The sequence below is a fragment of the Manduca sexta genome, chromosome 17, assembly GCF_014839805.1.
Source record: "Manduca sexta isolate Smith_Timp_Sample1 chromosome 17, JHU_Msex_v1.0, whole genome shotgun sequence".
Classification (NCBI taxonomy): domain Eukaryota; kingdom Metazoa; phylum Arthropoda; class Insecta; order Lepidoptera; family Sphingidae; genus Manduca; species Manduca sexta.
The window spans coordinates 11,484,182-11,538,253 of NC_051131.1; the positions used below are offsets into that span (position 1 = coordinate 11,484,182).

The 54,072-nt window shown below is 33.8% G+C and overlaps 2 protein-coding genes and 1 non-coding gene across 3 annotated transcripts; 2 read left to right on the forward strand and 1 right to left on the reverse strand.

Moving 5' to 3' along the window:
• Nucleotides 1-1,682: 1,682 nt before the first annotated feature.
• Nucleotides 1,683-1,754, forward strand: Trnad-guc. The gene has a single exon. It is a non-coding gene; the product is annotated as a tRNA-Asp (tRNA).
• Nucleotides 1,755-7,797: 6,043 nt separating this feature from the next.
• Nucleotides 7,798-11,522, forward strand: LOC115445278 (cilia- and flagella-associated protein 299). The gene is made up of 4 exons (XM_030171497.1): nucleotides 7,798-8,071; nucleotides 8,456-8,633; nucleotides 9,013-9,210; nucleotides 11,327-11,522. The coding sequence occupies exons 1-4, from the start codon at nucleotides 7,908-7,910 to the stop codon at nucleotides 11,495-11,497; spliced, it is 711 nt and encodes a 236-aa protein (XP_030027357.1). The 5' UTR covers nucleotides 7,798-7,907; the 3' UTR covers nucleotides 11,498-11,522.
• On the reverse strand, nucleotides 11,519-53,752 carry LOC115445277 (nitric oxide synthase). The gene is made up of 22 exons (XM_030171496.1): nucleotides 53,393-53,752; nucleotides 30,079-30,215; nucleotides 29,283-29,445; nucleotides 26,640-26,731; nucleotides 26,255-26,396; nucleotides 25,194-25,333; nucleotides 24,202-24,376; nucleotides 21,660-21,841; nucleotides 20,492-20,606; nucleotides 19,396-19,626; nucleotides 18,765-18,869; nucleotides 18,296-18,375; nucleotides 18,110-18,213; nucleotides 17,802-18,031; nucleotides 17,382-17,627; nucleotides 16,760-16,913; nucleotides 16,298-16,467; nucleotides 15,801-16,011; nucleotides 15,316-15,403; nucleotides 14,816-15,092; nucleotides 14,296-14,487; nucleotides 11,519-13,740 (listed from the first exon to the last, which is right to left on the reverse strand). The coding sequence occupies exons 1-22, from the start codon at nucleotides 53,657-53,659 to the stop codon at nucleotides 13,621-13,623; spliced, it is 3,621 nt and encodes a 1,206-aa protein (XP_030027356.1). The 5' UTR covers nucleotides 53,660-53,752; the 3' UTR covers nucleotides 11,519-13,620.
• Nucleotides 53,753-54,072: the final 320 nt, after the last annotated feature.

The window sequence follows — 54,072 nt, forward strand, 5'->3', positions numbered from 1 at the left end:
AAAAAATGCGATTTTATTCCTTAATACTTTTGAACGTCAATTGTCAGCTACAGTTTTATTCCAAGGTTTGATTTTTTAAACATCATAAACAGTTATCAGGATAAAATACAACATCAACAAATCAAAACGACCGTTGTAGTGCAAATGAATTAGTTACATTGCCTCACTTTTATGTTGAAAGGTTGCGTTACATTGTTTTATGTTCAGTCGGAATATAATTAATTTTCTGGATAACATTTATTTTATAATTGAAGAACCTTTGCCGCCAAGTTAAATGTGCTACAATTTTATCCAGGTCTGATTAACCTTCAGTTAAACATCTTTGAAGAAGTATGCCGTTAAACTTTTAATTACCGTCAAACGCCGCCGCCACCTGCGCCCTGACACTCGCGAAACTTAATAATTAAACGTAATCCAACTAGTGCAGTTTGATATTTAACGTTAATAACTCTTAGAAGCGTTTTTACTAGCTTTTGCTCGCGACTTCGGTCGAGTAAATGTTCTCGTCTCAAAACGACTTACTGTGTAGTTTTTCGGAATACAAATAGCCTACACGCTACGTGATAAATCAGAACTAGGTTAATATGACAAAGATATAAACAGAAATATCCAAAAGTATTCACATTATTTTTGTTTTTTAATAGACAATTTATAAAAGGTAGGACGAGTCGTTATGCAAAAGTTAAAAGCAGTCTTACTTTTGAAATATTTTCCGGAAAACACCCAAAAACATAATCAATTAACATCCAAACTGAAGCGGTCTACGGTAAATAATGACTCGATTAATTAAATACAAGCCGGGATGTTGTGCAAACTATCTCGATGGCCATTTGTACCTCTTTATGTTATTGAATTTGTTGAATACTGACTTCCATCAACCATTTATTTACTTGATCATTTGATGTATCTTTTCAGAAAGAAGAACGAAAGATTAATTTGCACAATATACTGGCACGCACACAAACATGAAAAAGAGTATATTCTCATCTAAAAAGTCGCCAACGTACTTGATAACTTATCATCAGGAGAAACGTATTACCGTTAAGCCCCTACTAAAAAAAAATAAAGGTACAAAAAAAATATAGAGGGTTCGGGCACCGTGTATCCTTGATACTGCCGAAAAGTTTCCAGTTCAGCACAAATATAACGCATATCAGGCAAGGTATGCCTGGCGATGGTTTTCAACAGGAACCTTAACCTAGTGGTTTTAATGTTTTGGCCGATCCAAAAATTGCCAAAATGGCGGAGACGGCAAGTGACAAAAACATTGGACAAACCGAAATATATTTTTTTCAATAAGATATTGTATCTTAGTTTTAAAATGTGAGGTTAAGTGTCTTAATATTATTTAAAATAAAATAAAATAGTTTATTCATCACGTCGGCCAACAAAATTGCACTTATGATACGTCATACGTATATTTATAAAAATTATTATTATTTCTAAATAACACTTAAGATCACTTGTAAAACTAATTGATAAGGAATACAAAGCATAAGGTAAAACAAAAAGCGACCTCAAGTTGGCAGGTGGGAGAGAATTTAGTATAAAATTATATCATTGAAGATAATGCTACTCAATTGCCTTGTTTTAGATAGCGAATATCTTATCATAATCGATATTGCAAATTGCTATCGATAACTTGCAACAATACACTCAATAATTTTCCTCTTACTGCCAAGTCCTCGGTAGTATAGTGGTCAGTATCCCCGCCTGTCACGCGGGAGACCGGGGTTCGATTCCCCGCCGGGGAGGCTCCTTTTTACGTGTCCTAAGCTGATAAATGTTGCAGCCTATGTTTATCACAACGGAATGTAATCTCTTGAAGTGTTGAAACAAATTGTTTACAAAACCTCCACTTATAGTTTTTATGAAGATTTTATACTTTCAAAATACTTTAAGAATACTTTATAATACATTATGTGAAATATAAAGTAGATGATTTTTGGTTATGGTTTATAGTTACAGTGATTTTTTACCGAGTAGAGCGATATAAAAAAAATGCTACGTAGCTACGTACGTGTTGGGTGGATGCGGTAATAATACAATTTACCAATCTTCACTACTATACAAATCTTAAGAATTTGTTTGAACACACTGTTCCAGGAACAACTAATTTCTTATTCGTATTTTTTTTTCTTTAATACAAAGCTAAATCATTCTTGAGTGATATAGGGTACTTTTTATAGCGGTAAAATATAAAGTGAAACTTTGTGGATTTTTTTTTCACGTGGGCGGACCCGTGAGCAAAAGCTAGTAACTATGTATTTGCGCCATTGTCGTAGTTATATTAGGGTACGACTGCACTGCTGAGGTCTAGGGTTCGATCCCCAGATCAGGCAGTGATATTGGGTTTTTCTACTCAGTATCAGCCCGTAGTCTGGAATTTATCTCCGATATGGCGATAGGCTAGCTCCCTTTCACATCATGGGACGTAACAAACACAACGGAAAGTGGGTGCACGTGTTGCGTCTCTGCCAACCCTTTCGGACATAAAAGGCGTAAGTAGGTGTGTTAATATATAACATTCGATGGTTGAATTCCGACCGTTAGACGATCACTAGTTAATCATTATTTTGGGCGATTCTCCTCCGTTGAAGAAGAGTTCACTAAACAGATTAAATTAATTACTATTTAATTATAAATTGTCACTGCCCGGGACTCCAATCCGGAACCTTAACACGTAGTCATTACACCTACGAGACAACCACACCACTAATGGAATCTTTTCAAAAGAATTTCAAATAACAAACACACTATTGATTTCTCCTCTATTGATTCGCTCACACATTTTTGATTCGCTCCGTCTTTCAACCATCGAGGTAAAATAGGCCTTACTGACCCAGAACAGCAGAATAGTCATATATTCCGCGGGCAGTGAAGCAAAACTTGTGATAAAACATGCAGATTCGAATGCATCTGCCTGAAGAATTTCAATGCTTACAACATTGTGTAACGATGCGTCTAGAATACACGACAGGGAACGCTTTGTGCATACATTATATTTGTAATGGATATCTTATGGAAAATAAATAGGAATGAAAATACGATAACATGAGCTGAAGGTAATTATCCTTGACCAGCCCAACATAAAAAGTAAAGAGCCTTAGACGAATGAGTGAGAGAATGACGTCTGAATAACGAATAATCTAGAACATTCTATCCTTTAATTCAAATCTTTTTAATTCCTGTGATTACTACATGGCCATCAAAGGTGTCCTTCGGTTACAATTCCCATGATTGCAATAAGAAGGATATAACCCCTAATAATAGGGCCCCCTGACCTTAACTATTTTTAGCATATTAAATTTAAATAAAATATTGAACATTTGTATTTTATATTTATCTGTATATATTATGCAATTCAAAAGTTATATAAATTGGCATCCAGTGTCTCGTTACAAGTACAAAAGGCAACAAAACTTTGCTTATTTTCTCGTATAATGCAAGCCGGACTGCTGACTCGTGAGGAATGCAAATGTACCACGGAAATGTTATTAGTATTATTCAGATGTACTCTAGGTGTTTCTGTTTGAAAATTCGAATGAAGTAATTAAGGAATTCCCAAAGGAACACTGCAATAACAATCATAATGAGTTTAGGCGCGGCGCATATGCTGTTACGCTGCATTGAAATTGACGGCTGATTTTAGGAACTGACAATTATTTTTTATCACATCTAATCTGCATCTGCGCCTCCAATATTTTAACAAGATTAATGTAGGTAATATGTCATGTTTGATATCTCGTGATCATAACTACGGTGTACGAGACCGGACAAAATATGTTTTTCTAAAAAGACTTGCCCGAATTTGTATCCTTCTGAAGGATTTACGTCAGCTATGCAGTACTGTTAAATAACATAATATTGTGTCTGTAGCATGCATGCATTAACCCTAATTGCAAAGTTATACGATGTAAGTGTAATCATCATCAAAATTTAATAAACTTATAGGTAAGTTAACACCTTAGTTATCACCATAATAATTATTATCACCTTAATAATAATTATTTACTTTCCTGACCCAAGTTTTCGCAAGCATTAGTCACAGAAGAATACCACATACACTCACACACACAGAGAGAGAGAGAGAGTGACGCACGCACGCACAAACACGCACACTCACGTCTTTAATCTCCGAAGTGGTGGGAATAGGCGCAACTGGCAGACCCAGTATCCGCCGTGCCTATTCCGCCCCATGATGTGATAGGGGGCGAGCCTATCGCCATATCGGGCACAGATTCCAGACTCTGTGCTGATACTGAGTAGAAAAACCCATTATCGCTTTGCCTGACCCAGAGACAGATCCGGAGACCTCAGCACTGCAGTCGGACCATAATACAACTACGTTCCAAAATAACATAGACACCTTTAAGCAAATTTAACCAACCAATTCGGTAAGAATAATAAACATTGATTTTCCTGATCAAATTCGACTAAACAATCCTTTTGTCTATTTACATCGGAAAGTAAATTGGTTTCTCATACAGTCTTGGGTCTGCTTTTTTTGCTTTGAATCGCTTGAATACATATTGTATTGATTCGGAATTTCATAAAAAGTTTAGCATTTTGTGTTTGTTATCCAACTAAATATGTAGAGCTACTGTTAAGTATCAACAGTAAGTAAAATTTGTTCATTAATAGTTCATAATATTATGTCGTAGACTGACTGATATCTATATATTGTTATACAAGTACTTAACTTTTATATATAATTTTATTCCCGACGTTTCGACGGCTTTGCAGCGTTTATGGTCAGGAGGAAGGGAGGTTTGGTTTCAACAGGCCGGCATAATTGTGTCGACTGTCAAAGGGTTATCATCTCTCATCATTCCAAATTCTATTGAACCCCACTCTACTTACTATAAGGCACAGTGGGGCACTTTGTCGCCATAGTATAATAAAAGCAGGGGGAAGGCTGAACGGAACTAAAATTTTACATTAATCTACGAAAAAATCCGGTAAATAGTTAATATAAATTTAATATCTAACATTCGCGGGAACATAAGAAATCATTATAATATATAATAATAATATTATTATTACTGAATTATAAAAAGTATTATTGTTACAGCGGGGGAGTAGCTTGCTTTAAAAGGACAGTCCACTGACCTGATCTCACTGCGACACAGTCATATTAAAAGTTTTTATAGTTCTTGGATGCAGAAAAAAAATGTTTTATAAAAGTAGGTATTGTAAAGGTGTGACTACGAAGCTATTATTTTCTCTAAATAAGCTGAAGCTGGTAATAATAATATAGTTATTCATTGGCATGAAGAATTCTTTATGATTTTTTGCACTTTACAACATATTTCTACCATAGATTCATACATTCTCTATCACTTCCTAAGGTCTTATACACCTAATAAGTCCAAAATCACCAATTAAACTTGTCACCGAGAAAGTAATTGAAAATGGAGTAGCGAATTCGGCGCACCACACGAATACACGTCTAATTTATTTTAAAGACATGCCTGGCCCATATTTCTGGGGCCACTCGAACGCCACTCGAAAAAATTACCCGCGTACCATTAAGTTGGTACTTTTAAAGTGATTTGTGTAATTTGCCCTTAACAAATCTGTCGTGATGTAGACGTGATTTCTCATTTTGTTGAGTATACTCAAGTATACATTGCTAAGTAAACGTCGGTAAATTAGCGGTTCGACATGAGTACTATTAAAAGTTAAAGACAGTTATTTTGTTATTATTTTAAAATGTAGAAGTAATATTTAAAGGGTAAACACCAGTAGAAGGGAGGTGAAATTTCATATAGGACTCCGACAAAACATATAGGTACTAATATGTATAAATGCGGTTTGCAAATCGTGCTAAAAAAATCATGTGTGTATTCTTTGTGAATTTATCGTTCGCTTTAACTGTGAAGGAAAACATCGTGAGGAAACCTGCACATCTGAGAAGTTCTCTATAGGAATTTCGAAGGTGTGTGAAGTCTACCAATCCGCACTAGGCCAGCGTGGTGGACTAAGGCCTAATCCCTCTCAGTAGTAGAGGAGGCCCGTGCTCAGCAGTGGGCGAGTATATAATACAGGGCTGATATTATTATTATTATTATAAATCGTGCTAATGACCTTTGGGACGATACACTAACAAATTTGCAATTATTTTTTCTTTTATTTAGTTTTTCATTGTTATTTTTTCTATGTGTACTCGTGCTAGTGTCATATTTGTTTTGTTTTCATAATTTCCTTACTTTGTTTGTAATTTGTTTCATGTATTGTGCGAATAAGTTTTTGTATTTTAATGTTAATTAGTTTCTACATAAAAGGACACCAGCAGGAAACGGATTTATCCCGCTAACGGACTTTAATGCAAGCAAAACTGCGAGTAAAAGGTAGTATATTAAAAAGACCAGCCTCAAGCTTATACAAAAGAAAGATGTTACTGAATGCAAAGAATAAATACATCATAAGACGATTTTATTGATACGTAGACTCAAAGTATTTTCTCAGAAGCATGCTTTTGAAAGTGGGCTTACGTAATATCACTATTTTACTTTATATCAGTGGTATTAAATAGGATTCCTTGGTATAAAGGTTGGAGATCTTAATAATTTCTATTTGAATTTGTTTGAATATTGGCACAGATATAAAAAGGTAAAGCGTACAAATAATTTATCTTTGTTGCCCCAGATCATACAAGTGTGATTTATAAATGTCTCTTTTATTTAATAGTTATTTAACCAAGTAAGTTTGATGTATAAAAAATGGTGTTTGCTAATTCTGTTATAGGAAATCAATTAACAACCCTCAAAAGAAAACACTGTAACTATTTAAAAATTCGTTGATGGTCATGGAAATATATTATTTTCATCGTACTCTTTTCATACGCTTGCTCGTATGCCCACTATAAAAAGAGCAAGAGGCGAAAAGTGATTCTTTCAGCTTTTGTACTGATGTCTTTGTATTTTTAAAGTTAAGTATTGTAATTATTCTGGTTGTTTTACTATTTCTCCTGTTTCTCTAAAACCCATTTTGTCCACTCCTGATTATGCATTATGCTTGGAATTGTTGGAAGTTCACTCAACTAATACTATAAATCAAAAACTTCAGAAGGAAAGACAAAAGGTATACATTACCATATCAAAGTGGACGGAATCACAAAGGTAAAGCAACTTATTTATATTGCAGGTCTGAAACAAACACGTAATGGGCTCATCCTAAATCCCTCTTGATTTAGCAAAATATGTCTTGTCTTATACTTTATTAAGAGTTTTCCATTCTGCTTTTAGAAGCGTGTTATGCAATCCAAATTTAGTTTAACCATCTGCAATAATACCAAAACGTGTAAAGTTTACTTAACATTTTTGGATTTTGGATTCTCAAACTTTACTATGAACATTTATTTATAACGAGATATTGTTTGCGGCTTTACCTGCGTAAAAGGCCTTTCTCGATTAAAATTAATGCATTAACATCGTTTTCTTGTTATTTAGGTATTTGTGTTTTCTGCAACCATTTATAAATCTCGAGACACGTTGTTTCTGTTGTTAATTTTACTCATAGATTTAGAATTTTATCTATTAGATCTAGGTCTACAGTCTGGTTAAAAATGCCCCGTCTATAGAACCTAACGAATCAAATGAGATGCAGATCACTGTCCCGTTGGCCCACTCGAGCAGCACTTTACTTTGTCCTGTAACTTAATTTTAAGTTGCGACGTATTTGAGCCATAGGTCATTGCTCTTGTTCCTACTGGTATATATAAAACTTTATTAATAATGTTTTTTGAAAAGTAGGTTATTATGTCTGTAATAAAGAAAAAATATCTGCCACAAACGTCGCAGTTTGCGTCAAAACTACGTCAAAATGCACCCCACCAGATTTCCCACATATTTTCACGCTTCGATAGTTTACAAATGTTTTGTTTAGATTTATTTTAAGCTTCAATGGCTGAGAAGAAGAATGAATATCCTCCGAGTGTGGAGGCAGACAGACGCCTGCTCCCTTTCGAAACATGGGAAGACTACTTGGATTCCCTAATTGAGATTTCTGATCTAAGGAACTTGAGAAGTATCGCATCAGCTAGGACTGTTGCTGCGCTTGGTTACAGGTATTTTAGAATTAGGACCTTTACGCTCTTTATTGGTAAACGATTATATTCTTAATTGCCTGTTATGTTTCTGCAGAATTAAATTCATTATTTTATTGGTGTAAAGCCTTATTACGGGTAATGGAAACTACGATACAGAAGATTGTATGCTGTAGCCAAATATGATGTTTTCGATCAAAGTGATACTAACTAATTAGTTCCTCAATCATTTCAATAAATTTTTGTCAGTGATTTAATTTTGTTTTCAATGAACATAAATAAGTAATCTCCAGTGGGAAGTATAATAGACTAGCTAGAACGATTTCAATAATAGCAGAAGTCCAGCAGTGTGTTAGTACATAATATAACACAGAGAAGACATTAAAGAACTTTATACGATTTCAGAGCAAACGGTGACACACTATCAGAGAAAGATTTCTATGCTCGCCGTAGCGTGATATATGGGATTGTATATCCCACTTTAAAGCCTTACGTGCTGGTGAGCGAGGGTGCTGACGTCGAAGATCCTTTTAACAGAGAACTTGCTGTGAGGGAGCGAGCGAACCGAGTCGGCATATTGCAGGTAAAATGGTGAGGTGTGACAGTAAATAGCTTGTACTAAATTTCAGATGCTTTGTAATTGTCTTTTTTACTATTTGGTGACTGAGGGATATTTTTTTAAATAACGCTTGTCATTGCAAGGTTAAGGCTTCATTGCTACTATTATCCTTGGAATATAGTGATATTTTTGGATCATACCTCCCAAGTACATGGCATCTAACATAGTTATCAAAATGCGAGTGCATACACCTTCGCATGAAGAAGAAAGTGCTGATGCTATTTTATGCGAAACATGTATGATGTTTTTCGATTACTAAAAAAATATATTGGATACAGCAATATTAAGCATCCTCATACCTAAATATTGCTAGAAATATGTCTCATCCACCATTTTTCCCCAGTCTATCCTATTCATACGACACTTCACAAAGGGCGGTTTTGAAATATCCGGCTACATAGACTACGCACATCGGCTGATCACCGAGAACTGGACACCATTTTTCCGTTCAAACAAAATGCTTTGGCCTAGGGACTCGGACCTGGGATATTATCACTGGAGGCATGGCACTGTCAGGAGTAATATCAGCAGAAACTATAAGGTGAAGCAGTTTTCAATATCAGTATATTTTGTCTTTTAAACTTGGACTTTAAGTAGTGTACAGACAATTCAAATTATAAAACATCTTTATTAGTTGTAATGTCCATTGCTTTTTCTATAATCAAATGCTACCACTTCTAAGTATTATATACATTTTATAAACGAACAAATCATATCCACCAAAATTAATGTACAAGATCCTCTTGTATTCGATTTGTATCTAGAAATTTCGCTTCGACATAAACTAGTTAACACGACACAGGAAACCGTGTCAGCGCTATTGTTTTCCTAATAAAATATTCTCTATCCGAGTGAGAAAACATTTGTTCCCGACGTACAAATATTTTAATAAAAAAAAAAACGGGCAACGCAAGCCCGTCTCGGGCCGGCGATGTTATTCGGGAAACAATGTCGATATCCACTCAACTGCCGAGTTTCAAAATGCTTGCATAGTTTGTTGACAATCTTGAGGAAGTGTATGGTTCGTTATGCGTGGTATTTCTGCTATTTGTCGGAGGTCACACAATACTTTTGACCCTAATTCAATATCGGTCTAAATTAGGTAGGTTAAATTAAATATTTTATGAAAACTGGTAGGCGTTTCGCGTTGTAAATATATATGCATTAGGTACATAATAGATATTTTAATAGTATTCGGTTGTGTATGTAGGTTAATTTTAATAATAAATGGTAGGCCTTTCGCATTTTAAATTATTATAGGTGCATAATGTATTTAATAGATAAGTTAATAATATTCGGTTGCGTATATTGTTTTTAGTAAGTCGAATTTCGGCAGTTCGGTTCCTTTTACCGACACTCTGACACTTTCGATTTGTTGTAATTTCGTCCAAAAGACATACACAAAGCCAATTTCTGTGTATTTGCTCTACACATATTTTGGCTTTAACCTATCTGGTCCAGTAGTGTACAATTCACTGTATTATACATTTCTAATATTTTAGTGTATTTTAAGACAATTAAATCATGTAGTAGCTTATCCAGTAATCTGCCTTTATTTTAAATAGAGCAACACCAGAGATTCTTGCCCGAATATTTCTTCTGGTGAGAACTGCTTTCCGAACTGGTGGTTAGAGTTAATATTGACGGAATCTAAATAATATAAAACATTTTACGGATTCAAATAATTATTTTAATTTAATTTCACTATTATAACTAGAGAGACTTTCCCGCCCTCACACCCACCACTACAACTCCTGTAAGCCAGGATCAGCAGTGGCACGCATTTTATAACACCGAGCAGTGAAGCTCGGCGAGTCTCAGGGAAAACTAATATGTCATTATCCCGCAACGAAATTAATCAAATAGAAAGATAGGGAGGAGTTGGAAATATTAATTGTCCACTTCCCTCCAGAGCAATGCGGGTGACAAAATCATGATGTAGGGAGGCGATTTAACCTCAAGGATAGGAATAGGACGTTTACAACTAGATAAGCTAGTTATAAAGCACCACGGATAAAATTAAATGAAAGGGTCCTATCACATGAGCTGTTAGATTTGATTACAATAGGCATGACAAAAACGCCGGAAAGCACGGAAATAGGGTACCGGACTCATTTTTGTTCTTTACTATTATCAAATATTTACATAATATAAATTATAACACAGAAGGAATTATTAAAATCCGGTTAAAAATCAACAGGTTATAAGTCTTTGAATTTCGGTGGAAGGGGTAATTAACAAGAAACAGAAAAGAGACGAAATACCCACATGTGACGTCATCGGGAATTAAGACGCGTGCGGAAGAAAGAGATGAAGCGATATCCCCACATCGCGCCCACTTCTGCACATTACAATATTTTAAATATGAATTACTCGCTCATTTTTTAACCAATTTTTATGCAGTTTTCGCAGCAGTGCTCTATTTTTCGTATTATTAACCATAACATATAGAATAATGTACAAAATCAAGCATAGGCCGGTCCCCTATTCCGTCTAGTCTCAACAAGGTCCATGTAGTATACAACCCCAGATGTTATTTGCATACTGTATAACATGATGTTGCGCTCTTCATGCCAGAGACCACACTCCCAAAGTACGTGATGAGCAGATTGTTCAACCTCAACTATTATAACTAATAAAGGAACTGTATATTGCAGCCAGTAATGGATCCAGACAAAGGGCTGCTATTTCAAAACCGTCACGATCATAAAATAGTTTGCCCGGACCCGCAACAGGACCCTGGACAGAACACAACCAAGCAGAGAATCTACTCGCCAAAGTACACGCAGATTGAAATATACGATCATGTTGTCAGAAGGAAAAGCTGAAAGTAAAATAAAAGAGACAAATAATTATTGTGTTTTATTAAATTTCTTAGATAATTCAAATGTCGTGGAGGACTTAAACAATATAGTAATACTGGTTGGAAGTTATATCGAGGGCTTCATAACAAATAAAAGTGTTTGTGGGAGCGACAAAGATATGAAAAAAAATATGCTTTTTACTAATATCGTAAATGTGAAAGATTGTGAGGTTTGGACGTGGGGCGGCACTATTAACATACAGCGCCATCTAATCACATCACTAGGACTACAAAATATAATAGATAATTAGAACACCTAACTGCTCATCTGTCAATGATATTGACAATTAGGAAATAACTCCCAATGTTAACAACAGATGGCACTAGTCAATACTAAGTTGATAGCAACATTAACGCGACGCGCAATATATATACCACCTCCGAATAGAAACCGTAGGCCGCGGCCGGGCCGATCAATCGAAATATCTCTGACTGGAAATCTTCCTCTTCCAAGGAGCAACGCAATCAACTGTTCCTCTACAGTGGCGCCCATATACTTCGCTATATCTACATATTTGGATGCTTGTTAGAACTAAACACAGAAACCTAAACTGATTTAGATGGAATTTAGCGTAAGGGCAAACCATGTGCTAGATTAACACGTAGGCTTTTTTCCCGGTAATTTGCTTAAATGGAAAATAATGGATTTTAAATAGTGGTATAGATGGCGTAAATGGTGGTAAAAATGGCTATTTTGTAGCAGAAAAGACTGTTCACGCGGGCGAAGTCGAAAGTAATACGATGTTAATTGTATAAGGCTATAATTTGGTACACCCATCTTTCTAAACATAACATATTTGATATACAATCAATTAGTTTTGCTATTGTCACATTTCTGTCGCTCCTCCAAAACCGATGTTTTGTCCATACACTTCTTTGTTATGAAATCCTCGATACATGATTTATTAATAAATAATTGTGGTATACTTGACGCAAGCTGCTTGAATTTATGCAAACAAATTTAAATAATGTATCAATAAAAAATATAAACTAATAGCCTTAACAATTAAACTTAGGTAGAATTAAAATACTTAGATTAGTTTAGATAATATTCTCATGTATCTATATTAATAAAAATGACGTTTATAATATTGTTCTCAAGGTTCAAAATGGTTTTGAACCTTATAATTAACATACATTATACTTAAATATTAAGCCATTGGTCGCATATAATATTATTTAACTTCTAAATAATAACTGCTCTGAGTTTTCGTAGATTAATCTCTGGATGAACTACGAATCAAAGACAATCTTCATCATAAATGTATTTAGGCAATTATTTTGTGATGCTTTTAGTTATAAATAATCAAGTATTACATACTAATCGAATCGATGAAAATATTTCAAAATTAACGCACAATATAAATTTTTTATGTAATTACTTTGTTACTTTACTTTACTTTGTCTTTGTTTTAGTTAGGCATGTAAATTCCTAACCAAAAGTTCTGTTCTTTTAACTTAAGGGTGTAGACTAAGCTATTAAATGCGTATAATTAAGATTATAGTACTATAATTTAAATACAATTATAATAAAATTAGTGAAATAATGCAATAATTTTATTATTTTAACGGTATCATATTATATCTCTATAACACGGCAGTCGGCCAAATAATTTAGTCTTATAGCCTTGCGTCGATGCTTGGTATGCCAAAACTTTTTAAATGTATATATGTTCATACTATCATGTAGAAAATAGCACAAAAACTTGTTATTACTGATTCATAAATAAAATTACACGACTTACAGACGATAAGTGATTAGAACTGTTATAATTAGGTGTATTTTATTGTGTTGGGCTGATTTTCACAGATCAAATAAGTATTAGGACAGTAAAATTTACATTTTGACAGGCGTTATATAATTAATTATTTCCAAATTAATGTACCTTATAATGTGGTCATTACGGTTTATATTTAATGAACGATTGAAGTATTACCAATTATCTAGATGCTTATATTACAACACAACGCTTCTATCATTTGAAGACTTATTCAGTAAGCAAATATCTAGATTAATTAAATGGCTTGTGATAAAATTTTCTTCAGTTAATATTATCAGTCCTTGTTATATTATTTAAACGAAATGCTTCAAGCTTGCGATTGCAAAGACTCTTGTCGTGTCCGTTTCGCGAATTCCCTAGATGCACTGTGGACCTCTGCAGTACGCAGGGTGATGCCAAAGATGTCTTCGTGATATCTATTTTCATCCTGAAAATTGATTTTGTGTTTTATTTTTTACGTAATTAAGTTCATAATGGACAATGGATAAAGGCTTATTCATTTTGTCATAAACACAACTAATATAACATTCAATCAGTACTTTTTTAAGAAATATAAGGAAAAGATAGCGAGTGTATTTAACAGACTTAAGATAACAGTTAAAATGAATAGCTTCATTACAGTTCCCAGATTTGGCATCTTTTCAAGTAGTATTTGAATTTAGAACGTTTGAATATATTATGCATTAATATGCATAATATATTTTTAATGATTCTAGTAAATAGATATGTATTTAAGAATGGTTTTAAATGCGATGATTATTTCTACAAATTAAAATGCATAATTTTTTTCCCTACTTTCACGGCAGGCGACCTGACGGCCCACTTAATGGTAAGTGGTCCGCAGTAGACCAATAAATACCCTTTAATCCTACTTGGAAATATAACGCCATAGTATTCTTCAGTGCCATCTAGTAATGATCCAATAAGGATATAGTGAAATTTTTAATTCATGTTACTCTAATTGAAATTTTTAAACTCTCACCATTAAACTGAAAATAAATTCTTCAACTTCCTGCTCAGTCATTTTTGCGTGTTTTTTAATGATGAATTTTAGTTTTTGTTGGACTTCCTCCGCCATTTTGCAATCTCCGCAAACGTAGAAATGTCCTTCTTCGTCTAACAACATCCTTGTTACTTCGGCTCCTTCTTCTTCTAGAAGAGCTTGCACGTGTTTCTGTTTGAAAACATCAAGTTTAATTTAGAATTATATAATCAAATGACCCTCCGATTCTTTAAATATCTGAATATTCAAATCAGCCATTCTGATATAATTAGATGCAAAAATATCTAAGGCAAAAGATAAAGATCTTACGAATACATTTACATTGTTATTGTATTTTGCATAATATTGTATCCATTTATTCTCGATAAGATCAAAAATCATAACTAATCATGTTCAATCTAAACAAAATGGATTCCAATGATTTTGATTCAGTCATTACTATATCTACTATTTAATCCATTACTGACGACTTTATTACAATAGCCATAAAGATTATTACCTTCTCAATTCCCTTTTCCCTTGAAAGCGCCAATCTAGTCTTAGTAAGAACGCCTTCATTCACAGCTGCCTCTTTCTCGTCTTTATATAAATCCATGCCACTGTGTCGGCATCCGAAGAACAACCACATATGACCAGCTTTCTTATTGTTTGGCACCAGGTTTTTCATCTGGTGCCGTCTATGATGCCAGAACCCTCGGAACGGAGCGACTCCTGAACCAGGTCCGACTAGGATAAGCGGTGCTGACACGTCTTTAGGCATGTGGAAGCTTGGTGCACTGTAATAGCACATCGAGTTAGGGCTGATTCCAATAAACTATCTCAACTAACGCATTAACGGTAAAAATCAACCAATTAAAATAAATCATCGAAAACAATGCAAACTCTGTTATGATTGGTCCATTATACCTATAGAACTAAAAGTAACGGTTAAGATTGTTAATTGGGATCGGCTATTAGTGTTCAGTGGCAGACATTAAGAAAGAAAAAATAACTACATACCGTCTAATAAACACGAAAACTTCGTCATCTGGTTTGAGGCTTTGTAGGTACGTAGAGCATACTCCGTAATGTGTGGGGCCTTTTCCATCTGAAAGTGTATTTCATTAATATACCTCGTCTTAGAAACGTTATGGTTACTTATAATAATTTTATATTATAAGTAACCATAACGTTTCTAATATATATGGTTACTTATAATATTTATATAAAAATGTAATAGATGCTGCTTGCTGTAGGATAAGTTAAAATCCTTGTATAATATCTATATCCTAATTATATATCTATGTGTCCCAAAAATAGTTATACGGAACAGATATATAAATTATACATATTAATTGTATCATGCATTTACAATACCTCTTAAAATAATAAATCGAATTTAGAACAAGCAAATTCGAAATCCAAATTATCACGCGCAATAAGTTCAAAGCACGAAAATTATTGAAATTACCAAAATCAATCAAATATAGCATCTACAAACTCACTCTGTGTGTTGTACACGACTATAGCGACGGTGACATGGATTCTCTCCGGATGTGCGACTGGTGAGGACGATATTGAATAGAACCTCGGCTGTAAGGGCGGTAGTAGCGCGGCCAACAGAGACGCCTGCGGTTTGCACGAAGGAAATTGCGCGAGCACTTCAGCTAAATTTGGATAATGAAAATGCCTCCAGTCATCGTACTTGTTGGAATCCTGCAAATGCGTTAGGTTATAGTTTTGTTTCAAATGCTATGTTCCGAATTTGTTTTTAGAATTGTTTCGAATCTTTCCATGGCTTTTGAAATTATTTGATGTTCAAGTTCGTCTTTAATATTTAAACATTCCAATATTTTTGACTTTTAAAATAATGTGAACGTTTAGCGTAAACTAATTTATTTTACTAGTTAGTAGTTATCCTTAGACCTTTGTTATTATCAGAATATTTAGGTTCTGTAATAGCAGTATTCAAGTAGAAAATGTGGACTGTCAAAATCTTTACCGTGGCCAATTCTAGAAGTTTCTCAGCGTCTTGTTGATCGGTGCACGAATTGGCGAGATATTTGAGAACAGTCGTCGACGGCGGTGTTGTTATATCCAGGAAACGAGTGAATATTTCTCGTACTGTCACAGCTGGGATTCTTTCGTGTCGTTCCCATGTCTTAACTGCGCCTGGGGGAACGAAAACATATTTAAAATTGTTTCTCTGCAGTATTTTTTGTCCCATTACACGTATGTGATTTTAATCAAATCAAAATCTATGAGAATTCTGTTATATGAAGCTAATAATCATAATTAAATCAATCTTGTACTCAATTGACGTAATTTACGAAGAATATTTTTTGATTTCACTCGATCTTGTTTAAAATGTATTTGCCCGAATACTCCATAGAAAAGTGTTTCAGGTTACTAAACATTTTAAAAGATTTCATTTAAATAATTTAATTAAAACTTATTAACTCACCAGTAGGCGTGAGAGTTTCCTTCATGACCTGCAATTGCACTTGTTTATCGTAATTGTCATCATCCTTCGTCCGGCTCAGTACAGCGTCAACAATCTCCTTGCGATTGCACGCCATCACGCCCACGTGGTCACCTGGGTCGTACTTGAATTCACTCTGAGAAACATACGTTTATAAATTATAAAACAAAGTCCCCAAAAACTCTGTATATGATTAATTGTCTCAAAATGTACTGGTCAGATTTTTGTAACGGTTTTGGCTATACTAAAATATAGTGCAATTCTCCAGGAAGGTTTAGATTAAACATTTCGGTTTCATGTAATTTGACTAAAATAAAACGATTACTGTTGAAGAGGTCGCGTGGCAAAAATCGTGGGTCGGGAGATACTCGAAATAATCTTTATGACACACTGATTTCCACGCGGGTGAACTAGTATATTTATAAAATGGACTTACAGCCTGATGACTATTTTCATTCCGTTAAGGCTGGTATTGCACCAAATGTATTTCCAGAATTGTGAATTATAATCGGTAAAGGTTATTACTGACTAACACGAGGTGACCTACTTTCTATTTTTTTGATCTAGATTCTAGGTCAACAAAATTAATATAAATTTTACTTACTTGTGGTTCCATATCAACGAATATGGTTGCTCGATCGACGGAATAATCACCCAAATGCTTGTTCTCTTTAACTTTACAAACGATAAGTTGTTTTCTAAACCCTGCTTCCAAGGCTGTTTTGAGGGTCGGGTTTGTAGTCGGTTTACCAAATCGTACGGTTTCTTCTGTTAATGGAACAGTGCCTAATGCTTTCTTTGCATCTTTAACCATGTCGTTTTCATCCAAGCAGAACGTCTCACAGGCCACCTTGAAAAAAATTCCTTATGAATATTGTGTAATAAACCTACGAGACCAACAATTAAATGTCCTGGTAGCAAAAGAAGTCTATGGCATTTGATTTTATGATATAAATTAGAAGACGATAGAAATCTTCCATTAAATTTAAAGGATAATAAATGTAATTTGACAATATTCATTTACATGGAAGATATTCGACGACCAAGTCCTAAATTGTTGCTCCTGTCCATACAATTCATCGCCGCATGCTAATTCCAAAATCCTTTCGCCTCCCAAATCACCCAGTACTTTGTCGACTGTCTTTCCAAAATTGCAGAATTTTGGATAAGCACTAGACCCTAAAGCGAAGACCGCAAAACAGACGTTGCTTAGAGGTCCTATTTGTTCTGCTGTTGATGTTCCAGCTATACTGCCTGGAAATGAAAAAATATTATTAATGATTGTCTTAAATAAAAAAATAAATAATTTAATTAAATTAAAAATTTCATTACTTTTGTTTGACTCCAGTCTCGTTAACTGTCTCTTATATTCAAAACTTGGTGTCATCATACTATTAGTTCTCATCAGGGACTTCGGAGTTTGTGTCTTGAAATTTCTGAAATATAGTATTTTGTTACTAAATACGTTATCATTAGGTTTAATTTTCATTATGCGAAATATTAATATATTATATTTACCCTGAACCTAAATCACCCGTCTGGTCTCCTTGATTTTTAGACTCGTTGTATAACATTTGGAACAGATGTTCAGTAAAGTCCTGCGGATAAAATATTTGTGAATAAATTTCGATATTCAAGGTGAAAGCTTTATCAGATTTGAACTAAGATGGAGTAAAAATATAAAATTAAAAATACATTTATGATGATGATAAAAAATACCAGTCATGCACATAGAAGCCCTAGAAGTCATAAGATAAACATAATATATGACATTATAGTATTGTTAGTCATCAAAATCGAAATACTAATCTACGGCTCTATTGCACGTTAACACAAAACAAATATAAGTAATATATTTTCTAGAATAAAATATTTGTCCCCGTTCCATTGAATTTCCGTGAGATAGAATTCGTCCACTAGTATCAGAACCAACGCTCGCCACTTGAATCAATTTGAATATTGTATAAAAATTTAACTTTTCACTTACAACTCCGTTTGCAGGGGGTTCTCCGTTCCCGAAGGTAGATGTAACAATCAAAAGCAATGTCTCGTGCTCTATAGAGAACATGTCGTATTCAGACATGCAATGGACCTGTAAATAATTGTATTTTTATGATGGTTTTGCAAGTGGAATAAACGTTAGCATTATATTATTGAATGTCACAGAGTAGGTACATGGCGAAGATATTATAGAGGCTTTCTATCATAAATAAGTTACGAAGCGTTTATTGCTACCCTTTTTTTTCAAAAAAGCTTATATTACATGGTTGTCTTACAGAAAGACTTGACTTAAATAATCGTTTAATTTAATTATTTACCGCCATTGCATAACCACTACACCTTATTTCACTCTCGTATTGATAAGTTACGTCTCCAACAATAGGCTTAAAAGGTTATATTAGGTTATTGTTGAAAAATCCTGCTGCATTATATACAAAAACCTTTTTAAATATTTAAGCACGGAAACTTAAGTTCAGTAGTCTACGATATCCAAAGATTTAAAGTTTTACAGTGTCACGGAAGAGATTACAACTCCATTTAATCTAATTTCCTTTAAGCATTTTTCCAAAGACTAATCTACCTAACTCAACTTGACTTCTGAGAATTTTCGACCGTACCTGAGCATTAAATGCGTGGCCGAAAATGGTTCCTAGCTCTTTGGCATACTGTTCAGATTTGCCTGTCTCCGTGGCGTAGAGAATAGTCGCCTTGATGCGCTTAGAGAGGGCTCGTCCGAAGAGTTTGGAAGTGAACTTAACAGCGCGGGCTATCTGTTTGAAATGGTATTTTCTGGTCACCGCTTTAGTGCCGTCGGACTTCGTCCACTGATGTGTCTTCCACGCGGGCTCCTGAAATAAATTTACTTACAAAATTACGGTTCGTAAAAGAGGTTTCCTCTGAAAATTCTACAATAATATTAATAAAATAAAGTCCTATTTACAACGCAATTAGCATGTAACATAATAAACACGATCATTAGTCATTTATCCTCAGGTTTGCCAATTATTCGGGCTTGATTACGGACCACGGCGGGGTTATTCCAAACGCAACCTGACACTGGCCCTACCCTCGGATTCCTTAATAAACTGAGAGCCCTTTATTAAACCCTTCGGCCTATTCATAAAACCATATTGTTACGATAAAGGACAGCTGTGAAGTTATCCATATTTTATAATCAATACCGGGTTTTGTATTTGCAAATGTGAATTTGGCGAATTAAAATTTAGAATTGTAATAGGTATTTGTAAACTTCAAGATACATTTATATAAAAAAAAAATCGGATTTTATCGTTTTTTATATTATGTACCGACGATGTATCAATGTTTCGAAACTTTGCAGGCTTCATGCTTACGGGGCAGACTTCTAGATACACTTAAAATACGATGTACGTTTTTTTTTAATATGTGTGCGACAAAATTACCGTATTGCACCGATGGTATGTTAAGTTGGCTCAAGATAGGTTAGGAGAAGTGTTGAGATTACCTCTCGCCAGTCGACACAATAATGTCGGCCTAATTGTGTCGAATGGCCGAGCCCTGCTGGAGTTCTCCAAATAAATTTACAACTAGAGGTTAAATTGTAAGATATAAGAAAAATTTTCTTCGAATTGCAAACCTTTCATTATCTTATAAATTCTCTAGCATTCAACCAGAGTTGGTCCGACGAGTTGGTGCAAACAGTTTCACTTGCATACAATTACTTTATTCACGTACCTGATAATCATAGGATGGTCTTATGTAATACAACGCCATTTCTTGGTGGAACACTGATGTTAAGGAAGACGACATCGGTGGAACAATCCATATCCAATCGGCCGGACAGCCACCCCTCAAGAAGAAAAAACACGAAATAAATATGTAAAGTTAAACACAATAGTAGCTGAACGTATTAAAACTCTTTTTTCTGTTTTTTTTTTGTCTAAAGTAAGATAAACTCTTTCAAGTTTATATTAGTGAAGAATTTATATACATACATATATACATAACATCACGCATTTTATCCCCGAAGGGGTATGCAGAGGCGCAACTAGGGCACCCACTTTTCGCCAAGTATGTTCCGTCCCATGATGTGATAGGGGGCGAGCCTATCGCCATATCGGGCACAAATTCCAGACTCCGGGCTGATACTGAGCAAAAAAACCCAAATATCACTTTGCCCGACCCGGGATTCGAACCCAGGACCTCAGAGCGCTATTGTACCGGACGTGCAATACAACTACGCCACCGAGGCAGTCAAATATAAGTATTTTATATAAGTATTTTACATTGGTGTTTTACTATTACGGTAGATTAGGCAACCATCGCTTAAGCGCAAATTTTTTCTATGACAATTTTCCCAATGTCTCCTCTACATAATCTAAGAACTCTTTGGTGGCAAGCCAATAATGATTTTACATATTTTTTTTATTTATTATAAATATTGTACGCAGTACGAATACCTGGATCGTAGATAACTGATTAGCTGCAGTATGATCTGCGCTACCACTATTCGTGACTATCACTAATTATCTTAAACATGGCGATAAAAACGAATCGTGAGAATATTTAAGGTCATTGAATTATAATCTGCCATTGCTTAGACATTTAAAAGGTCTTATTATAGGTATTTTTGATCCTGTTAATGTAAATTGAGACTTTAATTTGCGTATTACAAGGTCCATTGTTATTGAAATAATTTTGATAATAATATCGTAAATATTTCCATGGCTTAGAGCCGCGCATATATGGCGGAGTGCACCGCTGAGAATTTTATATTGTCAAAATATTTATTATCATCATTGGAATAATAAATTGCATTACATTGTTGTGTTAATTGATTTTGACTATTGTAATATAATTGTAATAGTGAAGTTAACTTATGAAATAGATGTAAAAGACTCACCTGCTTTTATTCTCATTGTCAAGATGCTTGAGGAACTGTTCCGAGGCGGAATGATGGTCTACGATGGAGACATTATCTCTAAGATAACTGTGGAGTACCGCTATATTCACCTCCACTAGCGCTTTGTCTTTCCACAGTGAAACGAAGGAGTTCGTGTCCAAACCCATCTGCCTTGCTACGTTCTAGAAAAAAAAGAATTCTATCAATATTGGTTTAAGAATTATTCTTGTAATATTTTATACAGATTGATATGATGAGCCAGTAGCCTGAAGATAAACGCTAAGTCTTAAATCAAAATGACGCTTAGACTTTTGAACGCACGGTCATTTTGAATCAAATAAAATGTGTAACATAAAATAAGTAAAATTGAGTTAGTACATAGCACACGCTTTTTATGGAATATCGCTTCAATTGGGAAAAAGCCTGAAAAGCATTACCCACTTCAAAAGTCCCAAAAACAATGTACTATGCCAGTGGTATGTATATAAAAAATTGATTATTCCCGTGGGAGCAAATTACAGGACTAAAAATAGCTTATATATTAATCCAGAACATGTTCTACCCATGTGGCAGATCTGTTCAGTTGTTACTGTGTTTACTTCTAATAAACATACAAACAACCAAATATTTTCACACAATTATTTATTATTTATCCAAATAGTTCAACCGTTAAATTCCCCCATAGATATTAACGTCCTCCATAAACAGCCAGCAAATCGTCTATAATATTGAGCAAGTTGTTAGCCGACACATTTTTCGTACACAGAGACGTACGAGGAGACTAAACCACCATTTCCCTGAAGGTTCTACTGCATTGATTCCCAAAGTGGTCTAGGTGGACCCTCTGGGGTCCATGGCAGACTAGACGGGGGTCTACGTTAGTGTGACCAAAAATGTAGGTTCACAATTCGTAAGCGGGGCTCCACGAAAATTTATCTGGTTTTGATAGTACTAAAATGTTGCCTTAACTTCGCCTATCACTATAGGCAGATCATATTTAAGAAGCTTAGAGACTGTTACATGTAAAAACTTGCATATTCTGAGGAATATGGTAGAAATTTTGCTGCATGAGGTCCACCGGAATCAACAAAATTTTAAAAATGGTTTATGAGAAAAAAGTTTGATAACCTCTATTCTACAGCGAATGGTCAATAATCCCGAGCAAAACTCTTGAGTTAGAAAAACCTCTGAAAGTGTGTACAGATAAGATATTCTTGATCATTTCAACGCCAAATGATGCAATTTTTATAGTGCTCATAAAAAAACGTTATTTATAATGCAAGCATTTAATGAACCCATTTCCTTCTCGCGTCCGCCCACTTTGTCCCCGGAGGCGCATAATCCGATGAACCGGATATTTTTTCTTATAATAACTACCTGCTGAACTAATGCTCGCTTAAAATTATTAACAAGAATATTTGATTGATGATGTGTAAATTGGGTTTTCGAGGCGGATATAGATCTAAGTAGATTAACATTATATTAAATGTATGTAGCATTCCTTTTGCTGGTGGTAGGATATATTTTATATCCGCCCGGATAGCGACTACCGTACACAAGGTGTTAAAACCATAGTGGCCCATGTAAGTGTGTCGCGTTCCGGGATCGGCCTGTGTATATCCGGTTCCAACAGGCCGGCATAATTTTGTCGACTGCCAGGGGGTAATCATCTGTCGTCAGTCAACATTCTATTGGACCCCACTCCACTTACCATCAGTTTCAGCAAGGTCATTTTCTAAGCATTTATAAAAAAAATCGCACGTTTATTTAAATTTGTATCATACCAAAATATGTAGAGCCAAACATTTCCAAAGCCTGCTTACAAAATTCCTTTATACTGTCGGAATCAACCATTTCATAATGAATATTGTATCACAACTGCGACGCTAAGAAACCCATGCTTTTTGATTAAAACAATATTTGTATCCAAGATTGGAACAAGTGTTTGTCAACATAAAACAGGCCCGCGGTGATTGACAAATATTTGCGACACTAGATGACTTGGATCAAGATGTGCGCGTCAATTGCTGTGAGCAATTACTACAGGGTCATGCGGTTATTACTTCTTTGTACATCAATATTGTTATACTATGCTAGATTAGGATTTGTGTTGTTTTCATTTTGGAATGCGTGTTTAAATTAATGTAAATAAGATGTTAGATTTTATGTAATCTTATTTTTAGTTGGCTCCATGATCTTTGAGACTGTTTTGTATTTTAAGGACTTTGTATTTAATGGAGCTAAAGTCTCGTCTGTGAACGGCATTTCTGACATATATTAAGAAGACGAATATTCAGATTAGTAGATTTCATTATCTGAAAACCATCTAAGGCACTTGCATTAGAATTCAAACTACTTAAAATTAAAACAAAATAAATCATTAAACCTTTTAATGTTCGAATCCTTTAATAAACGTTGATCGTAGAATAAAACAACACAAACAAAAATAATTGTAAGCAAACAATAGGTAAGCTTGGATTTGAGTAACTTTTATTATATAGTCCATAAGGCTAAGAATAAAAAATAATATAAAACAACTTACCTCAACAACATTGAGACGATTGCTATCGCAGAAATTCCTGCAGCCGATCTCGGTGCCCATGTACCAGCCGTTGAAGGCAGTTGCTGTGAACTCCAACCCTCCACAATCCAACCTCATATTGGAAACCGCTGGCAAAGCGTACCATTGCAGTCCTAGCTCTTTGAACCAGTCGTATCTGTCAACAAGATATAGTTTAGTTTGATACTCTCGAGTAGCAGAGGTGCCATTTGCAGTAGAGGCATTGGGCAATTCCGCAGGTTCTCGCTCTTCGAGAGACCTCGTGCTTTCAAGGGGTACAAGGAAAAATAACCCTTCGGCAATCGGCTTAAAGGTCTTCGCAAAGATATGCGGCCCAGAGTTTTGATTAAAGCGACTGGTTGCTGGCATTTATGCCAATGAAAGGTGATGGTCCCGAACTATTCCCCAAGGAAAGTGTTGATCTTGCAGCGTGGTGAATTAGATGGAAGCACTAACTCAAAAGCTAATCGTTTACAAATATAGTTAGTAGTAAAAGAAAAATAACGTTAATTTAAGTTCTGCAAATCGGATCTAATTAATTTGTACACCCAGCTCCAACTGTGTCTGATTATAACAACGGCATTTTTTACTGGCTGCCCTAACAGTATCTTTAATCAATTAATGATGTACAACTTATAATCGTTTGTTATGACTTTTCTTGCTTTGCTTTATTACTCTTATAAAAAAAACGAAATATTTCGTAATTAGCATATTCGGTTCGGTACCAGCTTCGATACGTTGTAATACATTGCAGAAAAGGAATGTAAGAAATAACCCAATGCGAAATCAAATTAATCATTAACATACACAATAACTTGAGCCTTATTGCATTCACATAAAATATATTTTATCTAGAAATTTCCTTAATTGGACTAGAAGGTTTAGATTTGTTTGTAGATCTTTACGAATTAATCCACACCAAAGTCAATAATTGCAGGTAATTTATTAACTATATTATGTAAAATGCTACTTACTTGGGATGCACGATCTGCACTTCCATGACAATTTCGTGAGGTATTTCAAAGTACTCCGGATCTTTACCATCTGCTGATAGTACTAACGGTAGTATATCCCATGCTGTTCGAGCAGGCTTCCATCCCAATTTCAAACATACCTATAAAAAACAGTTAATATATTATTTTAGGTTTTGCTCGTGGATCCGCCTGCGTGAAAAGTATTTACGGTAAAATTTTGCATTTGTAATATTATTAACATAAGAAAAGATTAAGACTCAGTTCTCAATGATCAGATGTAAGTCATCCATGAAATAAATTATTTAACATGACTGAATTTAAAAGCGAAATAATTGGACTATTTTCATTATACAATTTTAATTTTCAATTTGTCTATATTATGTTTAATACTTCAAGTAACTTTTATATTACCATTGAAAAATCAGCCCTAAGACACATATTGTATTTCGGTGTAATTTCATACTTAAATTTCCATTAAATTAGTATTCATAATTAGTCTTATAACAGACAATGATTAGCAAAACTAAATTACATTGTCTCTAAGTTATTGTATTAAATAAGCTTTGTTAAACAGTCAATAATAATCAGAAATAATATGTTTTCTTAATCAAAAGGTATACAATTACTTTTTGTATAGATTTCACATCGTCCTAGATATCATTATTGGTAAATACAATACGTAAGGATTCTACGGTCGAATTTAGACCACTGGACGACCACTAGTACACATAATCTATACTTCTATACTATTTTATAAAGTAAGAGTTTTTTGTTTGTTCGAATTGAAAGATCCTCTTAGTGTTATTCAACTTCCGTTGCGTGCGCTACGGTATGACGGAAAGGTTTCTCTCAAAAATTTATAAAAAAATATATTATAAAACATAGTCTCCCTGCTCTATCTGTCAGCCTGTTTAAACGCGATAAACTCAAAAACTACCTAACGGATTTCGATGAAATTTGGTATAGAAATAGTTTGAGACTCTGGGAAGGAAATAGGGTACTTTTTATCCCAGGCAAATATATAGCAGGCGAATAAGTAATATAAGTGAAGAGTTAATTACCTCAGTGAACTCAACGCGTGCTGGATCACCCAAAATACTTCCATCCGGCTCTTGATATCCTGCGTAACCGATTAATTGGGGATTCCATATTCTATAATCATGCTTGCCGTCTGTACGTTGTGGAAATATGGTTATTGCTGACCTGTAATATAAGAATGCGTTAGATAATATTTTATAAGAAAAACTATGTAAGGCGTCGCGCAAACGATGTCTTGTCGCCAAGAATATCATTTTTAAGAAAGGTGCAGTTGCTGAAGTTGCTTGAGCAACTGTTAGTTTCATAAAACAAGTTTGCGTCGCGTCTTAAATAATAAAATGATTTATCTGCATCATGATATATTTGGGTTTAATCCACGATCTTGTATACAAAACTTTGTATAGTTACCTTATATTGCCTTTATTCGTTGCATATTTTATATGATTGCATAACGCCTCAAACATCCCACTTGCAGTCGTAACTTCTCTGCAATCGAATGTCTGAAAGTAAATAAATAAATTACATATTATAATATAAATTTCAATAAAGAATAAATAAATAATGTACGAATATTATAATACAAACATCAATTCGGTATCTATTAGGGTTGTCGAATTCTCTAATTTTAGGGCTAAGATATAACAATAATGTCCTTTTATCCTCTCCCCCGATGATACAAAATGTACATATCCTTGATTCCCAACTAAATGTAAAACACGGTTCAAAGCACCTAAGACGGCATGCAAAGACGCCTAATGACATCCCGTTTGCCTCGTTATAACTTGCCTGGCTTTTCAACCCTAATTAAAAGTTTGTACGCGGTTTCCTTTAGCACATCTTGAGATTAAAAATTCATTTTCTGCTCATTGCATCAGATTGTTTTAATAATAATGATAATCATTTACTTTGCAAAAAAACACGGTATCAAAAAGGTGTTATAGTATAGCAGTAGCACATACATTTTTATTTATTTATTTATTTCCACATACAACTATTTTACATGTAATACCCAATACAATAGCGTAGTACAATCGTTATTATAATATTCTATTATTACATGTTTTGCTATAAACAAATAGCATGCAAGTTTCCAGTCTTGCCAATATACATTAGTAATGTACAATATAGCTCAACACAAATAAGTAATTAATATAATTTTTCAAGTAAATTTCACCTTTCGGTTTAATTGCATAAGCATTTGTTTTTCCTTCCTCTTTATAGTATTTGAATTATTGTTATTTTAAAGCAAATATTAAATAACTACCTCATAAAGGAATTATTTATCAAAATTTTAAGCCTTGACTAAAACTCATAACACTACTCTTGCTTTTCATATCAAATCTGTTTTGTAAAATATATGTAGCATAACGACAAATTCGCGTGAAACAAAAACATTCGCACACCAAAACCACATGTAAGTTTCCTAAGTAAAATGCAAAGGAATTTTTGTTTACAAAACCTAATTTGGCTTTTCGGATAACGGCTGTTGCTCTTAAAGGTAATGTCGCTTCATCCTTTATGTTACCATTACCCGAGTAAGAGAATTTAGCAAATTGGTTCAAACACGCGAGTAGGAAAAACAATTTTAGTACGCTATATTAGGCCTTTTATTTTGTGTGATTTGCGAAATTAGGCCTTCGGTACAGGTATGATGACGAGACGATTGACGGTAAACGGTCATGGTTTTGTGTTGCGTTTAGAAATAAAGATATTTTGAGACTAGGGAAGTTAATTCATACTATTATATATATCTGAAGAGTTTGTTAGTTTAAACGCGCTAATCTCTGGAACTACTGGTTCGAAATTAAAAAATCCTTTTATATTAAATATACGAACCCATTAGTTTCGGTTGCCTATGTTAGGCGACGTATTTTTGTATTAATTATTTTGTACATATTATATCGGCGAGTGATATATTACGAGCAATTTAATGGAGACCGTATTTGTGATTACGGATTGTAATAATTTCAAAAACAAATTAATTGTCTAATGTCACCTTTTTTATTTTGGTACGACAAAGCGACCCCTGCAACTGAAAAGTGGAGTGGGGTCCATAGAATATAGACTGACAAGATATGGTTACCCATGGCCAGTCGACACAATTATGCCGGTATCTTAAAACTGGATATACACAGACTGATCCCGCAAGGCTTACGTGGTCCACGCGGATTTTAACAATTTGTCTACCTACGGTGGTCAATATCTGGGCGGATATCAAATATATTCTAACATCAGCAAACGGGTGAAAAAAACAATAATACTTATAGCACACGAGTAGGTTATTTATAATATCATGATAATTTTATATTCAAAACTTGAATACAATCTAATAATTTCTTCATAACAATGTGAGCTCATTCTGCATAAATCGGACCACCAACAGCAAAAATTTTAATAGTATTAAGTATAATTGTAAAATGTAGGTAGATATTAACATAATAGACAGATATAGATTATAACTTTGACTTTGCGGATAACCAATACTTCAGTCCTCCACGTGACCACGAAGACTGCAACTCTTCGAAAAGGTCGGGAGAAAACTAAAGTATTAAAACCGCCATAAAATCCGAAAAATAGTTTAATTTTAATGTTCAAACAATCGTAAAATGTTGTTTTTGTTGTTGTAAAGACGTGTTGAAAATAATATGAATGGCAATTAGAATGTCCATTCTTGGATTTATTTGATTCCACGTATCTTCGTCGAATCAATTTACATGTTATTTTTTGTTCCATAAGAACAATGTTTCAACGTTCGTAAATATTTATTTGTATGGAAAAATGTATGAATCACAAAGTATAAAAAAATATTAGTGAAAGATTCCAGAATTGAAGATATTGGCGACAAAACACAACAAAATAAAATTACGTACCTTCACTCATACGCCTACGCACTAGGTCAGCGTCGTGGACTAAGGCCTAAAACCCTCTCAGTAGTAAGAGGCACGTGCCCAGCAGTGGGCAAGTATATAATACGGGGCTGTTCTTCCCCTTCAATAACCATATTCACAAACTCTCGTAATATTAATGTTACTAGAATATTTCCGAACGCACCTGAAGTTTCTTCCACTGTATTCGGCCGATGCATCGCGTCGCATTCCGCCACGCCAATTTCGCCCCAAACACCAATTCCGAAGTTTTAAGTTGGTATGAGCCTTTATCTTTCAATTCCCTTTTTACCTCCTCCAGTCGGGCAGTGTGGGCCTCGGAATTCTCTCTGTGAAACAAACTTTTATTGAAACACGTCGCTTTGTGAATAAAATACTAAATAAGAGTTATAGTTATTTCGCATACTCTATGGAACTTTGTTCGTTTGATGACAGAATATGTTAAGGTTCCTTTACACGAATCGCATTTTTTTCGTTTATAATGTAACATTTTTTTTTAATATTTATTGATTACTTTTTGGTAGTAAAAGCACTATTTCTAATGCAAGAGATGATCCATCTGCCGTCAAAGTTTCGTCCACATCCGTTCAATGCCTTTTCACCTTACTTTTAACTATATACAAAGATTTGATATTTATAACAATAGTAAGATTTTTTTTTCAATCTTTACATAGCACCTGGGTAGGTACCAGCGCAATGTCTATTTCAGCCGCTAAGCAACGATGTGTAGTCACTGTTGTGTTCCTTTTTTAAGAACATTGGAGCAAGTGTAACTACTGAACATAATAAGACTTAACATCTCAGGATGGCGAGCGCATTGGAATACCAAACAATACTTTCTAATTCAAGGTGTTTCTGCTGTTTATGGGCGGTGGTATCACTTACCATATTTAGGCGAACCTCATGCTCGTCTCGTCATTCAAAGCAATTAAAAAGTAGAAGTTACATAAATAAATGAATACCTGCGTATAGAGGCGAAGTATTGTCTAAGGAAAGTCTGAGCGTCTTGGAATACTTCTTCGGCAGTTCGCGGCGTGTCTCCTCGGTTCGGAATGTCCATGAGGCTGGTCTGGCATACTTTCTCTGTGCATTTTGTGTTCTGCAAAAAAATCTTTAATGAGTTCTCTTTTAGTAAAGAGAGCAGACGAGTAACTCCGTCCCGATAGTAAGTGAAGAGCGATCATCGTTGCTTCATCAAACCTATGAGCGATAGCTGATAAACATATTCCTACCTCAATATTATTCTGTACTTATTGTTTTATGGAACCGATTATATTTGTGTAAAGAAACAATTTTAAGTGTTAATTGGAACAAATTTTAATGATAAAAAATTATAAATTTAAATAAAGCTAATCCCATTATAGACCTTATACGAAGATATGTAAAAACCTTTAAGACAGAGAATATTTACAAACATGTATAATAAAACATACTTCATTAACAAAGGCGATAACAACAAAATGTTTATGTATGTAAATGGTGTTAACATATGCATGTGATTTTATACAAATATCATATTCCTAGAAATCATTATACAATATGAATCTATAATGCTGAAGTTTATATATGTTCGAACGTGTTAACCGCTTTTATTTTTATTTTTTTAACAAGGGTAAATGCGTTTACGGATTTCTGCCGGAATGGCCGGTATAAACCGACCTACCGACTTAAACCCCGCCATTCAACTCTCTCTAATACCGACACGCGAGGTGCGCAAGTGCATCAACCGCCACCCTCGCAGGAGTCGGCTCTTGAGCAGAGCCTCTGACCATCCAAAGAATGAGACCTTAGGATAATCATATGTGCATCTAATACAGCACACAATTCACGCCTTAACTTTTGGAATTATCTAATTCGATTCTGATTTTTTTTTCTAATAGGAAGCTAATAAATAGCTTGGCTCATATGATTTTTACCCTCTATAGATAGTTTATCTAATAGCGGAACCTAGCCCTTCCTCGTCACCCCAATTGATGAGCACTAGCTCAGTATTATCTTGTATAATTCTGAGTGAAATTATATATTAACTATCGTGAACATATTTGGAAAAATTTGTAAACACTCTCCTGTCAAATGAATGCGGGGTTTTCGGAAAATTAGATATTCACAACATCCCTTATATAAGCGCTTACGTAAAACTAATACCTCCCCTCGTTTGCGTAGGAGGTTAAAAAATACCAAATACGTGGTAATATCAATTTTGCGTCACGTGTTACTGAAATTTAATTATAGGAAATTCGAGGGTTCTGGAATATTTTTGAGTCGAAGTTGAACAAATAATACGCTCTTATTTTATAAGTGCTTGATATACATTATACATGTCATATCCACTACTTTGCAAATGAGTAAAATTGTATGAAATATATCTGCCGCCCCTCCAGGCACGTAGGCGTAATCATTTGTGTTAGTGCTTAATACTTAACTACGTGTACCTTTAATGTGTTTATTCTTTCCGGCATTACCAACAAAACCATTATGTACGAAGGTCAATAATGGCACCGAAGCGCATGCCTATACCACTGCCACAAAAATGTCGACTCTATGTTTACTGCAATAAAAGTGACAATCCCAGAACATGCCGACACTTGTTGCGTGGTAATTTATTTGCCGTACAATTAGACAAGTTTACTGTAACTTATCGATATGACGGATCCTAATTCGAATCGATACGAGACGGTTGTTTTTATCGATTTAAAAAATCGTAGAGCACAATGATTTAACGGTTACAATACTCGACTAAATCCGTGATATAATCCCGTTAGGTATAACCGGATCTTTCAATAAATGATTTAATACAGATAAATAGTACCTCGTCATCTTTGGAATGCGTCAACTGGTTTTAGGTCTTTCCCGAAGATATAGGGGTGCCACGAAACAGATTTCTGTTTATTTTTTTTTTTTTCTTTTGCGAGTTATTTATGTTTTTTTTGAATACGCATATAATTTTACAAAAGTAGCCATCAATGTAAACAATAATAAAAGTCTTATCATTTACTTATAATTACATTATGCCAGCAAGTATTTTGTGAGTCATGAAATTAGTTCGAAATTCGAGGTTATCGATCTCCAATCATTTCAAAGAATAGTGCAGGAAAATTGTGAAAAAAAGTTCCTAACAATAAGGTTTGATGTACCAAGCTTCTTAGAAATATACAAACTCGGAAAGCCACACCCACACACCGGCGAGGTTTATTCCCACAAGGGTAGGCAGAGGCGCAATATTGGATCTATTTTTTGGAAAGCCTATTCTCATGTTTGGAACAATACCGATTTCGGACAACTTAAATGTTATTTTTGTTGTAAATATGGTATATGTTCTTAGTAATTAAATAAAGTTAGTAAAAAGATGTTATTGACATGAGTGTTTATTTCGGACTAAAGAGAAGTAACTATGGCAAACAAAACACAAATAGTTCTAAAAATAGAACATATAAAAAATAATAAGTCACGACGAAGGTTACAATCTCCTACAATTTTCATATGGAAAAATGCAAACTGTTTTTAGTTGCCCGAATGAAGATTCGTACCCAACACTTCACGGTTTACAGCAGTGTTACTAAACCAGGCGAATTAAAAACTCGTCCGAGATAAATTCCCGCAATATCTATTATGTCACTTCGCGTTATGTAAACAAGTTTAACGCGTTATAAATAACTAAAATTATGTTACAACGCCACGTGATATCGTGCAACACAATGAGCCAATAATTATTTAAGGCAATGACTAGGAATTCCCCAGAAATATTTTATAAGACAACCTCATTTATGTGACAGTAAGACAAAAATGTTTTTTTTTTTTGTATATTTTAAAAGATATTTCACTTTAAATTTTTTTATACTTGCACCTCAAAGTGCACTGCACCTAATGGTAAATAGAGTACAATAGAATTTTGACCGACGAGAGATGATTAACCCTCGGCAGTCGATATAATTATGCCTTTCTCTTGAAACAGAAAATGCAAAAGTTTATACCATTAAAAATAGCTTTAACACTACATACGCATTAAATTAATTTCAAAAATGGAAAAGAACGTTATTTTATTTAAAATTAATTCTGCATAATTTGTTGCCGTTAATCCTCGTATTGATTCGAAAACTATGTAAAAGTAAATATTGCATCTCCAATGAAACATAATCCTTAAGATATGTGCATTTAAGTTTTATTTGTTTTGGCTAAATGACTCCATGCTAACAAACATGACTACATTTTCCTACGTTTGGATTTATGAAGTGGCACTTAACTTCGAGTATATATAGATAAACCATAGAACACCAAGGCCTTCCGCTATCTAGTGTACACAATAAAAAATAAATAACTAAATTTATGACTTACGTTTTAATTTATATGGGTTTTCACTCTAGTAAAATGATGCAGAAATTTCCTTGCAGTTATTTTTAACTATAGTAATAAAGTCAGTAGTAATATAGCGCAGGATCGTGATTCATTGAAGGGTCTTGGGGAGGCCTTTGCCAAACATTTTGTAAATTGTGGGCCAATATAATACAACAAATAAATTCAGTTTATTTTGTCTATTGTACGTAATTGAGCAAAATTGTGGAGCTAAAAAACAATATAATGAAATTTTCATAATTTTTTGTACTTAATTGTAAATTCAAATTTCAATTCTTATAAATGTAATTACTACATACACTTCTCTTTAAGTTATACATATTCAGCCCGAGTTACGCTTCTAATTATCGGCTATCGAGTAGTATTGTGTTCGCTGGAAGCAATCAAGGTTTCCAATCAGTATCAGACGTCCTTCTGTGAGAGTGACATTGTCTCAGCAAGATCCGGTTGGCGCCCCACCGTTGAAGTTGTTGAAAAACTCTTTGTAAACATCAATCAGAACTATGATACATGATCAGGTTTTACCGAGATGGTCAGAAAAAACGTTTTAGCCATTCGTCATCGTGGATTCTAAATTATAAAGGCTGTGGATGTGATCGGTGAAAAAACGGGCTATATTAGAACTGGTGCATGCTTTGTAATTGAAATTTTTATATTTAGTTTTTTTATACGTGACCTAAGAGACCCTACGGCACCTGATGGTATGTGAAGTGGGGTCCGATAGAAAGTCGACTTATGAGAGACGATTACCCCTCGGCAGTTGACACAATTATGTCGGCCTAATCTGATAAATAAGGTAAATGAGGGTAACCATATTCTAGAATTTTAAAGTACCGCGTTTTGTCAGAAATGAAAAGCACTTAAAATGCTTTAAATAGTAAAAAATGGGAATCAAGCGATTAGTATATTTTCTTTTATTTAATAATAAAACGCTTACATTGACGTCATCCAATAAGAAACCTTTATTGTAATTTTGAAATAAGAACGTCGATCAATCGAAATTAAAATGTCAACTACAGCCTAATTTACATTACTTGAAGCCACATTAATTAAGCTATGGCACCTAATAATAATACTTAAGTAGGTATTATAGTGACAGCTGTATTCAATCATACCGCTACCGTAGGATTAAGAGAATTATATTATAGCGACTGACATTTCAAATAAGAGATTTATATTCAAGAAGGGAAGGCATATTGTCAAATTGACAGCAGTGCCGAAGAATACATATAATCCGATTCCTACCGACTTCCCGTTATGTAGAATCTAATTATCATTAGAACGTTTTGCAGGCCGCATTCATGCATTACCTATTTCCTTTAGAAAAATGTCACCTATCCCCTCTGATTGACAGCCTCTGTAGCATAGGAATACAGGCTAATAGTAGATTTAGGAAGGAGACAAAATTTGTATGATTACAAATGTTGGTTTCAGTTCTGACTTGTAGAAAACCTTATATATTTTCGAAAACACGATATTGCATTAAAATAAAACTATTTTAAGGATTTTATAGAAGTTTTTATATTATAATTTTCTTCCTACGTTTCGATGACTTTGTAGCGTCACGTCGTCGTAGTCACAGGGCAGACCAACCGCGCCGTGACCACGAAGGCTGCAAAGTCTTCGAAACGTCGGGAGAAAATTGTTATATAAAACTGCGATATAAACCGTAAAATAGTTTTATTTTAATGTCTAACATTCCCGTAAACATAACCTAACACGATATAACAAAACTTGTAGTTATTTTAGTATGGATTTGGGACCGTGTGATGGACGCAGGAACTGCTATCAACTTTTATTTTGCTTTTACCATAACACTGGAAACGAAGCCAGTTTTGTTTACCAAAAATTGTCAACATACGAACATCTACTAACCCAGTTTTCCGTATTTTTTTATTTAAATTATTTTTATTATGTTAACAGCTGTTAATAATAGGGCCATTAAGTTATCGATCAGATTAATTTATAGCCTATAACTGTATAAATTCTAATTAATTTTATTATACCTATAATCAACGTACGAAATCAAGTTTGACTACAAAGAGGCGCCAAAATTATTGTACTTTGAAATTTATGAAGCTAATTTAAAAAATATTTTTCATTTTAATATTCGCAGATAATATTTTTTATGTATATACCTTTCTTTCTATAACTTCTACTAAATTTTTTTTATAAGTGCACTGCAAAGTGATCCCAATATACCTGATAGAATGTGGAATGGGTTCCAATATAATATCGACTGACAAGAGATGTTTACTTCTCGGCAGTCGACACAATTACGACGGCCTGTAAGAAAAAGAAAAAGCTGATCCAGGAACGCGACACATTTACGTGGGCCACTATGACGGGCTTTAACACCTTGTGTACTGTAGCCGCTATCTGGGCGGATATAAAATATATCCTACCACAGGCAACAATAAACTCTTTAAAATTAAGACTAAAGATAGTTAGTAAAATTTAATATGACGAAATTTTAAAGGCCGAAATATCCATGATTATTAATTATTTTTACGTTTTTCTTTCAACTGCGAGAACTAATCACTAACTAGACGTGAATTTAAATTCTTTACTTGCCAATACTTGTTTAGTTACCCAGATTAAAGGTGAAACAAAATGTATGAAAATGGACCTTGAGGTATCGCCTTAAGCTTATAAAAAAATCTAATTATTTAAGACAAAAGACCATTGTAGCAACAAGATTAGCGAATTCCGATGCAATTGTACATAATTACATGCTCATTGTATCAATTCCTCCTTACTACGACTTCGGACACTGACCTCTTTATTAAGTTGACCTTGGGTCGTATTGATATCGGCTTCTTTTTAAATCAATGAAGCATTAATCAATGGCGACCCAATTTAATTTGAAATGTATGTTCCAAAAAAATGTTAAACTACGTAACTAAGATTATTTTTTTCTTAAACTTTATTATACCTTATTTTTAACTCCAATGTAATGAATAAACATTTAAAAATAATGCATTATGGGATTTTATTTGCTGGTAGGATATATTTTATATCCGCCTGGATAGCGACCACAGTACACAAGGTGTTTAAACCCGCCATAGTGGCCCACGTAAGTGTGTCGCGTTCCGGGATCAACACTTATATCCGGTTTCCTACAGGCCGGCATAACTGTGTCGACTGTCGATAGGTAATCATCTCTTGTCAGTGACAATTTATTGAATCCCATTCCACGTACCATAAGGGGCAGTGGAGTCACTTTGGCGTGTAAGTATAAAAAAATCTGGTATCATAAAATTATAAAGACATTTTTATGGTTCCAAAACTTAAATATCTAGGTGTGTAGGCGTCGGAATTTGAATTTTTGACATTTAATTACCGCATGCCGCAAATTATAAGATTAGTTTGCCATAATTTATATACTTCATAACAGAGATATAAATTATTTCTGTTTCCTACGATTTAAAGCGCTTCAATCGGTTTTAATTTTCCTTAATTATCTATCACTGTTGAAGAAGCTTTAAATGTTTTGTATTTAGCGGCAAATTCTCAGAGGACATGTTTATCTGTTATGTATCTAATCAAGCGCTGTAAAAGCTTTTTGCCATCACAATCACACCGACGCTTGACTTACATGAAATAAAATTTCTCTTTATTTTGAAGTTTTACGAGAAACCCACGCGATTGTCGACTTTAATGCGATTTGGAATCGTGTTCGTTTGTATTGAGGTTTGTGTATGACGTAGAGTTGTTTTTATTATTTTAACATGGGGAAACTAAATGCTACGTTACAAAATTTATTAATTATTATGTATTTATACAAATTTAGAGCCAATTTTAAGTTTCCACAAATTAGTACTTTAAAATAGATATAATGTTAAATTATGGTCGGTTGAGACACGTTTCACACAATACACATTTTTGTCTAATATTCAAAATAACGTACCTATAGATCGTTCGTACAACACTGCATCCCTAAGGAAAATCTTCAAAACCCGTAATTCGCACTTTCAACTTCAGTTTCTATTAACATTTCTAAACATGATGTCGCAGTCGAGGTCTCAACCCTTTCCCTTTTACTTAAAACGTTTTTTACTGGGCAATCACTCACCAATAAAAAAAAACATTAAATTAATTGTTCACACTTTTTTACTGACTTGACTTTATTGGACTTATCTTAATTTTTCGTTTAAAATCCTGTTACTTTACATTAGTAATTGCATAAATATTTTCTAATGAATTAATGAAACGAAGACTATGTGTAGATATATTATTTGAATGTGTTCTGTTAGACTACTTTATTACATAAATAAATAAACATTAAAAAAAATATCAATTAATGAACAAATGCATACTCGGATAAATAAACCCAATTACTAGTGGTAGGAATTATTTTATATCCGCGAGGATAGCACCACCGTACACAAAGTTTTGAAACCCGCAATGGTAGCCCACGTAAGTGTGTCGCGTTCCGAGATTAGCTGGTATATATCCGGTTCCAAGGCCGGCGTAATTGTGTCGACTGTCGAGAAGAAATCATCTCTCGGCAATCGACTTTCTAGTGGGGTCGATTCTACTTACCTTCAGGTGTACTGGAGTCACTTATCCATATCCGTACAAAAAAATCCTTTCGCATATTTTCTTATATCAACTTAGAAGTCCGATCATGTGTAAACACAGAGCATATTATTTTAATGGTCCATTAAAATAACAAAACATCCCCAAGGCATAATTACTAAATATTGTAAGCGATAAATTGATTCGCAAACGACCTATTCAGCTTCAATATATAGCGAAAGAAATTATTGTGGTATTATAACAAATTTATATTAGTAATTTAATTTTAGTATTTGTTACATATTTATTTGTGATTTTAACAATATTTTAATGATCACATAATATACTAAACCTTAAGAATAGTAAGATTACCATTATTAATAACAGTTTATAGTAAAAGAAAACTTAGTAACCAAAAGAAAGGCAAATGTCCGCTCCCGGATGCGCCTCGAAAATAAAGCAAATTTTCAATTCAAAAACTATTATTCTCACTATAGTCGTGATAAATTCTCTAACGGTATTATAAAATATCGCAAGTAACGTCAGTGCATAAAAACTGGCGAATCTACAATGTAGTCCGGTTTTGTGATTTCGGCACGGGCTTGCTGACATTTCGTATCGATTCTTATTATAGGTCAGTATTCCGGACATGATAAAAACCTGTTAATGGCTAAGTGTCAAGAGAAGCCGGCAATCAATACCAATACTAATTCCGGATATAAAAAAAATATAGATTATATAAAAAATATGTGTGTATCGTCTATTTGGATTCCAAAATGTTCAAATTAGTCCAATCCTGCGAAGAAGCGTTCGGACTACCAGAAGCCAACTGGCTTATTATGTATTTAATATTCGTGGGACAATTAACAGTTACACAATTTGTATTATATCAAATAAAATACATGTTAACGTTATTAATAATAATAAATTTGTAACTTTTGTTCTTATCATAATGTAAACGTTTTTAAAGGACACAAACCAAACATAATTCCTAACAAAAGAGGGATGTCATTCAAGGTATGTATCTGTATATCAGTCTGTGACATCGTAGCTCCCCAACGGCTGAACAGATTTTGATGTTTTTTTTCATCACAGATGATTATGCTCTTCTTTGATACTATTAGAATATCATCTTTTCCTTGACTAAAAAAAGATAGTTTCTCAAAATTTTATCAAAATGTATAAACAGAAACCAAAAAAACTAGGGAAAGACATCTCTAAGCCTACAAATTTAATTATTATGTACGAAGACATTATGGAAGGCTTTACGGAAATGCTTTTGAGAGTCCATTTCCATAATCTTGTTTGTGGTACGCCCTTTATCGTACCACATTCTTTGCCACTTAATTCTCGGTTATGCAATTGTTTCTTTGTAATATTTGGCATGATGTGTTTCTTTTATTTTCCCTCGTTGGCAACAATAATTTAATAAATCCGTTCATAATGTTTTTCCTTAAGATTGTATGCTTTGAATAATATTCTAAGGTAATAAATATATGGTTAAAATACTCTCTGAGTTCGTTGACTGTTCTTAAAGATACATAAGATTGTAAATTTGTAGTGTAATTTGTTTTTTTATTCGACGATATTTTCATGAAATCCAAAAGAAGTGGGAAATGTATACATGTAACATATATAAAAGGAGACAAACCATCTAATAGAAGTGATTACATTAACAATATCTAGACTGACAACACGACCGCAATTATCGATTGAACGTTGGCCGCAACAATCTTTGTTCACTTCACAAAAGATATTACAGTTAATTAGCAAGGAAACGTGTCCTATGAGCTCCGACAATGCATCTTCCTTACCTCTGAAGTAGGTAAAAATAATAAACGGCTTATTTTATAGTAATCGATTGTGACATCTAGGGACCGTAAACATTCAAAAACTATTATTTTAATTGAAAATAAAAAAAAAAAAGTTTTTTTTTAAAAAATATGCCGTCTTAAAAAACCACAAATAATTTAACATTACCTATACCTGTATACCGGTTACTAATTTTGGAATCGTATATGTAGGGATTAGCGCATAAATTAGTGTGACAAAACATCGTCGATTTACAACCGTTTTCAATAAACTATCGCAATCTCAATTTTAAAACCGATTTCCGAGAATGAACCAATCAAAATAGGTCATTTGTAAACATGTCAAAAACCTTTGTCCTGATTGGTCCATTTTAGAGATATATCGAAAAAAGCGTTTGGGATCGTTTATCGGAAATGACGGTTAGTCATTCGGGTAAGAACCGACATAATATTTTATAATAAATAAAACTTCCTGTATGAGTTACTTATTTAACATCATTATAATTCCTAACCCGTCCAAAATCGTTTTCTCCAAGAAGCAAACGAAACACATACGCAAGCTAACCCTTTCATTGTCATGCATAGCCTGGACATGCGAAAATCACGAATAGTCCCACGGGGAAATAGAAGCCGCTGATCGGAAAGACACGCACTCACACACACGCACTTTTATCTCCAAAGGGGTAGGCAGAGGCGCAACTAGTTCACCCATTTTCCGCCGTGCATATTCCATTCATTAACGTATATTATATAGAAACGTACGTCCGTATAAACTATTTGTTGTTGTTCCGTATAAACTAATATTTTTTATCCAAATCCAGGTTTACACTTAGACTCGAGTTCTTATAACATTAGCGCTACTCTGTACATAACTATAAGCTCTCAATATTCACCATATAATCGGTTTGAATAGATTGCAGTTCAATTCAGTTGAACACAGTGAATGATCGGAACGCCAAATCTAGTACGTAGTACGTAATAATAATATCAGCCCTGTATTATAGTATACTTGCCCACTGCTGAGCACGGGCCTCCTCTACTACTGAGAGGGATTAGGCCTTAGCCACCACGCTGGCCTAGTGCGGATTGGTAGACTTCACACACCTTCGAAATTTCTAACTTCTCAGATGTGCAGGTTTCCTCACGATGTTGGGATTTGAACCTGCGGACATTCGTCTTGGCAGTCCGTTCCACACCCAACTAGGCTATCGACGCTTTACATCGATATACGTACTGCGTACGTATATCGATGTATTCCGTCCCTACTGCGATAGGGGGCGAGTCTATCGCCATATCGGGCACAAATTCGTGGCAAGATCGGAAACACTTGTTAAAAATCTCACGGTCTGCGTGAGAATAAATACGTGTTAATTTTTTTAACAAAGCGCGTTTGTCGAGTTAATGTTTAACGAGCGAGTTTCCCGAACGGCTTGTTAGTGGGCTGTTATTAATTTATTACTCGGAATTTGCACGTGAGCAACTAGCGACTACGACCATTCAGTTGTCCTAGTATTTACCCAACTGCCCCAGAAGGGTACTTATTTTTTTTCTTCTCTTTTTCTTTTTCGTCTTGCAGTAACAGCAAATAATTATAATAAGTATATATTTTTTTGCATAAGTATATCTCATTTTGGTTATATTTTATCATTTGTTATTACTGAAAAGCAAAGCTTAAAACCAATGAGCACTAAAATGGCCAAAAAATGATTGAGAGAAAATTTTGAAACACTCACATAAAAATGCGGTCAACCAAATTCCTAAGACATATCGACTGTGTTAACAATAAAGCCGTTAATACAAATAGATAAACATTAAATACAACTAACAACACAAATCTTAAACAATCGAAAAAGATAAGGTCTTAATATTTACGTAATAGATATCAGACACTATGAGAATTACTACTGCATTCAAAGACGTCACTATATTCTAATGATTAACGGCCATTTTTTAAAACAGATATTTTTTCAGTTAATACTTTTTTTTGTTGCTACCTTTTTCTCAAAACTCAAGGGACACAGCACACACTTTTCGAAATTACGTTTAAAAATTGTTTGTCTACTGACTAGGTAAATAAATGTAGGTCACATGCAACTTACTACCATACCAACTTATACCATGGTTTACTACAATAATAATTTCAAAAAATTATTAAGTATAATATAAATATTTTGTACAATTAGTATATTTCTATTTATGGTTATATAAGCATTTTCGTATACATATGTATGCCTAATATATTACATGCACCTACGTATTGTACATGTATTGTCTTTTTTACGTTTTATATCCACACTTGTCTCATTTCAGCATTAACTAAGGATAACTGTTAGAGGATGCCTCAATCATTAAATCCAACAGTATACATATTTACTCTACATAAAGTTTAAATAAATGAATGCATGTGAAATGTATACGGATTAGGGCAGCATGGCGAACTAAAATTAGAGGTTAAAATTATAATGTGCTCTCTATATTAATCTCTGACCTTCGTAATTAACAGGTAAACTTGTCCCCGGGTATGAATGGTCGTTGCAAAGACGTTCCCAAAGTTATATTGTAGTTAGATATGCAAATATCTCAACTTCCTCAGGTAACCAAATCAATTATGTAGAGTGATCGCCAAAACTGTTGGTTTTATTTTGTAATGTAATTTATTATTCGAATGAGATAATGTTTTAGTTTGTTAAGAGTTATTTTTGAATGGAAATCAAAACAGGTATTGCTTACGGCTTCATCGGTGTCAAATATGTTGCGGAATAAAAGTTACATTAGTGTTCAAGTATCTTATAATATTTTAATACATGACGTGATATGTGTGCCTTTCATCGCAACCAAAGGTTCTCAAACTTTTTTTATCATAGACATCTTTCAAAATTTTGCCGGTATTCCCCATATTCCCCAGAATATGCAAGATTTATATCTAACAGTCGGTGAGCTTCTCAAAATATTATCTGCCTTCATTGATAGGTGAAGTCAAGTCAACATTTTAGTTCTCTACTATCAAAACCATATACATTTTCGTGGATCCCCGTTTACAATTGTAAACTTCCATTTTTTGGTCACGCTAACGGAGACACTCGTCAAATCTTCCGTGGTCCTTAGGAGTCCACCTAGACCACTTTAAGAATCAATGTTCTACACCCATTCTGTTAGTTTATACATTTATTTCTCATCTCACCTATTTTTTTTTTTTTATAAATTTTCGCATTTTTAAAACGTATGCAGTATTTATGCCAGAATGGCCACCTTCGTACGGTAATTACCAAGCATACGCTATGCGACCACTTCACACTTTATTAAAACGTAACTTCTAATTTTATTCCAGTTTCCTCTTAATTTTATACAAACATTGTTCACTGTTAGTGTGGTTTGGACGTAATGTTGTTAAAATGAAAATGAAACCGGCTTTCAATGAACATGTTTCAAAAATATTATTCTTGAAACAGTTACTGGATTGGAAGGAATTCAAACATTTTGGAAGTTAATGCCTGTTTTCAAAACAACGATGACTAACGAGGAATGTTTTAACTGTTAAAAAACGCTGAAGGGATGCACCGTAATCTGAAATTGGTCTAGTGAATATGACAACGATTTATACCAGTTGTTCAGTTTTATATCTTTAATATAGTTTCTTAATTCGAAATATTTCACAAATTATGGTAATTTTTCATTTCGTACAACTTCAGTTTGCTTCTTGGGAATTGAACTCATGGCCGATATGACCACTGTAAGCAAATAGAACACCTTCAACATACTTTCTGCGCGATAAAGGGGCGAATTTAAATAGTGTTTGGACGGTCCATATTCAGGCGCGTAAAATTCAATACATTTCTTAGATCACCATTCCTTCAACGAATAAATAACAAAACCTACACCTATAATGTTATAAAATATTATTTCTGGGTATCCTGTTGGACTGCCTCTCTCTCTTTCTGTCTCTTGCAATAACTTTCTAAATATCGCTGAGCAAATTACACAACTATATTTGATAACTAACAAAGTGTGAAACATAAATTTCAATTGCATTTCAATTCAATATTATAGCAAAACATTTATTATCATTCCATCTTCTGTCCACTAAATTGGCTTCATTATAGCATTGTTAGTTTTTGCATCATTTTTTGCTATAAACATGATACATTGAACACCTTCTGGTTGCGGAATATGATTTAAGTTTTCCTTATCTTGCAATTGGTCTAGTGAACCCGCTATAGTGATTTTTACGTAAACTTTTCGCGGTTGACATTTTATTACCCAAAGTTTGAAGTTTTATTTTCTCCTACATGTTGTTTTTACGCAATCAATATGCAATATGTGCGTACAAGTTTGAAATTTCGCCTTAGCTTCTATCTGCATTATTATCGTCGTTCTATCATTTTGTATTATATTTTGTTCTTTAGAAACCATACCATTTTTTATCTCTATTCGTGCGTCGCATTCGGCTTCTTAAGTTTGTAAATCCACATCATTTAAATGTATTATTATGTCTATAATTCACAGAACTACAGTGTAATTCATGTACTGCGGTTTTTAAGTTTGTCTAGTATGAATAATTACACATTATGATGTTAAATCCGGACCAGAGTAAATTTAGATAAAGAATTAAAATCAGACATGATTTATGAGAAATGTTCACGGAAACTAAAATTAAAAATGTAATTATTTTTACTAGAAGCGCATACGTTGTTTTTTAAACTTTGTGGAGCATAACAGATTCTTAAAATAAAGTTACCTATCTCCCAATTTATGTGTAAGCATTTTTGGACCCATTTTTTTTGTATCCCACAAATTGTATTTCTTGAGTTAAGTCACTTAAGTCTTGATGTCGAGCATTAAGCTCATATTTAACAAATGACAAAATTATATCTAGATATTGTATATATTGCAGCTATCGAGCATAGATTGAATCCTGTGAATACAAAATGAATTGCAACTAAAAATAGAATTGATTTCAACTAAAACCAAGGGAAACGTTCTTGAGATTACCTGAATCAAAGTTAGATCAATGAACTGGTTAAGAATGTAAATGCAAATCATTTCCTAATAAACTGATTATAAATTCATACATTAAGAAGACATTACAACCCACTACGACCACAGCTTCTGGCTGGCACGGAACATCATTGATTGGGTGAATTACATTACGCAACTACTTAGTGGTTTTACCCGACGAACAATTGACTTTGGCAAGTCATTGTAGAGCATACTTCACACGATCGTATCTTGGTAAGTAACATCCGCCATTTATTTAAGTTTTAGTTGTGTAATTACAAGGGCTGTGATTTGTAAGTTCTTGATTCCAGAGGAGGAATACTGACAGTTTTTATAAGATTAGCCGGGATTTGGAACCATCAAAGCAAATTTATGTATGACCAATAGCAAAACTTAGCCTAATTCTCTCTGCAATATGCTTGAAAAAGCCTATTGCACGGACGTTCTATCGACGTAGAAGAACGCAAAAAAGAACAGTTTTATTTGGAGGTTTGCGTTACATTAATTTTAATCCTAGTATTTACTTGTGAAATAAGTCTAAAACATAGCCTACTTTAATAAAAGAATTTATTGGATTGTGATATCATAAATTGAAATGAAAATGTAATGAAATCTTTCTAGCGGAATTTTCGGCCAATCTCAACAGAGATCAGCCAAGTACACAGGTGCACACTCTGTTCCTTCACTCCCATAGTTCAATGAGATGGTAATCCGACATGAACAGAGAGGGATCAGGCGCAGGACCAAAGGCTTTACGTGCTTTCCGAGGTACGGGTATCACTCGAGTACTCGAGACTGAGTAATGTTTTAAGATGGAAAAACCCAGTCACAATTATTTTAGCCCGACCCGGTATTCGAACCTAGGACGTCAGCGCAGTAGTCGGGCCCGTACCATGTACTATTACAACTACGCCACCAAGGCGGTCAATTATATTAATCATTCAATCATACATTACCAGTCATTGTGAAGGAGTCTTTAGCACAATTGTCTATTCAGATACGGACCGAGAATAGTTGGTTCGTACATTTTTTACGTGTTGAAGAGCGGTCAAGGTTATGAGGCCATTTCGTTTGTTAGTGATCTGTAATGTCTATTTCTTCAATCAAGCACTATTCTTCTACGGATTGTGAGTTATTAGTTATTGCAATCAGTGCAATTAATAGAGTTTATAAGACTGAACAAGTTGTTTTTGGGAAAGTTGCACCACACTGCAGTTGTTTATTTATTTGCACTTCATCTATATATATAAAAATGAATCCCTATTTCCCTTGGTCACGCCATCACGCGTGAACGGCTGGACCGATATCACTATTTTTTTTGTTGTGTTTGTTATTGTCAGGAGAAGATTCTTATGAATGAAAAAAATCAGAAAATTGCGCGGAAAATTAAAAAAATTAAGAAAACTTAACGACACTATTAACTTTACAAAACTGTTAGCGATTGACAGAATGCGCGCTGCAAATTGATAGTTAAGACAAGACAATGTTTGTCGGGTCAGCTAGTATACAATAAAATGTTGTACGGAGGTGGACTTAATGATGTACGCATTCTCTCCCAGTCAACCTTAGGGTGGTGCAGAGCCGAACAAGTTAGGTGCATCAAAGAAATCTGGTGCGGTAAATAAATATAACAGTAAATATAAATAATATGATATATACAGATATTTATGAAATATAAATAAATTAAATTTAGACATAAAATAAAAATAAATATACTAATACATTATATAAAGTTCTGTTAATATTGTTATTGTTGTTAAGCTTGAACTCAATTTTTGCAAAGGTTGCGAGCACCTTACTCTACATAACATTATTTTAGTACAAAATTATCAACCTCCATAACTATACCTTCGCAAAAGCAATTTCGCCTGACGAAACCCTAGCAAAGTTATTGCCAAATGTTACAATTTAATTTCGTAACGAAATATCTGTTGCATACTAATGGTTCTATTGTAACATGGTCGAAAGGATCTCAATAATTAAGAGAAATTGTTTCTTGATTGGCGCTTAAGCAAGAAGGCAAATCATCGTAATCTATTTAATAATAATATGGATGGAATTAAAGTTATTAATTTAGAGTGCAAAAAACCTTACCAGGCTATACACGACGAAACAAAATTAATTAACCGTCTTAAACCAACATTGCGATATGCCAAAAAATGAGTATAATGCGACATTGCCACAAACCGGTCGGATCGTAAAAATAGTGTTTACGAGAGTTATTTTATATAATATAAAAATGTATGCCCGCCTTTGCAATGACTGGCTGATTATGTGTATTCATTAATACATATTTAGTAAGACGTGGTAAAATTAAAAACAGCTGTGTTCTAAAACAAATTAATGCAAATGGCCGCCATTTTAAATTAACATTGTTACAGTGAGGGTCGCTTACGGAATTTACAGTTACTTTTCCACTGGTCAATGGAAAACTAGTTGATTCTGAACAGTGACTCTCAGAATCTAGCCATAGAATTTTCCTCTTTTCTACACAAGCAATAGAATTTATAATAAATAAATTTATTTATCATATTGTGACTAAGATGGAAAGCGGGTTTTATTACCTCGACATGTTATTCATTTATTTTCACTTATTGTTTTGGATTTTCCATAACTTGACTACTTTCATGTTATTTGTCATTATTTACTTTCCTTTTTAATTTCTTACGTTTACGCGAATGTCATTAAAAAACGAAACGTCGGGAAAAAACTAAAATATTAAAACCGCGATAAAATACGAAAATTAGTTTAATTTTATAACTTGCTTATAGTTTGTTTGGTCCAATTTGTAAAATTCTTGCAACGTTCGCTTATAAATATTATATAAGTAATATTTTTTTTTTATAATAATTTTCTTAATCCATTTAAATTTGAAACAATACATTTTTACGTCACTAGTTAATCTCTATCATGAAATAGCAACGTTTTTGATATTCAACATATTATCATTACTAACAGTCTTTATTCGTTCCTCAAGTGTACCAACTCTGACATAAATAATTCCGTTATGTTGACGCTTATAACCAATTACTTCACCGGTATACATGCCGGATGAAAGAAACCTTGCTCTTGACGTCATGTCAATGTGACAAGTCAATGCGTTTGACATTACATAATGAGAACACAAATTACTATTCCTTTGAACTTGTTTTAATTTTAATTATGTCGAGTATCGATAAGAACGAGATCGTGACATAAATGACATGTCATAATAGATCGATAGTTGTCGATAAAGTAGGGCTATGAAAGGAAAGTATTGGACGGTTGGTGTCGGTAATCGAATTTGAAACTAGTTGTTCCGCTTGTGTTCGAAATTCAAATTAAAAAAAAAAACATGACCAAATATTAATTTATATTCTTATAACAGGCAACAACATCTGTTTCAAATTATTAACAATAGGTAATTACGTATAAGTCAATATTGTCAAAAATATGGCGATGAATTAAAAGCCTTGCACTTCTCGCCTTTACTGTGAACTAAAATATATATCCATAATAGAAGTAGACATCAAAATTAATGAAATGCTCTTTAATATACAATTATAATAAAAACTTTACTATAATATAAAAACGAGGCAGAGTATTTATAACTTTTCCGGTGGAAGTATATATCGCATTTGGTATTTTTCGAACTGGCAGCCTTATCTGTCTCTAAATAAAATGTTAATTGTGCATCGATTTTTTTGTTATTTTTTTTATCGGTAACATGAGTAAATAAATATGAACTATGCTTATACTTTTGAATTTGTTCAGAAGTCAAAAGTTTCGATTCAAATAAAACCTTAACACTGTTAGCATAAATAATAAAAGACATTCTAAGTATTAAATATTATTAACATCTAATTCCCTTAAGTAAAGTTAAGACGGTCCGAAAAAACAATTACAAGCTTTAATTAAAACACAAACTGCCCGTACGCAATACTTCGTCTCTACAATTTGAAAATAGAACACATTACCAGGTCATCATTCGTTTATCCGTATTCCCATCTGTCCACCTTAAATCTAATTTCAAGAGTGAGTGAACGTAAAAATTACTTTTTACGAATCCGTCTCTCGTTTCACCATTTCGTGACGTCACTACGTTTTGTAATTGCACCAAAATTGAAAAGAACTCCCCTAACGTATACCCCACTAAATTGAATTAGATTTCGAAGAGTAAATAAGTTATACACATAACAGTTTTTAACTGCCATTACTGTATAGAGCGGCGTGGTAAAAAAACTACTTAAACAATACAGTCTTATTTATAAACATTTCTCAAACTAAACTTAAAACCCAAATTTACTCGATCAGCTGTAAGGCAAAACCCGCCATCTTGCCTCTTAATAAGGTTTAAACTAGGAAACTGCTCATATTTTTGACAGCTATTTAAAGAATTCTGAACCACCTCTTAACGCTCAAACAAGTTTATAAGTCTGTTAATATATTATGCAATTATCATTTGTATATAGCAATTCTATAACACAATAGCCTAAAATGCGACTGCATTACATCATTGTGTTCTTTACTTAGCAACCGTTTCAAACTTGTGTCAATATGTTATATTATTTTTTGTCGCTTAATTTATAGCTGAAAATTAAATCAGCGTGTCTTATTTGAATATACTTATAGGCATACGTAATATGTATGGCATACATATGGCGATAGCCTAGTTTGGTGTGGAACGGACTGCCAAGACGAATGTCCACAGGTTCAAATCCCAAGGGCACACACCTCTGACTTTTCTAAAAATCATGTGTGTATTCTTTGTGAATTTATCGTTCGCTTTAACGGTGAAGGAAAACATCGTTAGGAAACCTGCACATCTGAGAAGTTCGCTATAGGAATTTCGAAGGCATGTGAAGTCTACCAATCCGCACTAGGCCAGCGTGGTGGACTAAGACCTAATCCCTCTCAGTAGTAGAGGAGGCCCGTGCTCAGCAGTGGGCAAGTATATAATACAGGGCTGATATTATTATTATTATATTATACGTAATATGTAAATCATTGTTGTAAGGTATCATACTGAGTGCAGCGCCTTGCAATGCTTTTTTAAAAAAAGTTCTCGTTTTTACTGGTTACAACCGGTTATGAGACTTGGCATTATATGAGAGATTCCTGTTTACCGTTCCTGTCTTGTATAACGTGCATTAAGGTTTTGCACAATAAATAATAACAATATCAGCATTGTATTATATACTGTCCCATTCAGCACAGGCCTATTCCACTACTGTGAGGGATTAGGCCTTAGTCTACCACGCTGGCCTAGTGCGGATTTGTAGTCTTCACACACACTAAAAATTCCTCAGATTTTGATTAGAGAACTTCTTAGGTATGCAGGCTTCCTCACGATGTTTTCTTTCACCGTTAAGCAAGCGATAATTCACAAATAATACACACATAATTTTAAAATAGTCAGAGGTGTGTCTTTGGGTTGACATTCGTCTCGGCAGTCTGTTCCAATCCCAACTAGGCTAGGCTAACTCGCTGCTTTTGCACAAAAAATGTTATTATAAATCTTTATCTTTTAATATTTTGACTTAATATGGCATTTTATTGCCGTATTAGCATAATATATGGTAAATTTAATAATATTTTCATAAAATACGACTCATACAACTTTGCCGATCTAGTTACATTACCAGGCTTTCTACGTCTCCTGGCTGTCATCCTTTAGCCCCTAATAAAAGCTATGGCACCGCTCGTAACTAGAGACTGGCAGTTATATACACCGTACTGCAAATACAACAATGTATTGAATATTAATGCCGGAAACATCGATTGATGTCGAAAAAATCATTGTAGGTACCATTAGATAACAATTGCTATAATACCCAATAAATAATTCATATCTCGTGCAAGCTTCGCGTTTGTTATTAAAATATTGTTAAACAAAAACCTGTTTCTATCTTTTCCACGAAACTTTTAATCTATAATACCGTTTCGGATTATTTGGATAAATAACAGCGTTTTAATTTTTTTGGTGCACATTTTATTCTTAAAGCCAATATTGTTTTTAATTTCGAATCAAAAGTATATAGTTTATTTATATCCAACAAAAAAAGGCAGCATGTTATAGATATTACAATTAATATGCTCAATTAATGCATATTTAAAAAAAATGTGCCTAGTCGGTATGTTGAATTAAAATAAATTTATTTTTAATGCATTTTTTTTAATGTTTACTGAAGAAGTTTGGTCGTTATTTCACGATTATGACGCTCCGTACGTTCGCATTTACCGCATTAATGCATTTAAAATTTTATAATATGTCAATGAATGCTGTGTACAGTAGTAAATGGACGCCAGATTTATATCATTTTTGTTATGAATGTAACTCTGTGTAAAATTTATCTGTTGTCTGTATCGATAAATAAATAAATGTATATAACAAAATGGGTTTAGGGAACGCAAAGGGCTTATTTTCAAATACCCGTAAAGTTTTTGGTGCAAATATGAATTGTATTTATTTTCTTCGATTTCGCTGTGTAAATCATTATGAGGCGCGATTAATGAATTGTTGTCGATGTACGTTGCCAAGTACCGAATTGGTATAAAGCCAGATATTTGCGATAACAAATGACTGTAACTAAGGTCAAAATCTAAAAAAACACATTCCGTATAAAATACAATATTCTACTTCTGTTCATCATATTCTTAGTAGTTTAGGGGGCCTATTCCGTCTGCAATGGCGATTCCGTTTTCCAAGGCGATTCCGTCTTCAACGGCGACTCCGTCTACAATGGCGATTCCCTCTATAAGGGCGATTCCGTCTATAGGGGCGATTCCCTCTACGGGGGCGATTCCGTCTTTCCGCAATTATAGGCGTCCTAATCAAAGGACAGATTCGATAGCCATGTAGGTAAGAGACAAAAATCCCCTATTTACCTATACTTACTGCTATCAAATTACGTACACTACGGTTTTATGTAAATTGACTGAAATATAACGAATACTGTTGAAGAGATCGCGTGGTTGAAAAAATCTCTCAGGTCGGGATTTACGCCGGAATTTTTATTTGACACATTGGTTTCCACGCGGGCAAATCCGCGAGCATAGCTAGTTGTAATCTATATTCATTTCCAACTACAAAAATATCTGTAACGTTTTCTATTGTAGTTTAATATCCATTAAACATTTTTAGCTACATAATACCGAAATATGTGAGCTAAATATACTAAATGAATAGCTATTTATCTCTTAAAGATGACACATTGCATTTTTGTAATACCGGACACAGCGGTTTATTTTATAGTCGATAATAGTTATTAAAATCTATAAAAACTTCATGACTGGCTATTATTACAAGGGACGGCACGGGGCGATGTATCTCAGTTAGTTTCTTAAGGTTCGTTACAGGCACCTTAAAGTAACCTTAAACCTAAAAATTATATCGTCGGTTATAAGGCTAATTGACTTAAACGACATTTTTTTTCGTAAAATTTTAACTAATATTAAAAAAACTGTTGTAGAATGCAACCTCTGTTGTGACTATTATTTTTATGTGTTCTATTTTTAAAAACTGAATTTTTGTTTTGTTCTTTGCTTAGTTACTTACTTTGAAATAAACAGTCGTAGCAATAACATTTTTTTTACTTAATTTTAGAAATAACTCATAACATATATAAGTATTATACAACAAAAACATTAAAAAGTTTTCAAATATGTATTTAACTTAGTTTCGAAAATAATGTCGCTTAAGTCAATTAGTCTTTTAAGCATCTAATTTATATATTTACTAGATAATAATGTTATAGGACCTCAACACTTTAATTATACTGTAGAGTATCGTGTTGACGAATCGAATATTGATCGACATCTGATTACATTGTAATTTGAGTGTCATTGCAAAACTTTTGGTTACAGTAACTTTTGTTACAAAATATGCCCGGTATTACGTTAAGAGTGACATGACTAATGTTTGACGAAGAATTGGAGGATTACTTGCTGTTGCAAATTAAACTTAATTACAAATTACGATAGAAGTCAAGTATTTTTGAAAAACAAAAGAAATCACAAGAAATCTTATGTTGTGAAAAAGAAATCGCTAGCTTGTTGCTAGTTAGAAAAATCCATTAATATAATTTTACTGGAAAATATTTCCAATAAAAAATTGTTGCACTGTAGGTGCACCATTTTTATTTATCTAGAATTCATAAAACAACAATGTCAAGGGTTATGGACTTTAATAAATGCAATTATTATCGTTGCTCTGTCATAATATTATACTTATTATTTATTTAGGAATTGATTTTTTATTGTTCAAGAATAAAAAAATGCTATCTTTTTAAAACATTTTTCATTAGTGTCTTGCTTGAATATTGATAGAATTTGGTATTACAACTAAACTTCGTTATTCAGAATTTTGATTCAATGAACTCCTGCGCAGTGTTTTTATAACTAAATAAATATAAACCTTGATAATAACGGCATAATGTTTAAAATTGCTTCTAGTATTTAAGTCATATAGTATTATATGTTATAAAATATTTGTGTTTTTCAGAGATATATAAGTAATTCAAAGAGGAGAAAATATTCTAACACTTTAAAATTTTAATAACCGAGCACAGCAATGGGTTTTTTATATAAAGAAAATAATATAAAACAATTATGTACTTACAAAACTAGTGACTTCATCAATTCGAGAATGTAGCGTGTCGAAATTCTCTTCGTTCACGAGATGATTCTTCAGTCTTATCGGTTGAGGAACTTTTATACGAAGGTTCGGCTTCACTGTTTTCTGATTGTCAACTTTGAAATCACTTTCACCACTAAAAGGACATTTTGAGGGAACGAAATGACCGTTAACGTGTTCCATTTTTCCAAGAGTGTCCTTAACCGATCCGCTGGGATCCTTCATGCAACAAATTTTAAATATATTTGACATTTGCTTTCTGACCGCACTGTAATGTCGCTTGCGTGCGAGACTGCTTGACTGACGGGAGCGAGTCTCGGAGCATAATATATATGCATACCGATAGAGTTCCGAAGGAGGACTGAAGCTGTCGGTTGTCGCGGCAACGGTTAGCCGTTCCGGGCGTCAGAAAAAGTATCAACAATGCGTCAACGCAGCGCGCGAGCCGCGTGCGCCGCTGACTGGTCGCGGATGTTCGGATCAAGGTTTAACAGGTAATATCGTTGACAATGAATGAACGGTGTTTACCCAAAAAGATAAAGTTGAGAGCTTGCAAATCACTGTTTATCGTGGATTAGTGCGCATTTATTCTTATCTACCCGTCTGAGATAATCTTTTGGTGTTTTGATAATGGACCTATATCAGTAATCTGTAGTGAGATGTTT

What these genes read in the sequence shown, in the direction of transcription:
- LOC115445278 (XM_030171497.1), top strand. Translation starts at nt 7,908, where the DNA reads ATGGCTGAGAAGAAGAATGAATATCCTCCGAGTGTGGAGGCAGACAGA. An exon ending in GTTGCTGCGCTTGGTTACAG is followed by an intron (nt 8,072 to 8,455) that starts GTATTTTAGAAT and finishes ATACGATTTCAG; the next exon opens with AGCAAACGGTGACACACTAT. An exon ending in ATATCAGCAGAAACTATAAG is followed by an intron (nt 9,211 to 11,326) that starts GTGAAGCAGTTT and finishes TGTATATTGCAG; the next exon opens with CCAGTAATGGATCCAGACAA.
- LOC115445277 (XM_030171496.1), bottom strand. Translation starts at nt 53,659, where the DNA reads ATGTCAAATATATTTAAAATTTGTTGCATGAAGGATCCCAGCGGATCG. An exon ending in CACGCGTTGAGTTCACTGAG is followed by an intron (nt 25,334 to 26,254) that starts GTAATTAACTCT and finishes TGTTTTTTATAG; the next exon opens with GTATGTTTGAAATTGGGATG. An exon ending in GACAATGAGAATAAAAGCAG is followed by an intron (nt 20,607 to 21,659) that starts GTGAGTCTTTTA and finishes TTTCTTCTTGAG; the next exon opens with GGGTGGCTGTCCGGCCGATT.